This window comes from Hibiscus syriacus, unplaced genomic scaffold (assembly GCF_006381635.1).
Source record: "Hibiscus syriacus cultivar Baekdansim isolate YM2019G1 unplaced genomic scaffold, ASM638163v2 tig00110893_pilon, whole genome shotgun sequence".
Lineage (NCBI taxonomy): Eukaryota > Viridiplantae > Streptophyta > Magnoliopsida > Malvales > Malvaceae > Hibiscus > Hibiscus syriacus.
In genome coordinates, this window is record NW_024062901.1 from 3,882,600 (window position 1) to 3,953,387 (window position 70,788).

A 70,788-nucleotide genomic window follows, 5' to 3' on the forward strand; every position below is an offset into this window, starting at 1 on the left:
TCGAATAAGTTGATATTAGATATCATAAACTATTCGTTAATTAAAGTCTACTCTAGAAATCAAGAAACAATAGATGGGCTATACAAGTGTGACTATTCCAAGACTTGTGCCTATTCTAGATATAAAGGATATAAGGATATAATACATAAAAGAGTTAATCACCAAGATGATATGTCGAATCATATTTTCTTGTAACTTAGGTGACAATGATATATTGCTAGATGTCACTCATTGTATGTAATATTAGAATTGTTCTAATAATTACTTCTAATGTTACAAGAACCTACAGGGTCACACCCTAAGATTGAAACGAGCAAAGATGTACAATTTGTTGTACGTTACTAAAATATATCTAGAGTTAATTACGTATATATTTTAATAATCTTGAATATTTAATTTCAATTAATTAAATATAGATTTAATTAATTTGAAATAATAAAATCACTGATATGATTAGGGTAACTTGGATATAAAAGGATTATTAAATTCCAATTAATTAAATATAGATTTAATTAATTTGAAATAATAAAAACCCTAATAGGACTAGGGTAACTTGGCTATAAAAGGGTGTGTTAGGTCTAACAGCTGTTTTTGTGAGAACACACACAAAACCTTCAACCACTTTCTCTCAAAACTGTTTTGGGGGAAAACAAAATTGCTCTCAATCAGGTGAACTGAGTAGAGGCCGAGACGTGATTTCGTGGAGGCTAACGATTCGAACCGATCTACACCACCAGAATTCACTCTTTCCTTGCTGTTTTTCAAGGAACCCGCTGTAAGTATTCACATCTCTTCCTCCTGATTTCAATTTTTCGTACTTGATCGCTAGTGAGACCGTCGAGTTTTTTTTCTGTTGCGCCATGAGGTGCACCGACGGTCCCAACAGTGGCATCAGAGCCACTTGTACGATCTGGATTTGTGTTAATTTTTTTGTTGATGCGATATGTATGAGATGCATGTTCTAAATCTATCGATTTTGGTAAATATGCTGATATTATTGTTCGAATCGATAACCACAATGATTAATATATTAATTTATTAAAATGTTTTTCAATCGATTTGTTGCTGGATGATCTATGGGAGTGCGATAGCAGATCGCGTTTGGAAGTGGAACAATGGTTGTTCCGATACAGAAAACCTTCGAGATTGAAAATCCCAAAAGCACGATTATGTTGATAATTTTTATCAAATCATGAAATTTTTCCATGGAAACAGAAGTACTGATTTTTAAAAAAAATCCCACCGGCCGTATCGTGACGGCCTAAGTGCGCTAGGGGCTCCGCCCATTGACCCTCATCAGCAGTACAAATTGAAGGCCTGTGTTAATATTTTTAACAATCAAATATATATGATATGTTTGTTTTGCACGGCGTTTGATATGCATGGTTATAGCCCTTGTTCAATTTACAATGGTTTATTTTGAAATACGGTCTGCGAGCCGTGCCTTTCTATATCTCTGTTGTATTTATCTTCTCATCTTACTCCCTCGTATGTAAAACGAGTTTCTTTTAAAATTGTAATCCTATGAAGAATCACAAGGAGAAAAAGAATGGCGAGAAGATGCCTAGAGAATAGTCTTAGGCTTTAGAGTTCTTGGTTCTCCCATTGGCTTGGGATGGGCCACCTTAGTCATTGTTTTGGGCTATAACCATTGCATCTTATTTATTGCTATATTTGTTATGTATGCAATGCATCAAATGATAAAATAAGAATAAATATTGATGAGATCAATAAGGGCCTAATATTAAAGCGAACAATGATGAGATAATTACACAAATCCCTCTTTATAATCTAAGTTAACTTAACCATCCAATATTTACCCTCGTTAAGGCTTTGATCGATATTGTGTGGGCTTTGCCAAAGCAATGGCACATAAATCTATCTTGGTTAAACGCGAAGAATAAGTAAGTGATATTCACCGGTTGAAATATTGGTAATAACTTAGCTAGGTTATTCTAATAGGATTAGAAACCTAGAGGTTAAATATTTGGATAAGTCATGAGATGACTTGAACAAAAGTTATTCACCAAAATGAGGAGTTACATGAGATGTAACTAGTCAAGTGTTACTTACCTAAATAATCATTATCCTAAAAGGAAAGCCAAAGCTGATTTAGGAAATTGATGTATTATGGATCCTCACCCACTAGAAAATTTTTTTATTGAATTTTTCTAAAATTAAAACAAAGAGGGTTTTTAATTTTGAATAAAATAGTGGGAGTAATTTGTAAATAAAGTCCTATTTATAAATTTTAATTCGGTAAATTTACTTACTTTAATATTTCCATTGTTGTAGATTTAATGGAAAACAACACTTTATCACTGCGATCACTCCTTGAGAAGGGTAAACTTAATGGCATAAACTTCCTTTACTGGTTTCGTAATTTGAGAATTTTTCTCAAACAGGAAAGGAAGGAATATGTCATTGAGGAACCTGTTCCTGATGAACTGGCAGCTAATACTTCAAAAACTGACAAAGAAAAATTCAAGAAACATATGGATAATATGTTAGATGTCTAATGCTTGCCACCATGACTCCTGAGCTTCAGAAGCAACATGAGGACATGGTTGCATATGAGATGATTCAAAATCTTAAAGAAATATATGAAGGGCAAGCACGTCAAGAGAGGTATGAGACCTCTAAAGCTTTATTTCAATGCAAAATGGTAGAGGGAACTCCTGTAGGAGCTCATATCATCAAGATGATGGGCTACATCCAATCGTTGGAAAAAATGGGATTTCCTCTCAAAGATGAATTTGCTACCGATGTTATCCTGAAATCGTTGCCAGATAGCTTTAGCCAATTTGTCCTTAATTTCAACATGAATGAAATTAACAAGACTTTGCCACAGTTACTTGGCATGTTACGAACTGCTGAAAGTAACATGAAAAAGGTTGGACCTAAGCCCATTCTGATGATCCACAAGGACAAAGGAAAGGGAAAGAAAAAGATAGTGGCAAAGTCTAAGGGCAATGGTAAGACCAAACCAAAAGGGAAAAATGTATTGAAACCCAAAGGGGGAGTTAGCAAAGAAGGAAAATGTTTCCATTGCGATAAGACCGAACACTGGAAGAGAAACTGTCCTGTTTACCTTGAAGATGTCAAGAAGACAAAAGCAAACGGAAGGTTTGTTTCAGGTATTTATGTTATTGATGTTAATTTGTCAACATCTACTTCTTGGGTATTGGATACCGGTTGTGGTTCTCATATTTGTACTTCTGTACAGGGACTGCAAAAGAGAATGAATCTGGCTAAAGGAGACATGGACCTACGAGTGGGAAATGGAGCAAGAGTTGTTGCATTAGCTATAGGGACATATGTTTTATCTTTTCCTAGTGGACTTGATTTAATTTTAGAGGATTGTTATTATGTGCCTAGTTTGACTAAGAACATTATTTCTATTTCTTGTTTGGACAAGATTGGTTTTGAGATTATTATTAAGAATAATTGTTGTTCTTTTTATCTCGATAGTGTTTTTTATGGTTCGGCACAATTGGTTAATGATCTCTATATTTTGGATCAAGAAAACACCATTTATAACATAAATACTAAGAGATCAAAAACAAATGACTCAAATCAAACTTATCTTTGGCATTATCGTTTAGGCCATATAAGTGAGAAACACATATCAAAACTCCATAAAGATGGATTCTTAGATTCATTTGTTTTCGAATAATATAATGTATGCGAATCTTGCTTGTTGGGAAAAAAGACTAAAGCTCCTTTTAATAGTAAAGGTGAGCAAGCAAGTGATTTATTGGGGTTAAATACATAGCGATATATGTGGACCAATGAATACACAAGCCAGAGGTGGATTCCATTACTTCATTACTTTTACCGATGACTTCAATCGGTATGGGTATATTTATCTGGATACATGCTGGATTGCCCAAATTTCTATGGGCTGAAGCTATAAACACTACAGCTTACCTGATCAACCGTGGGCCCTCAGTTCCTTTGAATGGTGGAATACCAGAGGAAGTTTGGAGCAAGAAAGAAATAAACCTTTCACACTTAAGAGTGTTTTGGTTGTATTTCTTATGTACACATAAATTCTACTGAAAGAAGCAAACTTGATGCCAAATCCAACAAATGCGTCTTTGTTGGTTATGGTGGTGATGAGTTCGGTTACCGATTTTGGGACTACGAAAATCGAAAGATCATTAGAAGTAGAGATTTCATTTTCAATTAGAATATGATGTACAAAGACAGGTCAACTATAGAATCAAGTAGCTACAATACCGAAGCTGAAACAAAGGAATTTGCTGAGTTCGAGGAGATTTCTGGAAATGATGTTTAGATCAGTCCTGAAGCAATTCAAGAAGAACCAGGCACACCAGAACTAAGACGCTCCTCTAGAATTCCTAAACCAACCCAACGTTATTCGCCTTCTTTGCACTACTTGTTGCTGACTGACAATGGTGAACCAGAGTGCTATGATGAAGCAATGCAGGTAGAGGATTCAGTCAAGTGGGAGTCTTCAGTCAAGTGGGAGTCTTCCATGAAAGATGAGATAGACTCGCTTATGTCAAATCAGACGTGGGAATTAACTGAATTACCACCAGGCAAGAAAGCGTTCCACAACAAGTGGATTTACAAGATCAAAGAAGAGCACGATGGGAGCAAACGCTACAAAGCAAGATTGGTTGTCAAAGATTTTCAGCAAAAAGAAGGTATTGACTACAATGAAATTTTCTCTCCAGTCATAAAACTGTCTACAATCATACTGGTTTTGAAAATTGTAGCTGCAGAGAATCTACATCTTGAGCAGTTTGATGTAAAGACAACTTTCCTTCATGGCGATTTGGAGGAAGAAATCTATATGAGGCAGCCAAAAGGCTTCATAGAGGAAGGCAAGAAAAACCTGGTATGCAGGTTGAATAAGAGCTTGTATGGTTTAAAACAAACTCCTAGACAGTGGTACAAGAAGTTCGATAGCTTCATGAGTAGCAGTGGTTTTACCAGATGCCAAGCAGATCATTGTTGCTACATCAAGAGGTTCAACAACAACTTTATTATTTTATTATTGTACGTTGATGACATGCTCGTTGCAGGCTCAGACATGCAAGAGATTATACACTTGAAGCAAAAATTGTCAAAGCAGTTTGCTATGAAGGATCAGGGCGCAGCAAAGCAGATTCTTGGGATGAGGATTAAGAGAGACACAAAGTCGGGGACTTTGATGTTATCACAGGCTGAGTACGTCAACAAAGTACTCTCCAGGTTTAACATGCAAAATATTAAACTAGTAAGTACATCTTTAGGTGTTCATTTTAGACTCTCCAAAGAACAGTCACCAAAGACGGAGGAAGAACGTGCACACATGGTGAAGGTGTCGTATGCCTCAGCAATTGGAAGTCTGATGTATGTCATGGTTTGTACCATACCAGATATTGCTCAAGCAGTGAGAGCTGTTAGCAGGTACATGAATAATTCGGGCAAGGTACACTGGGAAGCAGTCAAATGGATCCTCAGATATCTGCGAGGTACCATAAACAAAGCACTTTGTTTCAAAGGTAGAGTTACGATACTGACAGGCTATGTAGATGCTGACTTAGTCAGAAATGTTGACATTAGAAGGAGCACTACCGGGTATGTTTATACTCTAGGAGGAACCGTAGTGAGTTGGGTTTCTCAACTACAGAAGATAGTTGCTCTCTCCACAATCGAAGCAGAATATGTCGTTGTACGGAAGCTAACAAGGAGATGGTTTGGCTCCAAAGTTTCTTGGAAGAGTTAGGCAAGAAACAAGAAAACAATGTCTTGTATTGCGACAGTCAAAGTGCTATCCATCTAGCGAAGAATACGTCTTTTCATTCCAGGGAGAAACACATACAATTGCGATATCATTTTATCCGGGTCTCTTCTGGAATATGGGATTTTGAAACTTGAAAAGATTAGTAGAGCTCAAAATCCGGCAGACATGTTGACAAAGTCGATAATCATGGACAAACTGAAGTTGTGTTAAACTTTAGTTGGCTTGCTAGAATAAAAGACCAGAAATACTGCTGTATTGATCGAGGTGTGAAGGCAGATTCAAATCAGTCTTCAAGTGGGAGATTGTTGGTCAAAGAAAAGGGCAGCAGCCGACAGCTTATAATTAAAAAAAGGGGGGCTGCTAAAACATGTACTACTAAATGGCATGGAAAAATTATTTTTAGTCACTAGACTTTAGGATATTTTCAAAGATTAGTCTCTAAGCTTCAACTATAAATATCATAGCTCATTTAGTTTCAAAATCATCCCAAATCATTTCTTTCTCCCAATACTAGAGAGTTTTCTTGTGAGTAGTGAGTATTTTGTAAACACCTGTAAATTTTTCTCTCTTTAGTAAAAGATCTGCAGCAGTCCGGAGACGTAGGCATAATTGGCTGAACTCCGTTATTAATTTCGGGTATTATTTTTCCGCTTTTATTTCGCATTCTCACTAATCTGATTATAGGGAAATTACTTGTACTCAGTTTATTTCCCAACAAATAAATCTTTCTATTTGTCTTTTTATTTTATTATTATTATTTGTTAGTCATTGTCTTACAACGATATTATTTTCTAACAATTAACAATGCATTAATCACCCGAAAATAGCGTCAGTAATAAGGACTTCCTAAATACAATCCGGATGACCATACTCAAAATAAAAAGGCAAAGCATTAATGGAAACATAAGATGCTAGTAAATGAGCAGCTCCATTCGTTTCCCGTCGTATAAAACGGACATATATATGAGGGTGGGAATCAAGCATTTGACGAACTTCCATCAGGACGAAGTGAAGGATTGAACGATCGGTGGTAGGATTCTCTAAGTAACGGACCACATTCAAACAGTCAGGATCGATCAGCACTCGAGGAAATTCCATATTGATTGCCAAACGTACCCCATGTAAAATCTCCAACGCCTCAATAAGTCCAGCAATACATGGATTGGAGATTGCAAATTGTAAATAAACTATTATGCTTTTGTTGGGCATTTTTGAATCTTTATTTCAATGGTTCAGATTAGCTTGTTCCAAAATCGAACGATTGAAAGTAAACGAAAACGGATAAAACAGCTAACGGTCATCTTATGCATGTTACAGCTTTGCCCCCCGTTGCCGCCTTTCTCAAATTAACTCCTACTAGAACTAGTCGGCCTCAAAACCCACCCTGCTCGACTTTCATAATTCAAAAATTCCCTTTACTTTTCTCCCAAGAAAGTTGTTCCCCCCTATTTATACCCATACTCCATTGGAAGAACGAAACAAAATCTTAGTTTGCTCTAGCTTCTGAGTTGTAATTTACAAGAAAATAATTTGTTGCAATTACACAGAAAAGAAATATGGTTGAACTCCTGAGTCGTGATGATTTTAAGCACATTGATCCCAATGGAGATCCTTTCGAATGGTTGCTTCAAATAGCCAAATTTGAGGGAGAGAAACTGCAGGAAAACCATGATCATGGCCGTTCCAATGGTTTCGAATGCAATGCACCGCTACCTGAGTTTCTTTGCAAGAAAGAAAGCATGGGGTTCGACAACAATGGTGGGAAGAAACCGAAACGGAAGTTGAAAGAAGAAGATGGTGATGGAGATTGGGGAAGTGGACTGAAACCCAAGTTGAAGAGACGCAAGAAACAGAAACCCCAATCCCTAATCCCAACACCCGACATGCCGGACAGATTCAAACGGTACATACTTGAAGACATGGGTGGTTCTGGCTTGGTTCTAGTCATTCAAAAGACCCTCTTTTTCTCCGACGTTAATCATACCGCCAGCCGCTTCTCCGTACCCTTCTCGCAAGTCAAAAGCCACGACTTTCTGACAAAAATAGAGGCGGATGGCTTGGCTCACAAGAAACCAATGCAAGTGTGCTTCTTGGATCCATCGATGGAGAAAACTACCATGACTTTTAACAGGTGGGACATGGGGAAAAACTCACTCTACGTGATGATCGGATCGTGGAACTCAGTAGTGGAGAGCAACAAACTCAAGAAGGACGAGATTGTGCAACTCTGGTCTTTCCGAATGAATTCACAGCTATGCTTCGCATTAGTCAGAGTCTAAGATCCAACACCAAGGTTAACAAGTATATGTGTAGGCTTCTGTTATTTTTGTTCTTTCTAAAATCAAGAATGTTTGGTTATTTTAGCTAATGTAGTTATCAGACGTCTACTGCTAAATTAAATGGAGGACTACTGCCTTGCATCAATCCGAATAATAAGCCTTAAGAAAGTGTTATACTAAAGAGAATGAAAGTTATATTTTTTTCTTCTAATCAATTTGCAAAAACATACAATACAGCATAAGGACGTGTATGAATGTGACAGTCAGCTGAACAATCAGTCCATGTGTGTAGTATAATGAAGCTTGCAGCTTCACTCGATACCCATAATCATTTAAAAATAGATCAATTCCAAGGTTAGCATTCGTGTTCGTACACTAAGAATAATACGTTCTTACACACAGTTTTAGTCCATAATGAGCAATTGCAACATGACTAGATTTCGTGCAGTTCACGGTAAAGCTGCAGTTCCCTTGTCCGTGAGCAGGTCGAAAAAAGGATAGTCCATAATGCGCTTTAATGCATTTATCTTGAAACGCTTCGCATACTCTCCGTGGCTTGACATCAATAGTGTCGGCTGTGAACCTCACCCCATTTGATGCATCCCAATGCTATGGAGTGGGGTGTGCTAAATGAAGCAGCTGCTATTGGGCACAAGAGAAGTACTACAAGTAGTGAGGTTGGCTCATTAGGATTCGGTATACATTCGAAGGAGCAGTTCGATCGGCTTGGTGCATAATTAGATTGTATCGCTTAGGGGTGTTCAAATAATCGAATTAATTCGGTTAACCGACCGAACCGAATTAGTTCGGTTAATTCGGTTCGGTTACCGAATTAGTTCGGTCGGTTAACGGTTAAGAAAATTTTTAGAATTCGGTTAACGGTTAATTCGGTTCGAATTCGGTTAATTAACCGAATTAACTGAATTAACCGAAATTAAATTTTAAATATTAAATATATTATATATAACATATGGGCTCAGCCCAAACTATTTAAAACCCAATTAATAATTTAAGATCTAATAACTTTTAAACCTAAATCAATATTAATTAATTAAAAAATTATATAAAATTTTTATTTTATAATTATATATTATTTAAATTAATTATAAACTGTTTTTTAATTAAAAAATATTAAATATTATATATAACATATGGGCTAAGCCCAAACCATTTAAAACCCAATTAATAATTTAAGATCCATTAACTTTTAAACCTAAATCAATATTAATTAATTAAAAAATTTATCTGAAATTTTTATTTTATAATTATATATTATTTAAATTAATTATAAACTTTTTTTTAATTAAAAAACATTTAATTTTTATATAAATTAGAAAATTTTAAAAAAAATTCGGTTAATTCGAAAATTAACCGAATTAACATAAATTTATTCGGTTCGGTTAATATGTTTGAAAAAAAATTCGGTTCGGTTAACGGTTAAAGAAAAAAAAGTTTAGTTAATTCGGTTCGGTTCGGTTTTAACCGAATGAACAACCCTACTGGAAACCAAATGGAAGCACGATATCCTCATGCAGAGAACATATGAACTTGCATCCACACACAAGCAAACATGGCTTGCAATTTCTAAGAGCATAACGTTAAATGGCATTCAATCAACCATTGTATGTTTATATTTGCATCGAACATCTGTCTAGATCAATGAACAACATATAATGTAAATGTGAAATAACTTGAAACATTTTGACCCAAACATTTCGAACATTCAGTGAGTAAGTTAAAAAACTTGAAAATACAATGAATTAATTAGGAGATAGAGTAAAATCCAGTAAAAAATAGTATAATTTACGCATTAGAAAATTATATAACCTAAAATCCTAAATAACAATCATTTCAATAATTTTTTTATAAATATTAAAAACAATTATAATTATTCTAGTCACTATTTTAATATTATTTTTTGTCTCAAATTTTTTTTAAAAAAAATATTTTCTTTAAATAGATGTGTATATCTTCTTCTTCCTTTTCTTTTACACACTAAATTAAATTTGGTAAATTTCACATAGATACAATTTTCATATATAAATTTAATCTCCACTATCATTATTTAAAAAAATCATTATCATTATAGAAGTTTAACCCTCATATTTAAAATATTTCCCATAGATACATATAAATTATGTCCTTTACATTTGAAAATTTTATATGTTCCTATTATTTTCTTTGTATGATAACAATTTAAAATAGGGTAGAAACCCTAATTGATATGGACCGTCAGATCACTCTCAGATCTGACGGCTCAAGGCATGTAGTGCGGATGAAAGATATTAGGGTTTGGAAAACCCTAATTCGAGGTAGATCTAGACTATTGGATGAGGTCCAGATCTGATGAGTGAGATTAAGTGACAGATTGGCTTAGAGATGGCTAGGGTTTTATATAGGGGTGAGCAACGAAACCGAGAAAACCGAAAAATCGACACGAACCGAGTAAAACGGTTCGGTTCGGTTCGGTTTGGCTTTAAACGGTTTGATTTTCGGTTCGGTTTAAAGGCTTCATTTTTTTATTCGGTTCGGGTTTTCCATATGGAACCCATTTGTTCCATATTGAACCGAATAGGCAATTTTTGTAAAAAAAATTATAGTTTCAAGTGATTTTTTATTGAAAAACCGAACCGAACCGAACCGAACCGAAAAACCCGAACCGTTAAAAAACCCAAACCGAACCGAAAAAACCGTTTCGATTTTTTCGGTTTTTTAACTATTCGGTTTCGGTTTCGGTTTAAATATTGAAAAACCGTTTATTTCGGTTCGATTCAATTTTTAGTAAAAAACCGAACCGAACCGAACCGAATACACCCCTAGTTTTATATGGTATTAGCCTCATATTTTTAGGCTATGTAAAATAGGTCTGTAAAAAAATTTATTTAACTTTTGAGTTTTTTTAATAATAATAATAATAATAATAATAATAATAATAATAGTAATAATAATCGAAAAATGGTAATTACATCATATAAATTAAATCCTTCGCATTTTAAAAATTTATATGTTTCTATTATTTTCTTTGTATGATAACAATTTAAAGGAAATTTGTAGTTACTTTATAATAGAGTACAGTTATTCAACTATTACTTTTATTCTATAGACAATTGATTTGGTATTATCACAAAAAAATTAAATTAATAAAATTTTAAACATAAATAGTTAAATTTAGTGAATTATTTTAAATTAAGACCAAATCAATAGAATATATAAATTTTAAGGACTGAAATTGTTACACCTGGTAGAAAAAAATATATTTTAATTTTAACGACAAAATAACCTACATTTAATAATATTTTTAATTAATTGATTAAATTATAACTTTAAAAGATTGAACACATAAATGAGTGACTTAGATTGTATATTTACCATAATTGATATTTTAATAGTATGCACTTTTTTTCCTTTGCTTAAGTTTAGGGAGATTTTTTTAATGAGACACCTATTAATGTTTGTATTACATGTTCTTATTAATAAACATTTTACCTTTAAAAAATTATTCTCTAAACTTTTGAATTATTTTTGTTTTGGTCACTTTAAATTATTTTATTATTATTTTGGTATGATATGATATTTTTTTATTATTATTTAATATAAAAATAACTTAAAATATAAAATAAAAATAGAAAGTGATCGTCCACTGTTCGTCGGGTTCAACGTCACTGTCGACGATCGTAGATGATGGTCGTTTTGTCGTAGATTTCATCGCTTGTTTCGTCTCGACCCCTTAAGTCCGAATTCGATCTTCATTTTGTCAAGACATGCTCCAATCAGATCAAAAATGAGAAATTTGAAACGTCTTAGATAATGGTCGTTTGGGCCTAGATTTCATGGGTCACTTAATCTCGACCCTCATGTGTCCGAATCCAAACTCCATTGTGTCGAAATATTCCCCGAAGTCCACGAATAGGAGATCGAAAATGAAGAAACTGAAATATTTCAGTCGATATTTACAGGTTTTGAGATATTTTCCATTAAAACAACTACCAGGTTCGAACTTGGGGTCGAGACGAAACAACCCATTATTTTCCACTAAAATTGCAGTCATGCTGAAAAAAAATAAGAAAATTTTCACTTCAATGTTACCAACAAACCTGTAGTACACCATTATTTTGTTGCAAAAAAACCTCTTGGACTCACAAAGCCAGCAAAATGCTCATTAACGAAACGTAAACTCCGGTTTTCCGGCAATGTGTCGGATTGATTTGAAACGGTTTACAAAGTTTTGGAGAAAAGTGAGAGATGAAGGATCAAGTCCTATGAAGAAAGGGCTTTTTGGACCTCCGAAGTGACCTCTTTTGCGGGTTTCTCTGCAGGAAGATTGGCTAGAATACCTTTGCTTCCGTAATAATCGATAACCTGCACATTGCCAACCGGTCAGGCTTCGTTTATAAGATCATCATGCGAAATGAAGAAACGGAAAACATGAAATCGAATAAATGGAGCTCGAAGGCCATTTACTAATCAGTCGATGAATTGCGATGACAAGAATTCTAATATGTTACACGAAGGAAACAAGCTTACCGGTTCGGTCTGTCGATGGAAAGCCTCCAGCCTTGACTTGAGAACTGCTGGGGTATCATCTTTTCTTTGAATCAAAGGCTCCCCAGTGACCTTCAGTGAAAACAGTAAGAACAGAACGAGATAAAAGGATGCAAAAATCCAGAGCTCGAGACACTGGCAGTAGAAATACATCACAACGTACGAACCGATACCACGATCGAACATGAAATTTCGAATGTTTACGTTTTAAAGTGAGCAGATCTATGATGATGTTTCTTAGGTCCAGTACAGTAAAGGAACAAGCAGAGCATTGAGAGTGCATCATCATATCTCAAAACAACAACCATACAATCTGCAGAACCATCTTATATATCATATATGCAATGAAAATTCTCGTAATCTTAATCGATATGAACATGATATTGATGAAGGTAAATTGCCTAGCATCAATCTTTATAAATAAGGCATAAACAAGAACTCTAACGATGTCGATGAAAGTCACAGTCCATGTATTCTAATGTGATAGAGTTTGCAGATTCATTCAGTATCAATAACCATTTAACTATAGAAAAAGGAAACATACATCGTCAACACCGGGGACTTTGGGAGGCGCGAATTTCGTGTGGTAGGTTCGGCCACTAGAAGGATTAATCCAACGACCGGTGATCCTCTCCTCCAATACGGCATCATCGATCGCAAAGTTCAACACCTTGTCGATCTTAGTTCCCTGCTTCCGAAGCATCTCATCAAGCTGTATATCAAAAATAACAAAAGATTGTTAAAGATGACAGACCAAAAGAGCAAATCAAAGCCAAATAAACATTACCTTCTGTGCCTGAACCACAGTCCTGGGGAAACCATCCAAGATGAAACCTTTTTGGCATGAGGGTTTCTTCATGGCTTCATCAATAATCCCAACCACCAAATCATCAGAGACAAGTTCACCCTAACATCAAACATTTACAATTACACGGATAATCAACAATCCGAAACTCGAAGCTCGAAATCCTATGGGGGAAAGAAAGGATTTTTACCTTATCCATAGCTTCTTTGGCCTTAACACCTAGAGGTGTCTTGGCAGCAACAGCAGCTCTCAACATATCACCAGTGGCTAAATGGCACAAGCAGTACTCATCCTTAATCATGGGTGATTGTGTACCCTTTCCGGATCCAGGGGGTCCTGCACTTCATTAAAGGGACAACAATCGATATCGGATCGAATCCAAGCCGAAGACTCGATACAAATCCTTTATCACTCTACCAATGATTCAAAGAGATCGTAAAGCATTGTAGTTCTATACAAATTTGTAAACTTCAGAGCCTTACACAAAATTAATTAAAGACAGGCTCCAACTTTGAACAAATTGTGATTAAACCAGATCTAAAGCAAACAAATAAAAGTGTCCAAACTCTAAAATGATCATAAATTGAATGAAACATACTGCAAAATCCAGCTGAATTGTAAACCAAAGACAAAAAGAAAAAAGAAAAGCAAGAAACGAACCGATGAGAACGAGGCGTTTGTCGGGCTTTGAGGAGCACTTGAAACGGCGGAGCAATTCGGTCATGATATCACCGGAAGGAACATCGTCCAAAGCGACAGCAGAACCCGCCATTTTTCTTGCCGGAAATAATATGTAATGAAATCAAACTATAAGAACACCAAAAAACCTAACCGAAAGAGTATATGAAGAGAAGAAAGGAAGGTAGGTGGGAACCGGTAAAGATGTTGTTTTTGGACTTTCAAATGTTCTGATAAAATTTTATCATTAGTCCCTATATTATGCATAACTTTACAAATTTAATCTCTAAAACATGTGCATAGTAAGATCTAATAGAGGATTTTGATCTAACAAATTTAACGATAGTTTGGGTCAGGGATGAAATTTCAAAACTTCAAAATTATAGGGATTTAAAATGATGAAATTGGAGTATTGGAATTAAATACGTTGCTTAGACATATAGGGACTAATAACATAATTTAAACTTTTAAGTTTTGGTAAAAGTTTGACGTTGTACGTGGACGTTGGATCACACACTGACTCTGACTATCTGTCGTTTCTCTTCTCCATCTTTCCCAATGTTTACGTTTTATATGTTGGATAAACTGAGAGTTTAATACTTAAATTATTAATTTTAGTTTATTTTAGTATATAAATTTTAAATTTTTTAAAATTAAACTTAATGTTTAGTTTTTATTTCATTTTAGTATCCGTTAAAAGTTTAACGTTAAATTTTAGGTACTAAATACGTTAAATTTTTAACGACGGGTACTAAAATGAAACAGAAATTAAATTTTAGGTATGAATTTAAAAAAAATTAAAAGTTTAAATACTAAAACATATCAAAATTGATAATTTAAATACTAAGTACGTAGTTTACCCTTATATTTCCCCTTCTTTTTGTCAATGTTATACTCTGCTATGGATCTATACGGGTCGGGCAAATCGGTCAATTAGACTTAGTCCGGTTTAGTAGTGGATTCATCAAAAATTAAAAATTAAAATATATATTATAGCATGAATAAACTTATGTTAATGGTTGAAGGAATTTATGTTGTTTCTCTAGGTCACGGGTTCGAGCACTAACAGCTGCAATAAGGTGATTGAGTGTCCAATATCAATTGGATGAGGGTATTTTACTCTTTTATATATAAAAATAAAAGAGTAAAATACATCATTCTTTACTTAACTTTACTCTTTCTTATTTTACTCATTGTACTTTTAATTTTTTTTCAACTTACTCATTAAACTTTCGAATTGCTCATGTTTTGCTTACTCTGAATTATTTTATTATTTTTTTGATATGATGTGATATTTTTTTATTATTATTTTATACAAAAATAATGTAAAATATAAAATTAAAATAGAAAGTGATCGTCCACCATTCATTGACATTGGACGTCACCATTGACGATCATAGATGGCGACTGTCCTATCCTAGATTTCATTCGTCCATTTGTCTCGAACCCCCAAGGTTGAATTCGACCTCCATTTTATCGAAACATGTTCTGAATTTGGTCAAAAATGAAAAAAAATAGAACACCAACTACCATCGACCGTCGTAAATGGTGGTCGTTTGGTCTCAAATTTCATAGATCGTTTTATCTCGACCATCATGTCCGAATCCAACCTTTATTTTGTCGAAACATGCTCTAAAGTCCACGAATAGGATATCAAAAAAGAGGAAACTGAAATGTTTCATTCGAGTTTTGGGACATTTTCCAGTGAAACAACCAATATATTCAAACTCAGGGCGTCGAGATAAAGCGACCCACAAAATTTAGGACCAAATAATTGTAGGCCATGAAGACCGACAGTGGGTGATGATTATTATTGTAAAGCCCCGATTTTCGGTTAGTAGTTTTGGGTAAAAACCGAGTGAATTAAAATGGGCTAAGAAAGTTATTTAAAAGCTTTAGGCCAATTCATGGCTATTTTGGTTTGGGCTTGAGCCCAACAAGGTTTAAAAAGGGTGTTTTTTATTTGAACACCAAAGGAGAAGGACTAGGAATGCAATTTTCCCTAGCTTGGTCAAAAGGTTGATTTCTTTTAATTTCTGGGTGAAGTCACGACAGATTAAAAAACCAAAATAGGAAGAAGCTCTTCCATTATGTATTCCTTCATCATTGTCTTCTTCCTCCCTTTCAAACTCTCTCATTATTCTCCTTGAGCCCAAGTTAAAGGTGGGGACTTGTTGCTCAATGTCTCCACTCTGAAATTGTGAAGGTAAGATATGAAATCACCTCTCTAAGAGCTTCATTTTGAGCTCTAAACTTTGTAGTTTATCCATGGAAGCTTGAGTGAGAGTTTAGTGGGGTTTTGAGTTCTATATCCCCTTAGGACTCCAAATCCATTTTGGAAGCTTAAAGACCCTATGTACAACCTTCTTAGATCCTTAAATGAGTTTATAACCCACCTCTTTTATGTTTCTAGTGAGAGAAGAAGATGAAAGCTCCAAGGGAAAAGGCAAGGAGAATGAAGTGTTTGGGTGTTTTTACAACTCTTAAGAGTGAGGTAATACATTTCTAACTTTCCCATATTGCTTGTAGATCAAAATGTTAAGCTTTGATGCATGTTGTGTGTTTAAGCCTTTGTTTGCACTTAGATGAGGTTTAAGGCATGAATTTGTTGTGTATTTTAAAGATATGTAGTGATTTTATAACACTCAAACGTTCATCTTGTCCTTAGAAATAATTGTATGGAAGTTGGTAACTCAAATAGGCATGTCCCGACGAACTAGTAATTTTTCCAGAATGATCGATCCCTTACCAAAAAGGATCGATCCCAAACTCTCTGTTGTGCAATGGATCGATCCCTTTTCAAAAGGATCGATCCCTCGAGAGAAATGATCAATCCATTTTCAAAAAGATCAATCTCTCGGGAAAAAAGGATCGATCCCTTCGTTATTTTGTCGATGGGAAAAGATGGAAATTTATTCAGTAGAGGTCTAAAGTATTATGAAATGTTGTTTTGGTTTCAGCATGTTTGAATGAGTTCAGTTTGGTCCATTAATTGAATTACCCAATTACTTAAACCCTAAATCCAAAAACTAATGATAATGATCAAACTCGACTAATTACTTAACAACGTGAGCGTCTACGTGTATAAAATATCTGGATATATCCAATCTAGTGTTTGGGCACTTTAAATGCTAGTTGGATGTTGTGTCGATGCTATGTGACTCAAACACATCCCAAGTACTCTAGAGGAGTATACTAGTCGAGTAAGGGTTGATGCTTCGTGACCCAAACTTAACCTGAGTGTTAAGGAGATACTGTTGCTAGGTGACCCAGGACTTCCTTAAGTGTTGTAAGTAAAGATGGGTGTGAGTTTTGCGATGGTGTGTGACCCTGAACTACACCATGATACTTACTATCTTCTTGAGTGTTGCATTTGCTCATAATTATATTGTATCATGCTTATATATGTTGGGCGCATGTAGTACAACTTGGTTATTTTTTGTGGCATTGAGCTTGTGAACTCATCATATGGAATGAGTTTCAGTGCGCATGTTAGTAGGTACCAACTGAGGAGCTCTTCGACGGACTTGGATTCCAGACTTGACTTCTTCATACTACATTTCGAGAATTTTAGAGGGCATGTACTGTCATAGACCCTTATTTAAATTTTAGTCATAACTCTATATTTCGATTACTAATATTTTTGGAGACTTATGTCGAGAGCTCACCCGTATTAAACACTTATATTTCGTATTTGTCTGGTAACTAAATTTTATGGATGGTAGCTTCATGAAACGTTTTAAAAAAATGGTTAGCTACTCTTGTGGTTCTGTGTGATATCGTAATTCAATGACCTTCGGGTCGAATTGGATTAAGATGTTACAATTATAAATCTTTTTAAATTTAAAAATAACAAAATATTATTTTATTATTTATTTTAAATTATTTTTATATTTTAATATTGAAAAATGACATGTTATACCAAAATAATAATAATAATAAAATAATTTAGAGTAACCTAAACATGAACAATAAGAAAGTTCAGTGAATAAATTGAAAACAATTTGAAAGTATAATAAGTAAAATAAGAGAGAAAATAACATTCAGTGAGGAATTGTATAGTTTACTCATTAGAAAACTTTATAACCTAAAATCCAAAAAAAATTCCATTCAAATTTTTTTATTAATATTAGAAGCAATTATAATTATTATAGTCACTATTTTAATATTATTTTTTGTCTTAAGAAATATTTTCTTTAAATATATATACAAATATTTTCCCACTAAATTAAATTTGGCAACTTTCACATAGATACATTTTTCATATATACATTTAAATTTCACTATCATTATTTTTAAAAACAATTATACTATCATTATAGAAGTTTAACTCTCATATTTAAAACATTTCCCATAGGTACATATAAATTAAATCCTTCGCATTTTAAAAATTTATATGTTCCTATTATTTTCTTTGTATGATAAACCTAATTTGTAGTTACTTTATAATAGAGTATAATTATTAGACACATTTGGTTTGATATTATCATAAAAAAAATTAAATCAATAAAATTTTAAATATAAATAATTAAATTCAATTTATTTTAATTAATCAATAGAATATATTTTTTTAAATTAATCAATAGAATATATAAATTTTAATTACTGAAATTATTATGATAAAACAAAAATCTAATTTAATTTTCACGGTAAAGTAACATACCTGCAGGGGCGGAGTTTAGTAAGGGCCCAAAGGAGATCGATCCCTGTTAAAATTTATATATTTGATATAATTTTGTTCTAATAGTATTTTGGTTAATGTAAAAATAAATATTTAAATTAAAAAATATAAGAATTTATTGAATATTTAATTAAGTAAGGACCGAACTAAAGAAGGATAATCCTATGTTCTCAAAAATTTTGGTCTAATAACAATTTAGGTCATTGTAAGTTTAAATATTAGACAAATTAGGTGTTATCTTGTGAATTTTGAGTTTTTTTTTTTATATAAATTTAGGGTGAGTACAAGGTAATATATGTACAAAGACTCTCAACTATTTAACAATGAAAGTTCAACCCCTACATGTGCAGTGAGACCTCAATGATAACAACAATCCTTTAATCACTGAAGTCGTTCGGTTCGTGCATAATTTTAAGTTTGAATACTTAATAAGTCTATATTTTTTTAAAATAGTCCAATATTTTGGCCCTATCAATATTTAGTTCTAGCTTCGTCACTGCCTACCTGTAACAATATTTTAATTAATAAACTAAATTATAACTTTAAAAGATTGAACAGATAAATGAGTGACTTAGAGACCTTAATTGATATTACTGTTCCTCATAAACACTACATGCTGGGTATAATCCACATTCCATCACCTTCTGAGCATATATATACGTCTTTTCTCATCTAAAAAAACCGTAATGCATATTTTCACACAAATAACTCATAGCTTCATGAGATAATCTGGAAAGGAAGCACATAAACCAATGTCTTAACCTAACCATTTATGATCTCTCACAATTATAATATTAATTGGAAGATGACTTAAATGTCTGAATTACCCTTGGGCTATTGGGTTTTTGTTGGGCATTTTTATTATCTTTGTATCAACGGGTCCGGATTAGCCTGTTTTAAGAATGAAACCGACTCAAGCAGCTAACGGTCATCTTAAGCATGTTTACTTCTTTGCCCCTTTGCCGCCTTTCTCTGCCCGCCCTTGAATGAAATGAACTCCTACTAGAATTAGTAAGCCTCTGCTCGACGTTCATAATTCAAAACAAAAGTACTCTTCTCTCAAGAAACAAAATACTTTTAACTCAAGAAAGTTTTTTTCTATTTATACCCATACTCCATTGGAAGAACGAAACAAAATCTTAATTTGTTCTAGCTACTGAGTTGTAATTTACAAGAAAAGAATTTGTTGCAATTACACAGAAAAGAAGTATGGTTGAACTCCTGAGTCGTAATGATTTTAAGCACATTGATCCCAATGGAGATCCTTTCGAATGGTTGCTTCAAATAGCCAAATTTGAGGGAGAGAAACTGCAGGAAAACCATGATCATGGCCGTTCCAATGGTTTCGAATACAATGCACAGCTACCTGAGTTTCTTTGCAAGAAAGAAAGCATGGGGTTCGAAAAAAATGGTGGGAAGAAATCAAAACGCAAGTTGAAAGAAGAAGATGGTGATGGAGATTGGGGAAGTGGACTGAAACCCAAGTTGAAGAGACCCAAGAAACAGAAACCCCAATCCTCAATCCCAACACCCGACATGCCGGACACATTCAAACGGCACATACTTGAAGATGGTGGTCGAGAACGAGGAAGTGAACTGAAATCCAAGTTGAAGAGAAGCAAGAAACAGAAACCCTCTTCTCCAATCCCAACACCCGACGTGCCGGACAGATTCAAACGGTACATACTTGAAGACATGGGTGGTTCTGGTTTGGTTCTAGTCATTCAAAAGACCCTCTTTTTCTCCGACGTTAATCATACCGCCAGCCGTTTCTCCGTACCCTTCTCGCAAGTCAAAAGCCACGACTTTCTGACGAAAACAGAGGCTGATGACTTGGCTCACAAGAAACCGATGCAAGTGTGCTTCTTGGATCCATCGATGGAGAAAACTACCATGACTTTTAACAGGTGGAATATGAGGAAAAACTCACTCTACGTGATGATCGAATCGTGGAACTCGGTAGTGGAGAGCAACAAACTCAAGAAGGGCGAGATTGTGCAACTCTGGTCTTTCCGGGTGAATTCAGAGCTATGCTTCGCATTAGTCAGAATCTAAGATCCAACACCAAGGTTAACAAGTATATGTGTAGGCTTCTGTTACTTTTTCTTTCTAAAATCAAGAATGTTTGGTTATTTTAGCCATTGTAGTTATCAGATGTCTACTGCCAAATTAAATGGAGGACTACTGCCTTGCATCAATCCGAATAATAAGCCTTAAGAAAGTGTTATACTAAAGAGAATGAAAGTTATATTTTTTTCTTCTAATCAATTTGCAAAAACATACAATATAGCATAAGGACGTGTATGAATGTGACAGTTAGCTGAACAATGAGTCCATGTGTGTAGTATAATGGAGCTTGCAGCTTCACTCGATACCCATAATCATTTAAAAATAGATCAATTCCAAGGTTAGCATTCGTGTTCGTACACTAAGAATAATACATTCTTACACAACACAGTTTTAGTCCTATAATGAGCAATTGCAACATGACTAGATTTCGTGCTGTTCACGGTAAAATTGCAGTTCCCTTGTCCGTGAGCAGAAGGTCGAGAAAAGGATTGTCGAAGATCCCTTCCGACCAGCGCTTTAACGCATTTATCTCGAAAACTTTGCATACTCTCGGTTGCTCGACATCAATAGTTTCGGCTGTGAACCTTACCGCATTTGATGTATCCCAATGCTCATATGAACTGTTTGCCCTTTGGAAAAAAAAGTTGACCACGAACACCTTTGGTACTGCTTGCCGCTTGTTTTTGTAACGGAGATCGCCGTTCTGAACTCTGGTGTTAAAAAGGTTTTTACGTCGGAAACACGGGTTCCGGAATCTTTTGAAGGGAATGCTATAGAGTGGGGTGTGCTGAATGAAGCACGGCTGCTATTGAGCAGAAGAGAAGTACTACAAGTAGTGAGGTTGACTCGGTAGGATTCGATATACATTCGAAGGAGCAGTTTGATCGGCTTGGCGCCTGATGAAGCCCTGTCATTAGAAACGAACGCCGCTAATTACCTTTGTTTTAGTGACGTTTGTTTACATAAATGCCGCTACATATTATGATATATAACAACGTTTGTAGACAAAAATGCCACAAATTTTTATGTCATTAGTGGTGTTTTTTTTAAAAAAAAACACCACAAAAGAGTTGTGTTCTAGTAGCATTTGTTTACAAATACAGCTATGATTAATTAACAACAAGCTTAAAATTTAATTATAACACAAATTATGTAGAAAAATACTTAACAACAAAATAAATTAAAATTTATAAATATTAAAATTAAATGTAATGTAGTTTAAGATTGTTCAATAGAATTTAGTCTAGTTTCTTTCTCTTTCAGTTAAAAAAAATTGTTCACTAAAATAAATAAATAAAAACATTCTTCAAGTAACAATTTTAAACATTAATCTGCAACTTCAATTGATTAATACTCCATCTGATTTCGAGTATTCAATTGGGGAATATAAATTAGCAAAATCACATCAACAATTTATACCAAATAGAGAAGTTAATCATAATTTCCCTTCTTTTCATCTTTCGTCCTCTCTCATTTGATATTGACAGAGAAAGAAAGATAATCGATGGCATTACAAATAAATATCTAAATCCAAGCAAAGGATCGATATGCATTCGATTAAATACCAATATGAATAACAAAACACTTTCACGTGGAGAGACATGTTTAAATTCATCATTCTAATATTCACAATCCTTTTTATGATATTGTATCTAACGAGACGACACTTTGTTTCGAGAGAAACAACATCAAAGGATATTGATAGTCTGTTTGTTCCTGTCGGTGGAGGAAATGCCTTCAAAAGAACTGGACAAAAACAGGTGTCTACAGATACGTTACAGTGAAATATTCGTATAATATTGAAGTATCCAAGGATGGAATTTCAACAAACAAAAACAATATGACAAATTCAGTAGAAGGAAATTTCACTCAGAAGAAGGCCAGCTTTGGTTATGAGGGATATATTCTCATCTTTCACCCGTCCCCTTGGTGACGAGAGTGCATACTGTAACAATATGACAGATTTAGCGGTGAGACGAAGAGGGTATTTAATGGTTGGTGAAATGTCACGTGACAAGAGATTAAAAAAGAGTAAATTACGCATTTAGTGCTTAAATTATCAGTTTTAGTTAAAACTTAAACTTTTAATTTTTTCAAAACTATACCTAATTTTTAGTTTTCATTTCATTTTAGTACCCTCTGTTAAAACTTAATGCATTTAGGACCTAAACTATCAGTTTCGGTCCGTTTCAATACCTAAACTTTTAATTTTTTTAAAAATTTAATGTTAAATTTTGAATGGATACTAAAATGAAACAAAAACTAAAGTTTTTAAGTTGAGTTACTAAAATGAAACAAAAATTTAAACTCTAGGTATGATTTTAAACAATTTGAAAGTTTACGTACCAAAATGAAACAAGACTGATAATTTAGATACTAAACATATAATTTATCTTTTAATATATTTTTAGATTAAATTATCTATTTAATCAATCGTTCGCTCTCTTATTTCTGTTTTGGTAATCAGATTTAACTTTGGACTTTAGGGATGGGTATGAGTCGGGTTTGGGTCAAGTTTTCGGCTAACCCGACCCGACCCAACAATTTTACTTCCTTCATTCGACTCGACCTTACCTGAAAATTATATACTTTTCACCCGATATGAATCCGACCCGATTTTTTTAGATAAATCAATCATTGCAGTGATAAGATTCCATAGCTGATTGATATATAGTTGAAGTTTCTCTATTAGTAGTTGCATTGAAAAAGAAGGCTTCTAAGGTTCTTAATCTGAATAGTTGAAAGTCACGAAAAACAGTTCTACCAAAGAATGATTGTTGACATAATTTTATAAAATATTTTTACAGACTTTTCTATTAAATATAAATTTTAAATTCAACGGATTTTGATATGACCTTATAAGATTAGATTTTTTCTCTAAAAATTAGGTTCGAGATAGACTGAGTTTTGGGACAGCGATAATCGAGTTATGGGGAACACCGGTAGGGCAACCTCTCTCGAACTCATACGATTGAATACATGATGTTGTTTAATAAAAAAAAGTTAAATAAATTCTCAAAAATTGACCACCATTTGTAAACCTTGCTACAAATACACTGTTTTCAACCCAAAAGCATATGTACAATCAAGATGCATATGGTACCGGAGTGAATAACCTAAGAAAACGCTACACAACATGATATTCACAGCAAGAACTATAGGGTTCATGTTTAGTAGGTGATAATCCAAACAACTTAATCCAAGGCAACTTCGTTCTAGACCTCCGAGAGCACTGCACTCGCGCAAGCAAGATGCGCCAGCTTTCAGCTCACGCCTCGATATATAGTATTGGTTTGAAGGTCATCCATGTTGTCGATGTTTCTGTATCCGTCAATCTCCCTGAGACTCGTGAAGCTGCGACGGACCAGATATTCACGGTAATCATCTTCTGTGTAAAACGTCTTTTCCTCCGTGTGGACTGGTATATGATCTGACTCATCGTAGAGGCACACTTTTACAGCCAAACCTGATTGAAGGTATTTGGAAGAAAAAAAAGGTCACCCTGTTATTCTGTTCTTAATGTCTCTTTCATATCAATTGACAACAGACCAGAGGGTGGCTAACTTAGGGCACTCGCATCATCGCATCTTGTGAGGGTTAGACATCCATAAGTTTTACCTTACGTCCTTACTCATGCTTAGTGGATGATTGAAGATTAATACACTCTCCGTAACGGTATCTTTCATCTACTATACTTTTTATGGAACAGCTTACTACAGATTTTTCATGGTCAGAATTTGTCGAGAAGCATGCATGTCGATCTTACCTTCATCAAGATGGAGTGTATAATTTCGTAGAGGCATTTCCCTGTCGAGACTACGAACGACATGGTCTTCATCCTCCAACCAAAATGCACGTTTAGTTCTCAATCTAAAAGCAGATTTAATTGCATCTCTGATGGCTTCAGTGGTACCATCAATACCGATCCTTCGGGTGTAGTCGCCATATTTGACAGTTATAACTCTGCCTCCATATGGCTGACAATCCCCAACTACGAAAGAGGGCGTGAAAGATAAGTAGACATAAATATTACAATCAGAATTAAACTTTTCAGTCAAGACAAGATGGGAGAACCACTTCTCATAATCAAACACTAGAGCACTCGAACATTGTTCTACATGCAAAGCGATCATTTTTTTGGGTAAAATCGGTTCATAAAAAACTCTTAACAGAACCTTACCATTTCCAGGGGTCTCTCTCCAATTCCAAGGAGGAACTCCACTGGCTGCAACTGCATCAGCTGCGGTGATAGCTAGAGGATGCCCTTCATGATCTAAACCTCTTTCAAGATTAAGAGTCGGCCTACCACTAGCTGTTTACCAAATAGCATAAAAAGGAGGAGATGCATAACTTTTTTAAAGTTGAGAAAAAGGCAGCATGGAAATGAAGCGTCTATCCTGAATAAATGCAAGACACACATCACTAGAAAGTGGTTCACTTCAAATCAGGCAGAAATTCTACAACTTAAATGCCGATTCAGTGTGGAAGCACATGAAAACGCACAATTGGTTTTCTTTCCATTGTTTAATTCCCCATTCTAAATATTCCCAATAAATAATAATTCCATTGAGATTGAAAATTAATAGAAGGCGTAAGATTGCAGGCTTATGAACTACAATGATGGATGCACATGCTGTTGAAGTTAAACTGCATCCACTTGTTCAAACGGAAAGTTAAGTGATATATGATGGAATATACTATCGACTCTCTAGAAGTACCAATTGGCGTGTTAGAGATGTTCCATCTGATATAATTTGAACGCTCAACGAAATAAGGATAGTATTATAATAAGAAAGTGACTACCAAAAGGTTTCTATCAGTACATGCCAGTGAGGATAACAAGTATCTATCGGTACATGCTGTTTCACTCTCATATGAACTTATCCTGGGTGGGAGCAGGTGTTATGTAGGGCTCACAGCAAGGCTGATGACACTGTTATCGCAATTAAAAGGTCAAAATTAACAGCAAGTTGAGAATGAGGGTAGAGAAACAAGCAAATCTGTCCACGGATCTTGGCTAAGGATGCTGAAAAGAGAGGTTACCGTATAAAGAAAAAGTTGCAATTCAGTTTAAGTTCCAAAAAGTAAATCCAATTTAACCAATGAACAAAGAGAGGGTGATAAAACCTAAAGGTTCCATGAGAGAAATACAGTTGATGAGATTAATAACATTGCATCCAATAAATTCTATGATTTGCCCATATCAATTTGAGGGATAATATTACAGCAAGCTTATAAAGGAATGAAACAGAGATCAAGTTAAAACAGAAGATAAGCAAGCTCAAATAACAACAGCAACAGCATACCTTCAAGAGGACCAAATGTTATGCCGGTATCCTCAAAACCTGCAAGAGTCCAACCATAACGATGGCAGTTATTAAGGTCGCGATAATAGAAAGAAAGACTTAGTATATGCAGCAATAACCCATCAGGAGAGAAAAAAGGAAGAGAGTAAAAGAGATGGTCATTTAAATATACAAAAGCAAGAGAGAAAAAAACTTATACGCCGCTTTCAAGAAATGATGCAACAGCATGGTATCATGTCTTAAGTAAATACGCCCCATGTAAACCTTGTAAAAGTAGAATGGATGCATTGGAAATTTGATAAAACCAAATAAGAAACAGAGGAATCAATAGACCACATATAGATAATCATCTCTCCCAATATTTAAAGAAACGAGAGAAGCCTGCTGCCTTTATCTTCAAGTTTGCTTCGCATAAAATTCATCATGTTCGGGCGTAGCTTGGCTCATGCTTCAAGCACCTTGAACCCCATATCATATTTTGAATTAACCCCTTTGTTCCTCTAGGCATGACGACTTGAATCAGAAGTAGATACAATAAATGTTAAATATGTTCCTATCTCAAAATTATTTGCAACCAAAGAAACCCCGGCAGTAAAAGAACAAAGTTAATTTCTTTTCTCAACTACAATTCATAATGCCATCTTAAGCCACTTTTACAAAGTAACTTAACAACAAATTCAATTTGGAAAATTACAGGCTTTAGTCCCAAAATAATAAGAAGAAGAAGAAGAAGAAAAGATGAAAATCTAAAGCTAAACATCAGAGCTTACGATGTAAATTCATTACCCATATCACTCAAAAACATATTTTTTTAATCCCAAATAAATGCTTTAAATAGAAAGCCACATCAAACCATAGTAACACCAAACAGCAATGAAATGAATGTTTAAGTTTTTAAATGAAAAAAATAGAGAGCTAAAATCTAGAATTTAGAACATACCCTTATCAGAGAAATGCATGAAGGAATCAAGCTTAGGAGGAGAAGGAGGAGTTGGAGTCTTATAAGCACTCTTCGTCCTCTCCCTTAAAATCTCTTCAATTTCCTTATAATAAGACATCTTAGCTGACCCACTCCCCCTATCTTGATGCTTAGCTTTCTTGAACTCCTTCAACAAGTTCCTCCACTTGTCCGTGCACATAGTCGGGGATCGATCGAACCCTTTGTCCCTCATCTTAGCCGATATCTGCTCCCAGAGGTGCTTGTTCGATTTGGAAGTATTGAAACGGCCGTCCATTTCTCCTCGTAAACCGATGAGGCTTCGGGTTTCGTCTTGGACCCAGGTCTCGGCTCGTTTCTTGGGGGCTTTGATTTCCGGGTCATCGCCGCTGCTTTCACCCAACATCATTTGCTGCTGCTGTTGCTGGAGAGGCTGAGGTTGTTGTTGCTGTTGGTGGTGGAGGTGACGTGGTAAATCCCCATTGGTGGGGACCTCGATGATCATGTCACGAGCCATGGAAGGACCTTCCTCCTTGTATAAATCGATTGGACGAGGCTTCTCCGATAAGTACATGGCAGCTTTGGATCTGAATAGGGAAATGGGTTTCTCTTTTTTTGCTTGTTTTTTAGGGGATTTAAGGCTTTTTAGGAGTTGAAAGAGTGAGGGTTTTGACAAGGGGGAGAAGAAAAACCATGGATTGGATCTAACTTTGATAATGAAATTATCCTTTTTTCTTCCCTTTTTCAGGGTTTTAGTGGATAAAGATTGAAGATGCAGCAGCAGTGAGCGTTGAGTAAAAAAGGCTTAAGGGGTATTTTGCCTTATTTTCTGTCCTTTGAGGCCTTCTGCCGTTGCGTTACCTCTTGGCCTTTAACTCCATCCAAATTAATAATGTTAATTTAATCATTTTAAGTATAACAAAAAGATAAACTATGCATTTAGCTACTTATTTTATTATATTTCTATTTTAGTCACTTAATACTTTTCATTTAATTTTTATTGTATTTCTATTTTAATCACCCAATATTGAAAATTTCTTATTCTATCACCTAATTTCATTTGGGTAGGGTACTATTATGTTTATTATAAATGTAACTTTTCTAACTTATTTTATTTATAACATATAAATTTAAGGGTAAAGTATATAAGTGATTAAATGGTTCTCGATTATAAGATACTACTTTATGAGGTCTTTTTATTATTAAAAGTTATAAAATGGTCATCTAACTATAGAATATTTATTTGTTGAGTCACTCGACTATTAAAAATACAAAATGGTCATTCAACTATTCATTATGTTCCAAACTCGTCCTTTCGCTAAAAAATTAAAGGTATTATGGGTTAAACGTTAATCTGCTAACTGTAATATGATAAAATCTAATCTCAAACGACTATCATATCCCAATCATCATATTGATGTCTAGCTTAGATAATCATCAATTTTTTTTAAAGAAAATGACGAATTTAGAACATAATGAATAGTCAGTGACCAATTTGTAACTTTTAATAGATGATGGACTTAACAAAGTAACATTCTATAATAAAATGATTATTTTATAACTTTTAATAGTGAATGGACTTAATAAAGTAATGACCTATAGTTAGGAGATCATTTGTGTACTTTACCCTAATAAATTTAAACTCTTTACTAAAATTTATTGAACGACCTCAATGATAAAAGAAATTGTTATTCTCCTTAAATATTCTCAACTAGAATAACTACGTCTATAAGATATATTTTGCATTATCAATGAATAAAAAAATTATAAACAAATATTAATTTATACATACCATAAAATATAACTCTTAGGGTGCGTTTGGTTCACGAAATGTAAGATTACCAGTGAGAATGTAAGATTACCAGGGAATATGATTACTGAGAATGTTGTATTTTATGTTTGGTTGGTTTAGCAGAAATGTAAGATTACTGTGTTTGGTTAAAGAAATAAAATATTATTGGAATGCATATTTGACCAAATTATCCTTATTATATATTTGTTTTTTTAACAAGTTGAAAACAATTTATATATTTTCTTAAAAAAAATTTAAATTCATAATATATATATATATATATATATATATTTACAAAATTGAAAATATAAAAAGGTTTAATCTAAGGGTAAAATTTTATTTTAACCCCTAAACTTCATATAAAATTTTAATTATAGATTTTTTTTATAAATCTAAATGGTTTAAGGATAAATTTGTAATTTAACATTTGTAAAATTTTTATTATTCAATGATAGAATAAATATATTTTTGGGAAAAAAAGATTTAAGGGCATTTTAGTCTTAAACGTCGGTAATCTAACAATACCTAATGAAAGGGAGATAATGACATTCCCGGCAATATACAAAAAAAATCCACTATTGGTAATGTAAGATTACCGGGAATGACATTCCCGGCCAACCAAACGAGGGAATGTGGATTTCATTCCCATTGGAATCTCACATTCCACCAACCAAACACACCATTAAGTAATACCTTATTCTAGGATGGCGGAATGACTCGAACCCGACGGGGAAACCCGAAACCCCGGTCAAGTTCTGGTCGGGTCGGGTTTGAATGATATCGGGTCGAGTATCGGGGATGGGGCAAGGTATCCCCACTCCGCCCCGCTCCGATTATATATATATATATAATATTTTTTATTTTTTATATTAATTATATATATAATATTTTCGGGTTCAGATTTAAGTATAATATTTCGGGTCGAGTTTGGAGACGGAGAAAAAATCCTCGACGGGTGCCCTGATAAAAAATTCGACAGAAATCAAGTCAAGATCAAGGATGAGGATTCATTTCTAATTCGAGAATGGAGCGAGCAAAACCCGCCCCGAACTCCACTCTTTGCCATTCCTACCTTATTCCATATGTTAAGTAAATTCCGATATTCATATGCAACGACGTCGTTGCATAGGGAACTCGTTAACAACGGCGCGTTCAAGACTTCAGGTACCAATTCGTTTTGCTTTTCGTTTTTGGAGCCAAACCCTAAAATACCAGATAAAAATATCCATCAATTTATTCACCATTATTATTTTTAAAAACGATGGTTATAATCCAATTATGTTCGTCGAGCTTATTCAAGTCCCGTATTTGAAATCCTGAAATTCCAATTCCCATTCTTTCAGCTCCCATTTCAGCTTTATTTTAGCTACTCGAGGTCTCTTTCAGGTGTATAATCAAACACCTGTTGGGCATTGTATTTACTTATCTATTTTTAAATTTAAAAGTCGTGGTTTTGCTCGGTTCTATACGAGTTTTGCGGTACAGGTGGTATTGCTAATTTTCATGGGCTGATTGAAATTCCCGGATTTGATTTGATTTGATTTTGCTTGTAGTCTGGATAATGTTCATTTTGCTCCCTGATCTTTTAAAGAAAATTAGGTCATTTACTTTTACATGTAAGATTCTCTATTTGCAATTATGATCTAACATTGCCACTTTCTGTACGCAATTGTTTTTAGGGACTGATTTGTTAGAGAAAGAAACAATTTGCTTTATAGTAGTTTTTATCATATTTGAAGCTTAATGTTTGATGTTTATGGCTAATTGAAAGTTTTGGGTTATTTTTCTTCTTTTTCCAGTTACGTATCATGTATGCTTAAATGTCAGGGATATCCAAATTTGCATTAACACATTTTAAGATATATTGTGTGTTGATGGCAGTTTGGAAGAATAAACATCGGTTTGAATTATGTTACAAGTGTTTATCGAGCCATGGATTTGTAGCCAGACTAATCTTTACCATTTTAGAATATGTTTTTTGTATGATGAACAGAACTCGATGTCGGCACACCGTCTAATTATTTTCAGTCATTTAGTCCTGAAACTGAACTCTGTCTAAAATTTGCATTATTTTTCATTTGATTCTGTTTCAGAACAAAGCAGCTGTCGACAGTTTAAGTTCCTTCACTATGAGCAATTGCAACATGACTAGATTTTGTGCCGTTCACCGTAAAGCCGTGGCTCCCTTGTCCATGAGCAGAAGATGTAGAAATGGGTGTCAAAGAACCCTTCCCGCCAACACTTTAACGCGTTTCTCCCAGAACACTAAAAGTATTGTCCGTGCCCCGAGATCGATAGTGTTAGCCGTGAATCTCACCCCGTTTGATGCACCTCAACGCTCAGATGAATGGTTTGCCCTTCGGAGGAACAGGTTGACCACAAGCACCTTCAGTACTGCTTTGGGGTTTTGGAAAGGAAAGCGCCGCTCCGAGCTCTGGCATGAAAAAGTTTTTGAATCGGAAATGCAGGTCGTGGAATCTTCTAAAAAGTGTGCTATGGAGTGGGGTGTTCTCAATGAAGCCGCTGCTATTGAGCGATACAGAAGTATTACAGGTCGTGAAGTAAGCTCTTTAGGCTTTGCTATCCATTCTAAGGAGCAGTTGGACTGGCTTGGTGCATCACCCGACGGTCTTCTCGGTTGCTTTCCAGGAGGTGGCATCCTGGAAGTGAAGTGTCCATACAACAAAGGCAAACCCGAGACTGCTCTGCCGTGGTCAACCATGCCATTCTATTACATGCCTCAGGTTCAGGGTCAGATGGAGATAATGGACCGAGAATGGGTCGATTTATATTGCTGGACACAAAACGGAAGCACGATATTCCGCGTGTGTAGAGAACGCAGTTACTGGGATCTTATACACGGCATTTTACGGGAATTTTGGTGGGGGAACGTAATGCCCGCTAGGGAAGCCGTATCGTCGGGCAAGGAAGAGGATGCTAAGACATATGAACCTGCATCCACACACAAGAGAACCGGGCTTGCAATTTCGAAGAGCATAAAGTTAGCTAGTGAAGCAAAGATGTTTTGTAGGGAGATTGCAGGTCATATTGAATTTTATAGATGATTAGCCACTGCACTTTTCTTATTCATAATTGCCATTGATTTTTAACCATGTACAGTGGCCATTGTATTTTTATAATTCCACTGACCATCTGTCAAGAACAATGAACGTATTAAATGTGAAATCCAATCCCAAAATTATTATTTTTCTACCATCCCAAGATTCTTCTTTCTCTAACATTCTTGGTCCATCCCTAAATTTTAAGGGTAAACTACACATTTAGTTATTGAACTTTACTCTTTCTCCTATTTTACTCAATATACTTTTATTTTTTTAATTTAATCACTGAATTTTATATATTAGAATTTTTTTGTTACTCCACCGTTTAGGAATAAATGGAGCCGTTGGTCAATGATAGAAAACGTTAATCAATGGTCATATTGAGTTTTTTTTTAGATTAAGGGTCGTATTGAGAAAAATAGTACAAATCTCATATTATTTTAAAAAAAGTACAAGGGCTTTGCGTACCATTTACCTATATTTAAATATAAATATATAGAGAAAGAGATATTATTGTAATTTTATATAATATAAAAGGAATAATTGTACAATTATTTTAAATTGAGTTGGGTCAAAGATTTTTCGCCTTAAGCGCGAATCTAATCTAATCTAATATTATTCTCCGAACTTTTTTTTACTCAATTAACTCTAATTAAAAATTTTAAAAGTAAATTTGATCTTAAAATATCACGTTGAAACTTATTAAATTCGAATCTCATATACCTCTAAAAAAATCCTACTTTTTTGATTGGTTTTATTCTATATAAAATTACAATACAAAAATATGTAACTATGAATTTGAATAAAGACATACAAATTATATAAGATGGAATTTAATCTATTCTATGACAAAATCTAAGGGACGGCCTTTCTTCGTGAAATGTAACGATTGCAAGGGATAGCTCCCATGGCTACACGCATCCGTTTTTCTTTTGAATTAAAATTGAAGCAAAAATCACTCCTACATTGCGCGGCTTCAATGAAAAGTCGAATCTCATTTTGTTTGTTTGTTTGTTTTTATTTTCCATTACTCCCTTCACCGAATTAAATTAAAATTAGATTCAACATTTGTTTTTCCGCTCCAAAAGGCGGAGATTTCCCTCCCGATCTACCCTCAATCAGTCCTCGGTCCTTGTTTGGCTCCAAGGAAAATTTAATTAAGGAAGCGAAGGCGAAAGAGAAAAATAGCAAATGGAAAGTGGAGGAAACAGCGAGAAGAAATTGAGCAGCAAACCGAAGGTAGGAAGTTACATCGTACCACACCGGAGCTGCTGCTCTTCTTACTCTCGCTGCCAGCCTCGCTATCACCGCATTAACCACCGAAGAAACTCCAAGAGAAAAGGCAACTACATTTGTTTTTCTCTATTTCAGTAGATTTTTTTTACTGCATTTCGTTTTACTTGCTTGCTAGTTTCCACTCGTTTATATCTAGTGATTTAATAACTTTTTCATTTTTTTTTTGAAATTTTAGATCTTCCGGGATGTGATTTTCGAGTTAACGTATCGGCGAGTGAGATTCTGAAGTTAGCTGACCGAATAATTGCAAAATCAAAGGAAGTTCATGATGCTGTTGCATCTGTACCGCTCGATAAGGTTTTATAATCTCAGGACCTTTTTGTTTTATTTTTATTTTTCTCTCTGGGTTTCTTTTTGCCTATTTCTACATTTGAAAGACTTTGAAACTCATATTCCTTTATATATATGTATATTAAAAATTCTCAGGTTACCTATAAGAATGTTATATCACCATTGGCAGAACTGGAGGCTCAGCAATTTCCATTGATGCAATCATGTGTGGTGCCAAAGTTTGTTCCAACTTCAGATAAAGTGCGTAAAGCAAGCATTGAAGCTGAAAAGAAAATAGATGCTCATGTCTCTTCCTGCAGGTTTAATTCATTTGTTTTTATTTAATTATATAGGAATTAAGATATATCACTTGCATTTTTAGTTTGTTTCATTTAGTTGGAAAAAGTTTTTAATCTAAACTATTTATCTAACTTTAACCTTATGATTTTGTAAGTAGTTGTAGATATGTAAATCTACTTTCCTATTTGTATAATTTACTATTTTTAATGTTTTTATTGGGTTCTAATCAGTAAGCGGGAAGATGTATACCATGTTGTTAAAGCTTTTGCTGCGAAAGGGGAATGGATGGGCCCAGAAGCCAGACACTATGTTCAGTGCTTGGTAAGGGAAATATTTACAGTTTTATACCGAAAGAATTCTGTGATGGGGTTGTATGTCTTGATGTGCTGTGGTACAATAAACTATTTTTTGTTGTTTTTTTCAATATTCTTAACATATTGCTTAGTGGTTTGGTTGTTTGGTTCTAGTATTGATTTCTTACTGACCAGTGACAGATAAGAGACTTTGAACGGAATGGATTGGATCTTACAGCAACAAAAAGAGAAGAAGTGCAACGCCTGAGAGCTCAAATTGATGAGCTAAGTTTCAATATGTTCAGAATTTGAATTATGATGCCACTTATCTTTTATTCAGTGAGAATGAGCTAGCTGGACTACCGACAGAGTTCCTCAAGGTTCTAACTTTTTTCTTATTTGCTCCTCTGTTCTGTTGCTTTATTAGCTTATAGTTGGGAATTCTGACTCAATAATCTATTTTTAACAAAAGCTTCAAAATTCACGTTAATTTTTGCATCTGATTCGTGCTTGTTCGCTGGTGAAAAACTTTCCTATGCTGATAATTTAATACATAAATTATCCATACCGTGCTTTATTTGAACTTTTAACATTCTGGATGAGGCGTGTTGGTCAGTTATTTTATGTTATAGAATGTGAAATATTGATTTCATATCAAGAATAAATTCTATTTTGAGCTTTAAACCATTGGTTTGTGGAACTAAGAAAATGCCTCTACAATCGAGATTTCAACTATCAATTAAGTTAAAATTACATGATATAATGTATTGATATGAATCATGATCCAAAGAGAAAACTTTCCATTCTGGAAGTGCTATTCATAACTTTGCTGCTATTCTTACATGGAAATATAATTACGAATACAAAGTTTATCTTGGAAATATATGTCCTTGGATTTGTGTGTGATTGTTGGAAATATGTGTGTCTGATACAAGTACATTCGATTTTCCTGGTTTTTTCATGTATGTAGATGGTCTTTGTCATATTTGATATATCTGTACCCGTGTTCAGATATGTACTTGACATGGGTGATTAAATGGGTACTTCAATATGAAGAGTTGGAGTAACATAGCTAGAAATTCATCCTTAATGATGGACTTTTCTTTGAATAACTTTGCTTTGTAATGAACAATAATGAGATGTGTTCCACTCTGCTTATTTTGCAGACATTAGAAGAAGTGGAAAATGGCTTTTAATGATATCTGGTGATTCAACTATAGCATGCGAAAAAAATCTGGCAAGTTTTCAAATAGGTATGATATGATTTGCTGCTATGAATCTACATCAAACACATTGCCTTGCATGTGAATGATCATGACAGCTGCTCAATTAAGATAACTTAATTTGTTTTTCTTTTTTTTCTTTAGATAGGAACCTAATTCTGATTTGCTATTATTATTTTCTTTTTTATCCTGAAATATGGGAATGACCATTGTGGTGTTTCACTTTTTTTGTTCCGAGCCTTTGCAGATAGGAAAGACAAGAAGGTTAGTAGCTATGACCTATGGAAAGAGTGTGCAAAAGTCAATCTCTCTGTCTTGGAAGAATGGTAAATAACGCCCCCCTGGGCTCCTCCCATTTTCTTTGTAATGAGTTTACATAGGAAAGAGAACTCAGCATCTAGAAGATTTTAAGCTTGAAATGAAATATATTGTAAGATCAACTGATTGTCATGGATTCCTGTAATTTAGATTTTTGTTAGAAAAACCATGCATACCCTGTTGGTATCACATTTCATAAAAAAAAATTATTCCTATAAAAAAAAATATTATGTCTGTTCTAGTGACAAAATCTTCTAGATCTGAGTTCTCTTTCCTATGACAAAATAAATTATAATCATGAGGTCCCATTTTCTTCATGTTCCTCCATGTTGACCCAAACATGGAGTTTCACTTGACCCTTAAGCATGTATTGCCGTCCATTTCCATTTTTCATTAAATGTGTTTATTGGGTGTAAGAACACCAATAAGTTTTCACTTTTCTCTTGTGATATAGGTGCAAGCGCGTCATAAATTTGCTCGTTTGCTTGGCTATTCAAACTATGCAGACTATGCTGTGAGTTTTAGAATGGCTAAGACTTCCTCAAAGGTTTGCATAATACTTTATTTACTTGGGGATAGTCGTATGTTAACTGTATGAATGAAAATAATGCAATTTCCATGTCTTCAAGCTTTCATTTTCTTTTTAAATGAAGGTGGGGTTTTTTGAATGGATTAAAGTAATTGACTGAAATATTGCCATCTCTCTCTCTCTCTTCCTTTCTCTTTTCTCCTTTCTCATGAACCACATTGGATCCTTTTTTGTCTAGTCTATTGACATTTTTTTTAACTGACAAGGTTGAGCAAGATCCTATTTTTTTTCCAATTTTGATTAGAACTTGTTGGGTGCCTCTGGGTCTATCACCTATCCAATGGAATGTGTTGTTCTATGTCATAACTCCTGGAATGCTTAGGGTCTTGACAATTCATTTCCCGATGATTTGTACTTTATTTTTTGCTATCAAGTTGAATTAGGATTAGAACACCTGTAAACAATGTATTTAAAGATGAATCACTTGTGTACATTTCTTTGTGATTCATTAAGGAGTGATATCTTCTTAGGACTTTGGAAATGTGGATAGTATTGCAATTCTTAGAAGATATTTCCTCCAGTTATCAGACTTAGCCCAGAAGGAGCTGGCTGTGTTGAAAGAGTTAAAGGTCAGAACATATTCTCCATCTTCTGGTTCCTTTGCCTTTTTCTTTCAGATGGATATTTTTTGCTTTTTTTTGTCATCAGAAGCAAGAGGAAGGAGAGCTTCCATTTGGAGTTGAAGATCTGCTGTACTATGTAAAGAAGGTTGAACAGCAGGAATTTGATTTGGACTTTGGGTCTCTCAAACAATACTTTCCTGTCGATTGGTTTTATCTGGAATTCAAAATATTCCAAGATCTTTTGGTAAGTTTATACATGCATATATGCAGTCATGGTGAATGTTCATCTCTTTGTATTGCATTGGTATCTATATGCTCATTCTACTTCATGCAGGTTTGAGATTTGAAGAAATTGCCAATGCTGAAGTCTGGCACAGTGATGTTAAAGTTTTTTCTGCTTTTGATTTGAGTTCTGGTGAACTTTGGTTATTTCTACCTTGACATGTACACGAGGTTCATGCATTACTTTTAAGTTATATCTTTATTTGTTTTAGCACTCCTTGATCTAGTTAGAAAGAAATGGGCTTTCCCTGTGTCAGGGAAGGGAAATATGGTCAAACTTGCATGGTTGCTCTTCAAAATGGTTCTGTAGCATTCATGTGCACGGCAGTGATCGATATTAAATAAATAAAATGTTCTCTTGCCTTCTTTCAGTGCATAAATAGAATTAATTTGCTCAAATTTTACCGAGATATGCTATGTGCTTTATCTTGAAATCCAGAGACTGATATTAATTCTCTCCTCTTGGTTTCCCTAGCAGATTCCAGTGGCATTGCTGATTTCTCAACTTCAGAAGGACACTGGCAGAGTTCCAAGTTTGTTGAGATTCTCTGAAGTGGTCAGTCTTTTCCATGAGTTTGGCCATGTGGTATGTTTGACTCTAAATTATCTTTTTGGGTTTTATTGCATGTTATTGTACTTTGTATTATTGGTAGATATCTATGAGCATTTAGGTCCAACATATGTGCAACCGTGCATCATTTTCAAGATTGTCTGGGGCGTGTTGATCCTGACTTTGTGGAGATCCCTGCTCATGTGCTAGAGCATTGGTAGGTCATAGATCCTACTATTTCTTGATTTCTTTATTTTTGGGTTAAGTAAATCTAGACCAGGACCCTACTATTTCTTATATTTTTTCAGACAGATGAAATTCCCCGACAATTGTTTTTAACATGTAGGTGTTATGAGAGCTTATCGTTGAAGTTGATATCTGGTTTCCATCAGGTGAGTACAACATCTTATTAACAAGTTCTGAATACACGTACTGTATGCAAATTTATGTGTGGAATTGCGTGTGCTATTGTGTCTGGTATTTATTCATATATGCATTGGCTTCGACTTCTGGCTTGCTTGTGGGGTATATTCATTGTGTGTTTAAGAACCGTTTTTTATTTTCGAAGACAAACTGTCTTTTTAATTACTAAAGGAGAACTAATTGCTTGAAGTTTTATCCGTGACATAATAATTTGTAGGATATTACAAAGCCCATCAAGGAGGAAATATGTAAATCACTTAAACGATGGCGATTTCCTTTTCAGCACTTAAATTGAAGCAAGAAGTTCTTTACTGTAAGTCTTTCTCTGTCATCAATCAGGAAACTCCTATTTTACTGAAATTTGTTGTGACCTCGACTTTCTTGGATCTGGAAAATCTCTTCTAATCATCTCGTTTTCACTATTTGATAAGTTTTCTGAAATCGATTATAGATCCCTGTGAGGGATGTCTAGTCTATTCTACTTGACGGATGGATTCACCGCCTTGGAATTTGTTTCTAGATGCATATTGTAACACATTATTTTTCCCCGCTCTTCAGTTAAGCTCTAAAGATGTTTTCTGACAGGTCTTTTTGATCAAATTATACATTCCGCTGATAACGTTGACATTGTGGAGTTATTCAAGCATCTTCATCCAAAGGTAAGCACATTTTCCTGTTCCTGCTTCTGAATATGTGCGACTAAAAGGAGAATCCTTATATATTTTTTCATTCCATTTTCGATATTCTTTAGGTAATGTTGGGATTGCCTATGTTAGAAGGAACCAATCCAGCTTCATGCTTCCCCCGGTGTGCTATCGGTTATGAAGCTGCTTGTTACAGTCGTATTTGGAGTGAGGTTCGATTAATCCATCCCAGTTTTTCTTGCCTGTTTTACCTTTATCCTCCAGATTGTTACGAACTGTTAGCTTTTTGTGTCTTTATGGCGCGATGCCAGTATGTATCGTGGATGATCTATTTTTCCTGAATGATAAATGCACCTGATGAAAATCATTTATGATGCTTCAAATGTTCAGGTATTTGCAGCAGATATATTTACGTCGAAGTTCCGTGACGATCTTTTGAGCCAGAATGTCGGTGTGCAGTTTCGAACTAAGGTAGTCACCATTAGTCTGTTACAATTTCTTATGCTGTTTTCCCATTGTCGAAAAGTTTGCTATACTTATTCTACTAGCACAGCCATCATAAAAAACCGAAATCTATGCATACGTCTCTCATGAGGACGATCATATCATCGTCGACGTCATAATATCCGGCTTCGTGTAGGTATTGTTTGCTATACCTACTAGCACAGCCAGAAATCTATGCATACTCTATGAGGACGATCATATCATCGTCGACGTCATAATATCCGGCTCGTGGTAGGTATTGGCACCAGGAGGAGCTTCCGGTCGAAATTCTGTCCGACTTTCTCGGAAGAGAACCATCAATTCAGACATTTATTGACAACGTTTGTGACAATGGAAGTTTTGGGTAATTTATCTTGGAGTTCACTTATCATCTTGCATTTGTAGCCTCTCGTCGTAAGTTATCATCAACATGACTTGTGTTGTATGTAAAATTTTGTACCCCTTTTTCTTTTTCTGAAAGTGAAATTTATCATAAATAATTGAATTTAGACTTATTCGGTTATGAAGTCATGCGATATTCGATAAGGAACACTATCCTTATCATCTAATTAATCTGTCAATGATTTGTTTTAAGGGCGTGATACAAGATTTCAAGCATTCCTAAATATTGCCGGTAAAAAAGGTTGGTTCATCGCTCTAGATTTGGGGTAAATTCTGTGTTTAGTATTTAAACAATCAGTTTTGATCTATAATTTTGTTTCATTTTAATAAATTTAACGACAATATATTTTTATGGGTAAATTATATCATTCATCACTCAACTATTTTCTCATTTTTATTTTGATACTAAAGTTTAAAAAATTTCAGTTTAACTACTCAATTTTTAAATTGCTATTGTTTTAATCACTCTAATTTATTTCATTAATAATTTTTATGACATGACATGACATTTATTATTATTATTATTTTATTAATACAAAATTAAAAATTAAATTGAAAGTTAGAGTGATTAAATTAGGAGTAATTTGAAAATTAAGTAATTAAATTAAAATAAAATAAAATTTAGTGACTAATTTATGAGTGAAAAGATAATTGATTGATGAATGATGTAATTTATCTATAAAAAAGGCGTCACGTGCAAATCATTTGTAAAGTTTTTAACGGAGAGATACTAAAACGAAATAAAAACTAAACGTTAGGTATGATTTACCTTATATATTTTTAGAGTTTAGATACTAAACAAAAATTAAGCTAAAGTTTATATATTAAAATGAATTAAAATTGATAGTTTAGATATTAAACACGTAATTTACCCTATATCTTTTTAGAGTTAAGTCACTTTAATGACACTTAAATCGACAGAACAATTATCGTCCGACTGTCGACAGAACCTCAATTTTCTCGTTAAAGAATCCATTTAAGAGGAAAACAGCACAGCACTGAACGAGTGTACGGTAGTTAATGAAAACGAAAAACGAAGGACGACGACGTCGTAGAAGGCGCTGGTTTTGGATTTTCTGGTTTCTGTTTCAGATTTTACCTTTGACTACAACAGACTAAGTCCACGAAATGAGTAGAGAAAATGAATTTTTTTTTGCAGAGATTGAGAAGTCAATGAAGGAAGAATGACTGAGAACACAGTCAACAAATCACAGCTACCAAACCAAGATGGAAACCTTTGCAGATAATTTTCTTGCAGCCTTCTTTTCTTTCTAATTCTCCGTTATTTATATCTGCATTTTTCTGCATGTGTTTGTTTTTCTTTAATTAATGAAAAAAAGGGAAGGAAAATAAACTTTCTATATTGTATAGAGTGCTTTGATTGTTTCAATTCAGCTTATATAGATAATTTGAAACATGGAATATCCTGGTATTTACTTGGTTTGTTCTTGTTCATTTCCTCTGTTGCTTTCATTGGTGGAAGAACAGAGAAGGCTGTGCTGATGATTTTTAGTTTTGGGTGAGTTTGTCCTTACTGGGTTTTGATCTTCAAGCCGGAAAGCTTGAATTTTTGCAATGTTTGGGCTGAGTTTCTGATATGTTGCTTGATGCTTAACAAAGGGTCTTTGTTTTAGCTGAACAAAGGATTTGGTATTCCATGGATTTTGATTGGTGGGATTAAGAGGGAAGGGGAGGTGGATCATGTTCAAACAGATTTTAAGCTTCCCCAGAAGTCATCGAAGAACTGGGAGAATCGTTACAAAATGACACTATTATAAAACATAAGTAATTTAATATTTATTTTGTTTAAGATCCAAACACTTAATTTATATAAATTTATAGATTCATCATCAAATGTAACATTAAAAACCAACATCCGACGACCACTATTTACCACTATTTATCGTCGAAAACCTACCATGAGTGAAGTTGTCGAGGTGCTCAAAGGAGAGTCCAAACAGAAATGAAGTGAACCAGAAAATAATGAATTGTTGAAGCTCATAAACCAAGATCATGAAGTATAGATTTTTCGGCAATTAAAACTGGTTTTCGACGATAAACAGTGGTCCTCGGGTGTTGGTTTTTGGTGTTGTTGGTGATGAATATGTAAATTTATATAAATTAAGTGATTAAATCTTAAACAAGTCAAATTTTAAATTAATTATATTTTTTAATATTTATATCTTCATTAGAATTAAAAGTAAAATTTAACTAACGAGATAGGTTCAAGTTGTAAACTACTTGATATCGCTTAAGCAATATCTTAGGTTCTAGTCTTTGTGTAAGTATAATAAGAAAGGGCGAGAAAAGCCGCCACCGTATCATCTAATTAAGTGTAGAATGATACATATTTATTACATCTTGAAGACTATGATACATCACTCTTGCTTCACCAATGTGAAGAAGGGATGTCTAAGGACTATTTTATTCACAAAATGTAAATACAATAGTGAAGTGAGCCTATGGATGAGAGGATTGAAGTAAGCTACGATGCTTGTTGACGAGGTCGGCGAAAGGTGGTTTGCAGAAGCCGTCCTGGAGGAAGAGACGAGTAATTTGTTTATGCATTGCTTCTGTAAGATGAACTCCATCCCAATGAATGTAATTATTGGGGTTGCTGCAAGTCTTGGTGCCAGGCATGCCGCATAGAATGTCCAAGTTAAAGTTGAGTCCACCCCCGATGCCGCAGCATGTGTCGACTCCGTTTGAAAAACCAAACCCAGTGAGGTTTCCCATGATTGTCTTGAACGCGTTGTAATAGTCGGCGTATGCGATTATGGCGGAGGGATGTATTTTCTGGAATTCTTCCAGTGTCTTCTGTAAGAGATCATTGTGAGCCATTATTGCTTTATTGATAACCTCGGAACACCCCATGTTGTCCTTGGCAAAATGGGGAGCTAATAACTTGGCTAATGGCCAACACCCCACCGGTGGTAGTCCTTGAACCACGATGAACTTCGCACCACTATCCAACACCGTCTGCAACAACAAAAAATGAAGTTTCAAATTCATATTTCAGGATGTTTGATGTTAAACCTGATAATATCAGACAAGATACAAGTACCGTGAGGATTTTGGAGATTTGGTCGAGAGTTATATCGGTGAGCCACCGCAAGGAAACAGGAGACCCGATAACACGGGCGAAGTCATCTGCACCAATTTGTCCAAGCCAAATGAGGTAGTTTCCCATTTGTGCTTTGCATTGTTCTGTGATTTTCCCATTGCAGGCTTTTTCTGTGAAGAACTGGTTGAACCATTCTATTTGTGTCTGGAAACCTAATGGAGTGCCTTGCCACACAAAGTTGTTGGAGACCTTGTGAGCACTAAAAAAGTCACTCGAAAGAGACGTTGAACCTCCGACTGCGAAATTCACGCCACAGTTTTCTTTGATAGCAGGGTTCTTGGAAGCAACTTCAAATGGTGGCAACACAGATATGTTGAGAGAATCACAAAGAAAATCAATAACCAAGCGACCATTACTTGATCTACCAGTAAACTCGAGGTTTGAGTGCATGGCTTGATCAATTTCTGATAAGAATTCACTCATAAAGCTTTTCATACTGCCTAATGATTGGGCATTTCCGGTGTCGGTGTACGAGTCTCCAAAAGCAAAAACCTTAGAGAAACTATGAGCAAATTGGCTTTTGTCATAACCCGTAGAAATATCAGAACTTACGGAAGAACTAGAGTTTGTAGAACCTTGAGCATCATAAGAATTGGTGCCTCTCAAAGAACCAGTGTGTACCGCAGAGTATCCAGATGTCGCAAAAGAACCGGTGTGTGCCGCAGAGTTGCTGGATGTTGCAGAAGAACCGCTGTGTGTGACAGAGTGACTAGATATAACAGAAGAACCGATCTGTGCCGCAGAGTGACTAGATCTCGCAAAAGAACCGCTTTGTGCTGTAGAGTGACTAGATGTTGCAGAAGAACCAATGTGTGGGGAAGAGCCTGAAGTTGTAAAACTATCACCCATAGGAGAACCAACAACTGTGGAAGGGCCCATAGTAGAACTAGAAGATGTAGAAGAACCAGTTCTTGTGGAAGAACTGGAATCACCAGAATGTGATAAAGCATGTGAATCTTTAAAATTGTTGGAACTTGAACCTGTGGAAGAGGTTGAATCACCGGAACTTGAACTTGCGGAAGAGCTTGAATCACCGGAACCTGATGTACAATTCAAATTATTAGAATCCTTAGAATGTTTACAACATGATAACGAATATGAACTTGTGTACGTACCAGAGTTTGTGGCAGAGTTAGAAGCACCAGAATCATTAAAGGAACCAAAATGGTTAAAAGAACCAGAGTGTGAAGATGAACTGGAATGGGACAATGACCCAGAAGTTGAACTAGAATGTGAGGACGTGCCTGAACCCTTATAAGTGCTAGAACCCAATGAAGAGCCGAAACTTTTAGAAGAAGCAAAATGTGAGGATGATCTAGAAGTTGCATTTGAATGTGAGAAAGATGAAGAGTCATGACCCGTAGCAACACTGTGACTTGTAGAACCGGAATGTGAAGACGGGCCAAAACCCTTAGAATCACTAGAACCTGATGAGGAACCAGTACTTGAAGCCCCGGAGCCTGATGAAGAGTGAGAGGTTGTAGCAGAACCGGAATAAGACTTGTTTGAATTTACGGAAGAGACAGAACCTTTAGAAGTAGAATGTAAAAATGAAGTGGAATGTGAGGATGATCCAGAAGCTGCACTTGAATGTGAGAAAGATGAAGAACCATGACCTGCAGCAACACTGTGACTCGTAGAACCAGAATGTGAAGACGAGCCAGAACCCTTAGAATCGCTAGAACCTGATGAAGAACCAGAACTTGAAGCCCCAGAACCTGATGAAGAGTGAGAAGTCGTAGCAGAACCAGAATCCTTAGATTTGTTCGAATCTACGAAAGAGCCAGAACCTTTAGAAGTAGAATGTGAAAATGAACCGGAATGTGAGGATGATCCAGCAGCTGCACTTGAATGTGAGGATGAACCAGAAGCTGCACTTGAATGTGAGAAAGATGAAGAACCATGACCTGCAGCAACACTGTGACTCGTAGAACCAGAATGTGAAGACGAGCCAGAACCCTTAGAATCGCTAGAACCTGATGAAGAACCAGAACTTGAAGAGGAACTTGAAGCCCCAGAACCTGATGAAGAGTGAGCAGTCGTAGCAGAACCAGAATCCTTAGATTTGTTCGAATCTACGAAAGAGCCAGAACCTTTAGAAGTAGAATGTGAAAATGAACCGGAATGTGAGGATGATCCAGCAGCTGCACTTGAATGTGAGGATGATCCAGAAGCTGCACTTGAATGTGAGAAAGATGAAGAACCATGACCTGCAGCAACACTGTGACTCGTAGAACCAGAATGTGAAGACGAGCCAGAACCCTTAGAATCGCTAGAACCTGATGAAGAACCAGAACTTGAAGCCCCAGAACCTGATGAAGAGTGAGAAGTCGTAGCAGAACCAGAATCCTTAGATTTGTTCGAATCTACGAAAGTGCCAGAACCTTTAGAAGTAGAATGTGAAAATGAACCGGAATGTGAGGATGATCCAGCAGCTGCACTTGAATGTGAGGATGATCCAGAAGCTGCACTTGAATGTGAGAAAGATGAAGAACCATGACCTGCAGCAACACTGTGACTCGTAGAACCAGAATGTGAAGACGAGCCAGAACCCTTAGAATCTCTAGAACCTGATGAAGAACCAGAACTTGAAGAGGAACTTGAAGCCCCAGAACCTGATGAAGAGTGATAAGTCGTAGCAGAACCAGAATCCTTAGATTTGTTCGAATCTACGAAGGAGCCAGAACCTTTAGAAGTAGAATGTGAAAATGAACCGGCAGCTGCACTTGAATGTGAGGATGATCCAGAAGCTGCACTTGAATGTGAGAAAGATGAAGAACCATGACCTGCAGCAACACTGTGACTCGTAGAACCAGAATGTGAAGACGAGCCAGAACCCTTAGAATCGCTAGAACCTGATGAAGAACCAGAACTTGAAGCCCCAGAACCTGATGAAGAGTGATAAGTCGTAGCAGAACCAGAATCCTTAGATTTGTTCGAATCTACGAAAGAGCCAGAACCTTTAGAAGTAGAATGTGAAAATGAACCGGAATGTGAGGATGATCCAGCAGCTGCACTTGAATGTGAGGATGATCCAGAAGCTGCACTTGAATGTGAGAAAGATGAAGAACCATGACCTGCAGCAACACTGTGACTCGTAGAACCAGAATGTGAAGACGAGCCAGAACCCTTAGAATCGCTAGAACCTGATGAAGAACCAGAACTTGAAGAGGAACTTGAAGCAGTGTGATAAGTCGTAGCAGAACCAGAATCCTTAGATTTGCTCGAATCTACGAAAGTGCCAGAACCTTTAGAAGTAGAATGTGAAAATGAACCGGAATGTGAGGATGATCCAGCAGCTGCACTTGAATGTGAGGATGATCCAGAAGCTGCACTTGAATGTGAGAAAGATGAAGAACCATGACCTGCAGCAACACTGTGACTCGTAGAACCAGAATGTGAAGACAAGCCAGAACCCTTAGAATCGCTAGAACCTGATGAAGAACCAGAACTTGAAGCCCCAGAACCTGATGAAGAGTGATAAGTCGTAGCAGAACTAGATTCCTTAGACTTGTTAGAATCTGTGGAAGAGCCAGAACCCTTAGAAGAAGCGGAATGTGAAAATGAATTGGAATGTGAGGATGGTCCTGAAGCTGAACTTGAATGTGATGAAGATGAAGAGCCATGGCTAATAGCACCATCATGAGTTGCAGAACTAGTATGTGAGTATGAGCCATAACCCTTAGAATCGCTAGAAGTTAATGATGAATTAGAATTTTTGGAGGAATTCGAAACCCCAAAACCTAATGAAGATTGGGAAGTCCCGGTAGAATTGGAATCCATTGAATTGTTTGAATCTATAGAAGAGTTAGAACCTTTAGAAATTGTCGCAGAATCGGAATTATTAGACTTGTTAGAATCAGCGGAAGAGCCAAAATGTGAGAAAGATGAAGAGCCATGACCCGTAATACCACCTTGATTTGTTGAACTAGAACCTTTAAAATCATTAGAATTTGCAGTAGTGCCAGAACCTTCAATAGAACCAGAATGATGAAAAGAAGCTGAATGTGAAGCTGAACTGGAATGTGAGGATGCGCTAGAAGCTGAACCTGCATGTGAGAAAGATGCAGAGCTATGACCCATAGCACCTCCTTGATTTGAAGAATCAGATTGTGAGGAATTGTTAGAACTCTTAGAAACCCCATTACCTGATGAAGAACCAGAACTTGTAGAGGAACCGGAAGCCCCGGAACCTGATGAAGAGTTAGAAGTCACAGCAGAACCGGAACCTTTAGAGTCATCAACGTCCGTTGTAGTTCCAGAACCTTTAATAGAACCAGAGTGATTAAAAGAAGCAGAATGTGAAGCTGAACCGGAATGCAAGGATGAGCTAGAAGCTGAACTCGAATGTGAGAAAGATGAAGAGCCTTGACCCGTAATGCCACCTTGATTTGCTGAACTAGATTGTGATGATTCACCAGAACCTTTAGAATCATTAGAATTTGCAGTAGTACCAGAACTTTCAATAGAACCAGAATGATGAAAAGAAGCGGAATGTGAAGCTGAACTGGAATGCGAGGATGCGCTAGAAGCTGAACCTGCATGTGAGAAAGATACAGAGCTATGACCCATAGCACCTCCTTGATTTGAAGAATCAGATTGTGAGGAATTGTCAGAACCCTTAGAAACCCCATAACCTGATGAAGAACCAGAACTTGTAGAGGAACCGGAAGTCCCGGAACCTGATGAAGAGTTAGAAGTCACAGTAGAACCGGAACCTTTAGAGTCATCAACATCCGTTGTAGTTCCAGAACCTTTAATAGAACCAGAGTGATTAAAAGAAGCAGAATGTGAAGCTGAACCGGAATGCAAGGATGAGCTAGAAGCTGAACTTGAATGTGAGAAAGATGAAGAGCCTTGACCCGTAATGCCACCTTGATTTGCTGAACTAGATTGTGATGATTCACCAGAACCTTTAGAATCATTAGAATTTGCAGTAGTACCAGAACTTTCAATAGAACCAGAATGATGAAAAGAAGCGGAATGTGAAGCTGAACTGGAATGCGAGGATGCGCTAGAAGCTGAACCTGCATGTGAGAAAGATACAGAGCTATGACCCATAGCACCTCCTTGATTTGAAGAATCAGATTGTGAGGAATTGTCAGAACCCTTAGAAACCCCATAACCTGGTGAAGAACCCGAACTTGTAGAGGAACCGGAAGCCCCGGAACCTGATGAAGAGTTAGAAGTCACAGTAGAACCGGAACCTTTAGAGTTATCAACATCCGTTGTAGTTCCAGAACCTTTAATAGAACCAGAGTGATTAAAAGAAGCAGAATGTGAATCTGAACCGGAATGCAAGGATGTGCTAGAAGCTGAACTTGAATGTGAGAAAGATGAAGAGCCATGACCCGTAATACCACCTTGATTTGCTGAACTAAATTGTGATGATTCACCAGAACCTTTAGAATCATTAGAATTTGCAGTAGTACCATAACTTTCAATAGAACCAGAGTGATGAAAAGAAGCGGAATGTGAAGCTGAACTGGAATGGGAGGATGCGCTAGAAGCTGAACCTGCATGGGAGAAAGATGCAGAGCTATGACCCATAGCACCACCTTGATTTGAAGAATCGGATTGTGAGGAATTGTCAGAACCCTTAGAAACCCCATAACCTGATGAAGAACCAGAACTTGTAGTGGAACCGGAAGCCCCGGAACCTGATGAAGAGTTAGAAGTTGCAGTAGAGCCTGAACCTTTAGAATCATCAACATTCGTTGTAGTTCCAGAACCTTTAATAGAACCAGAGTGATTAAAGAAGCAGAATGTGAAGCTGAACCGGAATGTAAGGATGAGCTAGAAGCTGAACTTGAATGTGAGAAAGATGAAGAGCCATGACCCGTAATACCACCTTGATTTGCTGAACTAGATATTGATGATTCACCAGAACCTTTAGAATCATTAGAATTTGCAGTAGTACCAGAACTTTCAGTAGAACCAGAATGATGAAAAGAAGCGGAATGTGAAGCTGAACTGGAATGTGAGGATGAGCTAGAAGCTGAACCTGCATGTGAGAAAGATGCAGAGCTATGACCCATAACACCACCTTGATTTGAAGAATCGGATTGTGAGGAGTTGTCAGAACCCTTAAAAACCCCATAACCTGATGAAGAACCAGAACTTGTAGTGGAACCGGAAGCCCCGGAACCTGATGAAGAGTTAGAAGTCACAGTAGAACCGGAACCTTTAGAGTTATCAACATCCGTTGTAGTTCCAGAACCCTTAGAAATCCCAGAACTTGTAGAACCCTTAGAAATCCCAGAACTTGTAGAGGAACCGGAAGCCCCGGAACCTGTTGAAGACTTAGAAGTCACAACAGAACCTAAACCTTTAGAATCATCAGAATTTGCACGAGTATCAGAACTTTCAATAGAACCAGAATGATGAAAAGAAGCAGAATGCGAATCTGAATTAGAATGTGAGGATGCACCAGAAACTGAGCTTGAATGTGATACAGAAGAAGAAGAGCCCTTGTCATCGTCATGTTTTGCCGAAAGTGATTGCGAGCCCGAAAATGAATGGGAAGCTGCATCAGAACTTGAATGCGAGATAGAACCAGAATGCGAAAAGGAACCGGAATCCAACTTTATAGGAGGTGGATCAGGGATGCCCGGAATCGGGTTCACATCATGGAAATGTGCGCAGGGGAATGATAATGATAAGTAGAAAGCAATAGATAACGCCTCAAAGACATGCTTTAAAATCATCGTCTTGTTTTTATATGTTTCAAATGACGATATTTATTTATTTTTATTTTTTCTTGCTTTAGGTTTGTGTGTATTCGGAGTTTTTTTTATACATATCGTTCCTGCTTAATATAGTATACATGGAAGGGGTACTGCATGGAGTGTCATTGGTTTTAGGATGACGTAGAGTTCTCCGGTGCTTACAGGAGTTTGTGGTTTAGCAAATTTTATTCTTTGTTTTTCTTCCCTTCCAATAATAATAATAATAATAATAATAATAATAATAATAATAATAATAATAATGTAAGAGAATAAATACAACTCTTATTGAAAATCAAATTTATTTTAATTGATTTATGAAATTCATAATTCTTACTATTACTTAAAGTAATATATTGGATCATTGTATTAAATTCTTAGCATTTAAGTATTTTTATTAAAGTTTTATGAAAAAATGAAACAAAAAGAGAATATTTTTAGTATATTGGATGCATATATTGTTTTATGTATGTAATTTAAAATAATTTTATATATACCATAACTTTGAGTTAATTATACAAAAGATATTTAAACTATAAATCTAATTTTAAATTGATTTTAAACTTTAAAATATTTTATTTACGTCCTTGCAATATTATTTCAATAAGATCTTTATGTGTTCTCCTGTTACTTAGACATTACTGCTGACAATAGTTGTAACCAAGTGATGACATGTTTGGTTCGGGTTTTGAGTTCATCAAAGATTCATGTTATTGTTCTTTAAACTCTGATAATTTATTATGTGATATTCTAAAATTGACCTGCAATATACAATAAATTTAAGATGTTATATTGGACTATCGAACGACTATCAAATTAAAAAAATAATTATTCAGACTAAATACTTTCAAAATATTCATACTAAATCAAATCAATATGTAAATAAAATAAAAAATTTATTTAAAATCGGAGCTGCGTTATAATATAATGTAAATACAATGCATCAAATTAATAGTAGAGTTACATATTGAAATATCATTAAGATCTTACGAATACATATGTTCACTAAGATAAATCGAATATCGTACTCTGAATAGAAGGTGTTGAAAATCTCTCAATGACAATGTTACTTTAACTGAATTATGATAAATTGATACATCGAAAAAAATACAAGAACGTTGAACTTTACGAGCTCAATAACATTTTCCTAATATACTATATTTTATGTAATTCATAAATATAACTATGTAATATTAATATAAACAAAAAGACATAAGTTTGAAAAAAAATTAGTATGAAAAAAAATCTAATTTTTAATTTAGATATATTAATCAGCATCAGAATCACTGAGATCTAAACTGATTCAAGTTAAAATTATTTTTATTTTTTAATCTTTTTAAATAAGGGTTTACACTGGATGTAATTGAATTATGCTCAAATAATTATTATGATTATATAACTTTTAAAAATAATAAAATAATTATTTGATTTACAAATTAGTATAAAATGATTATTATATTTATAAAATTATTAAAAAAAATAGTATTAAATAGTATCTAAATATTATAAAATAATAATTAAAATTATAAAAAAATACAATTATTATAACATTGTAATGAGAATTTTGTAAATATTCAATAAATCTAGTGTTTATTGTATAATTATTGAAAATTTAACAGCTAAAATGATTATTTGATCATAACTCAATGAATTACAATTTAATTTCCCCTTCCAAATAGGACCCAATTTAGTTCAGATAATATGAAGAGAGGATTCCTTCAGCAACAACAAAAATGAAGAGAGGAGAAAAAAGGGAGATGTTTGGAAATGAATCATTGACAATGGCGAGACTAGACGTTTGCATCTAATTGGAGCCATAACTCGTCATCATGCATACTCATCATCAACGAAAAACGACAGAGTAAGGCCAAGTACCAAAACAAAATCATAAGAAACAAAAATCACAAAAGGAAATTACTCCATTTGATAAATTCTCCTTGGAATCGAAGCTCCACCGGAATCTAATCAGCGCATCAATCTACCGTAAATCCAGGTCAAATCCATTCACACCTTGATTTCTAGGTTTTTTTATTAATTTGTTTGTTTGTTGCTGTATTTTTTATTTCACGTTTGATTAGTGTTATTGAAGAAGGAACGTGCTTTGATTATTATGAATTTATATGACGAGTAGGAAATAGAAAAAATGTCTGAATTTCACGATACGGAAAATTCTGGAGCTGATAATCGACCTCAATCTTCGTCTGATCAGGTTTCCTTTTTTTTTTTACAATTTGAAATCTCAGTTTTGTTTTCCTTTTATTCTTATCATTGTTGATAGGAAAAATCTTTAATTACGTTTTTTTTTGTTTCAAAAAATCAATTTAGGAAGAGATGCTTCATGTTGATAGCAGAGAAGATCTGTTTGTGGATGCTCCGGATGAGTTGAATGATAATAAGGAAGGTGGAACTCCGAATCCAAAATCGGCGAATGCCAGTCCGAGCGCCATCCATTTGGAGGAAAAACAGAAGGAAGTAGCTAATCAGTTTAAAAAAATGCACAATAATGATAGCAATCGCTTTGTCAATGAAATAGAGCGCTTGCAAGCTTCACTTGAGCAGGCAGTTGATGAAAAAGAGAAACTTGAAGTCAAATACAAGGTTTAGTAGATTTGTCTAGATATGGGTCAATGATTTTTATGTTTTCAAAATGATGCTTAGGGATTTAGTGTATGCAGGAAGAAATGGAGGTGCTTGCAAGGGAGGTTCATATAAAGGATAAAGAGATTGAAGGGCTGAATGCTACGGTTACGAGTTTTGTAGCTGAAGCTGAGGAGGTTTATGCAGAGAAGCACTGGAAATGTGAGGGTGTAATGGAGAGGATTTTGGCTGCTCTTGGGTCAGTTGTTGATCAAGGAGATATTTCAGGTGATTCTGGTGGAGATCAGATTGATCTTGTTGAGAAAAGCACATTGGCATTAATGGAGAAGTATAACCAATTTCTTATTGAAGTTAACCAACTTGGGCAGTGTTTGACAAAGGCTGAGCATGATTTTGGTGTGCAGGAGTTTGGGACTGTATTTGTTGCGGCCCGTGATGAGGTATTTGAGTTGAGGAGGAAGGAAGCAGAGCTGATTGAAAAAATAGGTCTTTTGGAAGATGAAAATAGGAAATTGCTTGAACAAGTTGAAAATGAAAAATCAACAGTGGAGACTCTGAATTCAGAGCTTGAAAATATGAAGACGGAGGTTGAACAGGAAAAGACAAAGTGTGCTAACGCTAAAGAAAAGCTGAATTTAGCCGTGACTAAAGGGAAGGCATTGGTTCATCAGCGGGATGTTCTGAAACAGTCTATGGCTGATAAAACAAATGAGCTTGATAACTGTCTGGCCGAATTGCGAGAGAAGACTAATGCCCTAGAGGCTGCTGATTTACATAAGGAAGAGCTGGTGAAAAGTGAAAACTTGGTTGCATCATTGCAAGAATCACTCTCGCAAAAGACCTTGATTCTTGAGACGTTTGAACACATCCTATCTCATCTTGACGTACCTGAGGAACTTCAATCAGTGGATATTGTTGGAAGAGTTAGATGGCTTGCTAATGAAAGAAATGAATTGAAGGGTGTTTCATTGGACTTCTACAGATTGAAAGATACCATTTGTGCAATTGATTTACCTGAAAATATCTCCTTTCCTGATTTAGATTCTCGCTTGGCTTGGCTTAAGGAATCTTTTTACCGAGCTAAAGATGAAATAAATATGTTACAAAATGAATTGTGCACAACAAAGGAAGTTGCAAGTGATGAGATAGATAAATTGAGTGCTTTAATTTTGACTGTACAACAAGAGAAGGACTGCATTAAGGAAGAATTTGATCAACTCAGAATTAAAAACGATGAAATTGTTGCAAGGGCAGAACACGTAGCATTGGACAAGGATCATTTAAGTGATTCACTTGCTGCAGAACTAACTGAGAAGGATAAAATCCAAAAGGAGTTGGACGATCTCACGAATAAATATGAAAATGTAGTTGAGAAGGTCCATCAACTTTCATCAGAGAAAGATCAGATGATTCGGTTGTTGGTAGAGGGTTCCAGAAAAGTGATGGTGGATCAAGATGGGATTGAAGAGACATATTCTAATCTACCCATGTTAATTGATAGATTCTTAGAGAAGATACAAGAACAAACAAGTCCATCTGTGGAGATTCCTTTTGTGGATACAGAACCATTGGACAAATATCAATTTCTTTTGTATGTTAGGGATCTGGAGTCGATGCTTTATAAGGAATTACTAGAAGAAGATATGCTGGTGAGGTCACAACTGAATGATCTGTCGAATCTGTTCAAAGTAACTTCTCAGGAACTTTTTGCATTGAAGGAGGACAAAGATGTCTTGCAAAAAGATCTAGAACGATCAGAGGAGAAATCTGGTCTGTTGAGGGAGAAGTTAACAATGGCGGTTAAAAAAGGAAAGTTATTGGTGCAAGAGAGGGAAAACTTGAAAGTTCTTCTGGAGGAAAAGAAGTCAGAAATTCAGAAGCTGAGGCTTGAGTTACAACAGGAAGAGTCTAGAGTTGCTGAGTGCACAGGGCAGATGAGTACCTTGTCTGCTGATTTAGAGCGCGTCCCAAAGATGGAGAGCAGCCTTGCATCCATGAAAGAGGAAAATGATCAACTTGAGAATTTATTGTTCGAGAGCAATAGCAAATTGCAAAGGGTAGTTGAATCTATTGATCGCATTGTTATTCCAGTTGACACAGCATTTCTAGAGCCTATAGAGAAGCTAAACTTGCTTGTTGGGTATATTGATGATTGCCAGACTGCCAAGACAGAGACCGAACTAGAGTTGGGGGAAGTAAAGGAAGAGACTAGCACCCTGGCTGTGAAGTTAGCAGAGGCCCAAGAAACTATTGATTCGCTAACTAACAAGTTTGCTGAGGCTTGCGAGGCTAGAAAGTCGCTTGAAGAGGCGTTGTCACTTGCAGAAAATAAAAATTCAATACTAATCAGTGAGAAAGAGGAGGTTCAAGGTAGCAAAGCTGCTTCAGAGATGGAAGTGGAGAAAGCGAGAGAGGAAGTTACTTGTCAGACCAGCAGACTCACAGAGGCATATAACACTATAAAGTCACTTGAAAATGCACTTTCTCTGTCAGAGATGACGGTTAATTCACTAACTGAACAAAGCAACAAGGCACATGCGGAAATAACCAACTTGAACAATGAGCTGAAAAAACTGAAATATGAAATCGAATCCCAGACTAACCAGCTGACAGATGCTGGCAAAGCCATTAAATCACTAGAAGATGCATTGGTTAGGGCAGAAAATGACTTTTCTGCACTTCTAGACGAAAAAATAACTGCTGATCAGGAGGTATCAACCCTTAATTCCAAACTGAATGTGTGCATGGAAGAGCTGGCTAGAAGCAGTGGCAGCTTAGCTAGCAGATCCACAGAGTTGATTGGTCATCTTAACAATCTTCAAATGCTTGCCAAAGACCAAAGTTTGTTGTCTACAATGAATCAATGCTTTGATAGGAACTTGGCGCGCCTTAAAGATTTGGACCTTACCATTAAAAACACTAGGGAGCATTTATTTGACAATGATTTGGAACTGCTGCAAGGTTACCCCCTCATAGAGGTGATGCAGAATTTTCCTTTTTCTTTAGCCTGTTGCCTTCTGGACAGGGAATCACCATCTTTCCATAATTTCCTGGATGAGTAAAGAATTTGTTACTCTTTTTAATTGTTTCTTCCTTTTTTCCTTCACAGGATATTGCTAGTCTGCTGAGACAATTCTCTGATGATACTGATAATACTTTAAATATTGAGATGGAGAAAGTCGAAGCAAATGCAATAAATGCTGATGATGTTTCTTCATGTTTTAGAAGGATTACTGAAGTGTTTCAATTCCGAAACAAACTCCTTGCAGATAGGTTTGAAGGTTTTTCGAGCTTCCTGGATGAGTCATTAGCAGCCCTGTTAAGAAAATTACAGGCCACAGAGGATGAGGTGAAAAGTATGACCAAGAATAAACAAGAATATGATCAAAAGGAGTTGGACAATCTCACTAGTAAATATGAAAAAGTAGTTGAGAAGGTCCAGCAACTTTCATCAGAGAAAGATCAGATGATCCAGTTGTTGGTTGAAGGTTCTGGAATAGTGATGGGGGGTCAAGAAGGGATTGAAGAGACTTCTTCTAATCTACCCATGTTGATAGATAGGTGCTTAAAGAAGATAAAGGAACAAACAAGTGCATCATTGGAGATTCCTTTTGTGGATCCAGAACTTTTTGAAAATTTTCAGAGTCTTCTGTATGTTAGGGATCTGAAGTTGATGCTTTTTGAGGAAATACTGGAAGAAGATATGTTGTTGAGGTCAACACTGAATGATCTGTCAAATCAGTTCCAAGTAACTTCTCAGGAACTCTTTGCATTGAAGGAGGAGAAAGATGTTCTACAAAAAGATCTTGAACAGTCAGAGGAGAAATCTGGTCTGTTGAGGGAGAAGTTATCAATGGCAGTTAAGAAAGGCAAGGGATTGGTTCAAGATCGGGATAAATTGAAAGTTCTTCTCGAGGAAAAGAAGTCGGAAATTGAGAAGCTGAGGCTTGAGTTACAACAGGAAGAGTCTAGAGTTGCTGAGTTCACAGGGCAGATCAGTACTTTGTCTGCTGATTTAGAGCGCATCCCAAAGTTGGAGAGAAACCTTGCATCTATGAAAGAGGAAAAGGATCAACTTGAGAAGTTCTTTTTTGAGAGCAATGGCAAATTACAAAGGGTAATTGAATCTATCGATCGCATTTTTCTTCCAGTTGACTCGGCATTACTAGAGCCTGTAGAGAAGTTGAACTTGCTTGCTGGGTATATCGATGATTGTCAGACTTCCAAGATACGGATTGAACAAGAGTTGAGGGAAGTAAAAGAAGAGGCTAGCACCCTGGCTGGAAAGTTAGCAGAGGCCCAAGCGACTATTGATTATTGTCAGACTTCTAAGACACAGACTGAACAAGAGTTGCAGAAAGTAAAGGAAGAGGCTAGCATCCTGGTTGGCAAGTTAGCAGAAGCCCAAGCAACTATTGATTGTTGTCAGACTACCAAGATACAGATTGAACAAGAGTTGAGGGAAGTAAAGGAAGAGGCTAGCATCTGGGCTGGCAAGTTAGCAAAGGCTAGCATCCTGGCTGGCAAGTTAACAGAGGCCCAAGCAACTATGAAATTACTTGAAGAGTCATTGGCTATTGCGAAGGATGATTTGTCCCAACTTGCTGAAGAGAAAAAGGAGATGGAAATTGGTAAAAACAATACAGAAATAGAGTTACAGAAAGCAATTAAAGAGAGAGATGTATCCCAATGCAGGGTTTTAAAGTTGGAGAGTGATGTAGGTGTGTTGGAAGATTCTTGCAGAGAAGCGAGGGTGACGATAGAGGAATATCAAGCAAAAGAAGACGGATGGAAAGAAAAAGAGGAAGAACTTTTGTCATCATACAATAGCTTGTTAATGAAAGAAAAAGGTAACGTTTTCCTCTCACTCGGTTATTCTTGTGGTCTTGATGTTTAATTGTCAATACTCCATATTAAGTTGATTTTTTTTAATTGTTGTAGAAGCTGAAGAGCCTCTTCTGTCAGCATATCAAACAAGAATTCTGTTGAAAAAGTTAGTTGGGATTGAAATTCCTCTTGTGGAGTCCGACAGCCTGGAACCCCGTTGCTCTGCTGATGTTAAGAAACTGTTTTCTGTTATTGGTAGTTTCACTGATTTGCAGAATCAATTATATTTGCTATCTTCTGAGAAGGAAGAACTACAGTGTACGTTTTCAAGACAGAATTTTGAAATTGAGCATCTTAAAGAAGAAATAGAAACACATGTTACGAATAAGACAGACTTGGAACAGATGAAAACGGAGCTGTTTGAGGTTACATTTGGTTTGGAAAAGATTATTGTCATCTTGGGAGGTAAAGAGTTTATTGAAGGCCAAAATCCTGTTGGTACGAAAACTCTTTTGCTTGTATTAGAAAAGCAAGTTAACAGCCTGCTGTTGGAGGCTGAAAATTCAAAATCTAAAGCAGAGGAACTTGGTACCAAATTGGCCTTAAGCCAACAGGTCATGAATGAATTGTCAACTAAGGTTAAGTTACTTGAAGATTACATACAGGGTAAGACTATTCTGCCTGAGAATGTCCAGGAAAGGGGCATCTTTGAAGCACCTTCTGCATCCACTGGATCAGAAATATCTGAAATTGAAGACCCGGTAAGTAATTTTTTGCACTTTTCCATAAGTAATTCATTTTATTAACTTGGTCTTGTCACTGAACTGTATGATTTGATGCATGTACAATTAGCTTGTTTTGGTTAATTAGCATTTGAGTTATTATTTTCACTTCAATTTTGTAGAATCTAACTGTGTAAGAAGTTCTGAAAACATGCATATAAAATGAAGAGTTGGGATGAGTTTTCGTTTAAGGATAATTCTTCTTAGAAGATATACTTTATGTGTGGCAATTAAAATCAAAATAGACCTCTGATTTTCTCTTACCGGCAGGTTCAAAATTTAATCACATGGATGGTCCTTTAGTTCTAGGAAAATGCACTAGATCCCCTTTTTGTTAACGAATCTGCTTCATTATTGCTGTACCATTTCTTTGACAGATTTATTTCTCTGACCTCACGGTCTTATGACTATATAGTGAAACTTTCATGACCCTAATCTTTGATCCTTCACTTCGCTTATATTGTGTGTGTCTGCATATTATTGGAGCATTTTCCAGTGATGTTTGTTGAGATTTCTTCGTGACTGTAGAGGAATTGAGCATGATTCTCCATTGAAACTGTGTGTAAATATCGAGGAAGGTGAATTAAGGAAAGCCTTTTGTGCTATGCTTGTTTTATGAAATGGCATGGACAATATTTGAACTAGTCTGTGGATTCAGAGAAGATGATCATGCAACATGTTGTACTGTCAAATAAGTGCTTAGCTTTACAATGAAGTTGATCACGTTGCTCCGAAAAAGAAACACTTGTATTTCATAAATTTGAAGCGCCACTCTCATTTAAAGTTGAATGCCGGATTTCCAATTTCCAATCCTATTCTTCGAGGCTCTTTTGTACATAAAACACTCTTAAACTATGTTCTTACGAACTCTAATTACCTTTAGATGCTTTTACAGGTATCATATGGAAAGAACACAATGCCTCCTGCGCCCTTAGCTCCGCACGTCCGAAGTATGCGGAAAGGATCAACAGATCATCTTGCACTTAATATTGAACCGGAATCTGTTCGCTTGATCAACAGTGAGGAAACTGATGAACAGAAAGGTTGGCATTCTCATATATATAGAATTACATCTAATGAGTACAAATCTCTGAATTGCAGAACTCAAGCAGCTGTCCTTTGTTTTTTTGACAGGTCATTTGTTCAAGTCCCTCAACACATCTGGTCTAGTCCCAAAGCAAGGAAAGTTGATTGCAGACCGAGTCGACGGATTATGGTAAATCTCTACCCAAATTATCACATGGAAAGGGAAATTTTGTTTTCCCCGGAGTGAATATTCAAGTGCTGTCTAGTGCTTATCATATGCATTTTAATCTTTTGTACATGTTTTCGTATGTTACAGGGTATCCAGTGGCCAAGTTCTAAGCAGTCGTCCCCGAGCGAGGCTTGGCCTCATCACCTACTGTCTTCTCCTACATATATGGCTACTCGGAACCATTTTATAGTGAGATCGGCAATCCTCTGGTCTTCCTATCTGGTTCAACAGCGTTGCATCATGGATAAATATGGTAGCCATTCTGTTCGTACCCATTCTTTTACTTATTTATTTATTTTCTATAAACCCATGGATATATATTTAATATCCGCAGAGGATGTAGGGTTCATACTTTTGAAGGTAACAATTCGTGACTTGTTTCAAGTGAAGTATTGCACATTGTGATAATAGACTAAAATTGAAAGTATATGATATATGTTGTTAACGGTTTTGGTTTTTGTTTTTGTTTTTTTAAAATTTGTCTTGCTTTTAGCAGTTTTTGTACACTTGGGTCACCTGAGTATAAAATGTTACAAATTGATCATTTAAGTATGGGGATGGGCATAAGTTTCAAATCTGACGGGTTTTATAGATTTGGGTTTGAGTCAGCTTGGATGGGGTGGAGATTAAATGAAAGTCTGAATTCATACCATGCATTCATACATACATCAAGCTTCGACATTATTGTCTTCATCAGCTGAACTCTACTCGTTTATTATCTCATCTTCTTATTATTATATTTTATCAAAATTAAAAACAAAAAAAATACAGAAAGACAAAAAAAATTAAGAAAATTAGGGTAAAATATACAAATGGTCTCCTGACTATAAGATGTAGTTTTATTAAGTCTATTGACTATTTAAAGTTACAAAATGGTTCTCGACTATAGGGATTTATTTTGTTGAGTTCCTCGATTATTAAAAGTTATAAAATGGTTATTCGACTATTTATTATGTTTTAAGCTCGTCATTTTCCATTAAAAAACTAACGATTGTATGAGTTGAATGTTAACATATTGACTGAGATATGATAATCATTTGAAATTATAAAATCAGATTTTATCATATCTCAATCAATAGGTTAGTGTACAACTTAGACAGTCGTTAATTTTTTAATAGAAAATGATGAGTTCGGAACATAATGAATAGTTGGGTGATTATTTTGTAACTTTTAATAGTCGATGTACTCAATAAAGTAACTCCCTATAGTAGAGAGACTATTTTATAATTTTTAATAGTTAAGAGACTCAATAAAATAATATCCTATAATTGAGAGATCATTTATGTACTTTACCCAAAAAATTATTTGTGTCGGCTTTTAATGGTATCCAATGATGTACCATTCATCAGAAGATAGAATTTTATGACGACTATCAAGTTCCAATGTTAAAAAATTAAAGTTTATTAGACAAAAATTTTAACAAGTCACATCAAAATTTCTCAACAACCAAAATAAAAATGAATTAAAAATTGAATAATTACAATATAAATTTTTAAAACTTAATGAATATTTAAATACATATAAATATCATATTCAAATCCAAAATTTTAAAGATAAGGTATATAAATAGTCTGAATTTTTTGGGTGCTTGTATTTTGGTCACTCAACTTTTAAAACTTGTAATACAATTATCGAATTTTTAGTCCGTTTTCAGAAGATTCTTGACATTACCTCCCGTTAATTTTCTTAATATCCGTTTGACAAAATTATTTTTCTCCCTTTTGAACATGAGTTGACTATTAAAAGAAAATGTTGGCTTTACTTAGTCTAGCTGCAAGTCATTAGACCATGAAAGTTAATAATCCAGATTTACTATTACAGTAAGTATCAATTCTTGTTTCCATGTTGCAGGTTGTAATTGTTGCTGTTTCTAGTAGAAGCCAATTAACCAATTTTGCAAAATCCATGGAATAATAGCCCTTCTATAGCCCATGAATGGCATCATAGAACCTTGTCTGGAAATTTGAAAGAAAAAAAACTAGTTTGGTCATGACATCCGCTGTCATGTTTGTTTCACGCCGTGTCCATTGAACTATTGTTATGCATCTTCTTAAACTACTTTGGATCATTCAGTATGTGCATTAATTGAATGAGAGTAACCAATCTCCAAAAGAATGTAAATGCAACACTTACAGATATCAGACTTGTATCAGCTGTTGCTGTTCTATCTGTATTGAGGTAAATTCATCGTAGCAATTGGATATTGTCTACGCCATTACTGAGATCCCCAGCATATAGATGTTGAATTAGAAGTTTAGTAAATGATAGATGCATGCAACTACACCCAAGATTACATGTTGGTTCAAGCACTAACTAAACTTGAATCCAATTAAGAAGTATCTGACAATTTTTATTTTAATACTGGGGATGATGACTATGTACCATGATGGAAATGCTTGAAACTATCTTTAAGGGGATAAGACACGGAACTGTATGTTGGAAGCTAACCTTGTCGAGCATTCAAACTGACGGGAGGTAACATCAGTGATCTTTCTGAAAATAGACTAAAAGTTTAGTGACTGTATTATAAGTTTTAAAAGTTGGATGACTAAAATGCAAATGCCATAAGGACTATTCAATGTACTTTACCCAACGTTTAATGATAAAAAACTATTATTTAACCATTAAACTTGCTCGATTCTTCCATGAGGTTGATGAGGAGTCGTTGAGGAATTTGATTAAGGTCAATGTTGAAGGCACCACAAAGGTTACTCAAGCTGTTTTGCCTGGGATGGTGAAGAGGAAAAAAGGTGCTATTGTCAATATTGGCTCTGGTGCCTCCATTGTTATACCTTCTGATCCACTTTATGCTGTTTATGCTGCTACTAAGGCGTGAGTGTTTCCGGTATTCGCAATGTTAATTGGGGTTTTATTGCTTTTACAACTGAAGTTGATTAATTTGGGATTTGTTTTCAGGTAAATTGAACAATTCTTTAGGTGCCTTTATGTTGAATACAAGAACAGTGGGATTGATGTTCAGTGCCAGGTAATGTTTGCTAATATATATGCCAATGGTTTAGTGTAGGAGTTCTAAATGCTATAGACATTTTCATGTAAAGGTTGAAACTTGAACCGAGATTCTAGATACGAATCAGTCTATATCCATGTTACTTGGATTCGGGTGCGAGTGTTAGATAGGTGTACGCGTTTGACTCGGTGTGACCAGTCTTTTCTATGTTTTCTTCATGTATTTGGATGATCCCTAGATGTCATATTGCCATATACGTTTTTTTACATAGGTTGAGATCCAATTCCTTAGTATTTGGTCCATTACTTTCCGATACATCAACCATTACCATCGTATGTGTAGGACCTGCCTATGGATTGTGTAAATCGCTCTTATGGATAGGGATGAATGGTGATTAAGTTTGTATTGAATGGTAATGGATGAGAGCTTCACCCGTTTAGCACACACGTGTCGTGAGGGTAGAGACTAGAGAAACACAGGTCTAAATGTCTTGGCTTTGTGCTTTTTACTATTTCAAACTTCTATCGGTAGAAGTGCCTTGCCACTTTTTCATTTGTTAGAAACTGCTGCTCATAAGTAAAAGTGATTCAGTGGTGAGTTGTTGTCTTCAACAACAAATTACCTCTATATGTAGTGTATTACAGTTCGATATTCTGTGTAAACAACCTGATTTGTGAACGTTTAGGTTAAAATTGACTCTTGTTCTGAAACATATTAATTAGCTTACCCTTATTCCCATATTTAATGGGATAAGGGGTGGTAAGATAGTAGGTTGTCCCCAACGCCAGGTTAAGAGCAACTTCCGTGGGAGACATCCAAATTATGAAAATACCCTCCGTGGGACTCAATTCCACGACCTCAAAGTTAAGAACCTTGTGCTCTACCAACTGAGCTGGATGGTCTTGTTCTGAAACGTAGATTTCTACAAATGTGTGTTGGCCATGCATGCTACCCCCGAGATCATATCGTTTTCTATATCTTAGGATTTCTTTTCTGAATACTCCTTTCGATATGAGTGTTTCTTAGTATCCCTTTTTTCCGTCCACTCAATCCTTAACTCTAGTGTTCCCCTCTTGTACTGTTTATACTTCTAAATGAGTTGTAAGAATATTTTCAGTATCGACATCCGAGGTTACATCGTGTTGTATTGTCAAAATAAAAGGGAGGGTTATCGTTAAATCGGGGTAGGAAGTCTATCCATTTGTATGATCACAAGATAAAAGATGTACTTCTATGAATTTGTTGTACTTAGGTCGGCTTACTAAGATTCCGTACCTTAACGTTGTTGCAAATATCGAGACCTGCTGGACTCTATGCATTGACATTCTCTAATCAACCAAGGGGTTTCTAAATGCAGGTTCTGTTATACGTGGCAACAAAAATGGCATCGACCGTCGACAGATGGTTACACTCGTGCAGCCATGCGCTGGATAGGCTATGAACCTCGCTGCACGCCCTACTGTCCCCATTCCATCCTCTGGGGCTTGGCTTGTTCGCTGCCGGAGAGCGTGGTCGATGCATGGCGTTTGCACTTTTGTCTCGGAATTGGAAAGAGGGCACAACTCAAAGATTCTAGGAAGAATGAATGAAAACAACTTGATGAGTCTCTTCTGTTTTTCTATTAATGTAGTTCGAAGTTCATTGGGATCAATGAGCTTCTGGCTCATTTCAACTTTTTGGGATGTACCATTTTCTCTTCCTCTTGCCGTTGTGACACTTCCATTATGTATTAGGACATGATTTGTGAATGAAATTATAGATATCTAAGAATCCGTTTCTGCATGTTCGAATTTTTTAAATTATACGAAAATTTGAAATTTTCAAAGGCACGATTGTATTCCATCCCGATATATAATGTTATTTAAGAAAGATAGAATAATTTAAAATTATATGTCACCTTCAAGACCTTACTTGTAAAGTTTAAAAACTATATTAATAATGTATTGAGTATTTTCTGTAAAAAAATATTTATTTCATTTATTATAGGAGTTGGGTGTACTTTACGTCTGGGCCTACAGGGAAAGTTGGAAAATTCGGGTTTAGGCTTTTAGCATAAGCTGGAAATAACGCGCCCAAAGCCGTGGACCTCACAAGTGCTTATTCATTATTTCTTTGGGTAAAGTAGACAAATGGGTCCCCAACTATAGAATTCTGCTTTATTAAATCTCTCTAGTATTAAAAGTTACAAACTGGTTCTCCAACTATAGAGTGTTGTTTTGTTGAGTCTCTTGACTATTAAAAGCTATAAATGGTCACCTGAATTTTCATCATGTTCTGAAGTCGTCCCTTTTCGTTAAAAGTTAGACGGTATTTTGAGCTTAATATTAACTTGTTTGATTGTGATATGATGAAATACATCAATTTTTAACGGAAAAAGATGAGTTTAGAACATAATGAATAGTCAAGTGATTATTTTTAACTTTTAATAGTCAATGAATTTAACAAAACAATATTCTATAGTCAGAGAAACATTTTGTAACTTTTAATAGTCAAAAGACTTAATCAAATAGTATCCTATAATGAAGGGACACACGACTATAAATATGTATTTAATTTATCGAAAATAAATTATATAATGACAGTGTATTGAATGTTAATCTAGAAATATATATTTTAAAATATAACAATTTTAAAATTATTTTATTTATATTAACCGTTGCCGTTGGTGCTCCATCCAATAGTATAACTTAAATACTTTATAGTATAATGTGCTTTATTATTTTACTAAGAAAAATAATGTATTGATATGATTAGAATATAGAATATAATGATTCGATTATTAAAAATACAAAATAGTATAAATGTTTTGGGTAAAGTACACAAATGGTTCCTTGACTATAGGAAACTATTTTATTGAGTCCCTCGACTATTAAGAGTTACAAAATGGTCACTTGACTATTTATTATGTTTTAAAGTCATTCTTTTTCGTTAAAAAATTGATGACAGTCTGAGTTGGATGTTACTCTGATGTCTAAGACATGATAAAATCTTATATCCAAATCTCAAATGACTATCATATCTAAGACATTAGTGTAACATCCAACTCAGACTGCTATCAATTTTTTAACGAAAAAGAATGAGCTTTAAACATAATGAATAGCCAAATGATCATTTTGTAACTTTTAATAATCGAGGGACTCAATAAAGTAATTTCCTATAGTCAATGAACCATTTGTGTACTTTACCCAAAACATTTATACTATTTGTATTTTAATAATCCAATCATTATATTCTATATTCTAATCATATCAATACATTATTTTTCTAAGTAAAATAATAAAGCACATTATACTATAAAGTATTTAAGTTATACTATAGGATGGAGCACCAACGGCAACGGTTAATATAAATAAAATAATTTTAAAATTGTTATATTTTAAAATATATATTTCTAGATTAACATTCAATACACTATCATTATATAATTTATTTTTCGTTAAATTAAATATGAGTACATCATTTATTTTATTTTCTTATGTTCATCTATCGTCTAAATTGATTTTATTAATGATAATAGATGATTCATTCACTAACAATTTTTATCTTATATTTATACAAAGCTATTATTTATTAATGATATTTTAAGATTTCAGGTAAAATATACATACTGTCACTCGATTATATTACGTTGCTTTGTTGAATCCCCAGACAATTAAAAGTTATAAAATAATCCCTCAACTACAGAGCATTACTTTGTTGAGTCCCCTGACTATTAAAAGTTAGAAAATGATCACCCAAGTATTCAAACGTTCCAGACTCGTCATTTTCCTATTAAAATAGATGGTCGTCTGAGCTAACGTCAACATGATGATTGAGATGCGATAAAATCATATCTTAAAGATGTCTATTAGTATCGTCGTTGCTTTTAAGCACTGATTCGATGACATAATTTTTCCCACTAGCTCGCCAGCATAATGTAAACGGAGGATCGATAAAATACAACATAAATGATTTTGAGATAAGATTTTATCATATCCTAGTTAACATGTTAACATCCAGCTCAGAAAATCACCGATTTTTAAATAAAAAAAATACGAGTTTGGAACATATAAATAATCGGATGACTATTTTGTAACTTTTAATAGCTGGAGGACTAAACAAAACAATATCTTATAATTAGGGGACTATTTTATAATTTTTGATATAATCGGATGACTATTTTGTAACTGTTTTATTTTCAAAGAGTACTGAAAAGGCATCGAATTAGTTGTTATGGCTCAAAAATAGAAACCCCAAATCTTCAATTGTAATGTCCCATGCATGTGGGGTTAGTTTTTAGATAAGATAATGTGCAAGCATATATTATATGTTTATCTATTTGAAATTATGCTTTTAAATGATTATTATATATTTTCCTTTAAGATATATAAACACGATAAATTTTGTTCTAACTTCAAGTATAGACGTTACAATTTGTATTATAAATTATGAATTATAAAAAGAAAAATCTTAGAATTTTAGGGTTCAACTAACATCCCATTCTATAATGTGGACCCAGCTGTTAGTAGATATTTTTTTTTGTCAAAATAAGTATTCAAATCTAGAGTAAATTACGCTTTTAGTACTTAAATTATTAATTTTGATCCGTTTCAGTACCTAATTTTTTTAAAAAATCATATTAAAAGTTTAGTTTCTGTTTCATTTTAGTACTCCGCCGTTAATTTGTTTCATTTTAATGCATCGTTCAAAATTTAACGTTAAATTTTGATTTTTTTTTTTTAAAGTTTAGGTTCTAAAACAAAAAAAATTGATAGTTTAGATACTAAATGCATTAAATTTTTAATGGCGAAGCACTAAAATGAAATACAAATTAAACATTAGGTATGATTTTAAAAAAATTTAAAAGTTTAAGTACTAAAACATGCTAAAAATAATAATTTAGGTACTTAGTTTACCCTAAAATATAATTTGATATCATATTTAATTGAATGTTTTAATTAATTTTTTTTTACGATAAACTATATTTTTTACCACCTAACTATGTAACCCTTTTACTTTTACCACCGATCTTTTAATTTTGTCAATCAGACCACTTAACTATTTAATTGTATACAATCAAGTCACTTGTTAATATCTAACGGAATTTTTGATGTGGCAATTAAGAAAATCAATATAATTATATATTTAGTCCTCATACTTATAAATTCTATCAATTTGATTCTAAAACAAATTTAATTCAATAGATTTAATCCTATGTTTGTATCCTTTTCTACACAATACAATATATATTTAGTAAATGTAATCTTTGAATGATTATATATAATTTTAAATTAAATATTGTTAATTCAAGATTAAAAATAAAATGACTCATTTAATATTTATGATTCACATTATAAAAGATTATATATAATTTTAATTCAAGATTAAAAAAATGACTCACATTTAATATTTATAATTTAATTATAACTCAAAGATTATATATAATTTTAAATTAAATATTTTTAATTTAATTTATGATTTTATTTTTTTATTAGAATAAAATGTATGAATCATCTATATTTTATTAATTATTTTACTAGATTATATAGTTTAAAATGTGTAATTTAAAAGCGAATTAAACATAAAAAAAATTAAAATATAAATGGCTCACATTTTATTTTTCCTATTAAAAAAATTGTGTAAAATTTAATCATTCGAATATTATACATTTACTAAATATATATAATATTGTGTAAGAAATGGCACAACCTAGGGTTCTGCTTGGTGGCAGGTCCCGCTCAAAGCTTCCCCAAGGTCTTGGGTTTGAATTACCACACCCTCTTTGTTCTTCTACCTTTATTTCTTATTCGATTTTCTCTCAATCATATGGTGATACATGTCACCATCCGGTTGGATGATAAATATATAAATTAAATAAATTTAAACTATACAAAAAATATTTAATCTAATAGTGACATGTGTCACCATCTAATTGACAGATTAAATTTATTGAATTAAATTTATTTTAAGACCAAATTGATAGAATTTACAAGTATTGATGATTAAATGTATAATTATACCGATTTTCCTAAATGCCACTTCCGTATTTCTGTTTGATGTTAACGGCGGATTGATTGAATACAATTAAGAGAAAATCGCCTCAGTGACCAACAATACCTTATAATATACGATTTTAACCAATTTTTTTTGGATTTGCCAAAATGACCAATAAAATCGCAACGCGATATCAAAATCGCAACGCGATTTAGAAAATCGCAACGTTAAAAAGAAAATCGCAACGGTCAAAAGAAAATCGCAACGCGAGCTTCCAAGTTCGCAACGCGATTTAGAAGAAAATCGCAATGCGATTGATAGAATCGCAATGCGATTGATAGAATCGCAACGCGATTTATATAATCGCAATGCGATTGAGAGAGTCGCAACGCGATTTAGAAGAAAATCGCAATGCGACTAAGAGAATCGCAATGCGATTTATAGAATCGCAACGCGATTTAGAAAATCGCAACGGTCAAAAGAATAGTTAAAAAAATTTTGTTTCTTAAGAATTTTCTCTAAAAAGATAGTATCCGCGCGGACGTGTCGAAGACACGTATTACCACGACCACGACCACGACCACGACCACGACCACGACCACGACCACGACCACGACCACGACCACGACCCGACCCGAGACGAGACGGCGGCGGCGCGCGAGAGTCCCCCTTGTCCTCTTTCACTCAACAAAGAAGTGCAAAATACAAGCCTTAAATACCATTCCCAATAGTATTTCCAATACTATGTGGGATTGAGCATTACCAACACTTGTTCCAAATATCATTATTCTTCATAAGTTATCATCCATTACAATATGAATTAGTCGTGTTAATGAACCAATATACCTCATTAATATATGGTATTGTTGAACAAAAGAATGATGATGATGATCTTATTAAAGACCATCTAATACGAAAGAATCCAATGCATAACCGATACCTTATTATGAAACTAATTCACATAGAGGTTGTACGTGAAAAAAAATCTTTACTTTTATAGTAAATATCTATCTCAATAATTTTAATATAAAAATATATTTTTTATTTAATAATAGAATTATTTCATGTATTTATCAAGTTATAATTTTAAATACTTATTAAAATGAATTAATTTATTATCGATAATTCATATTGTAATGGATGATAACTTATGAAGAATAATGATATTGGGAACAAGTGTTGGTAATGCTCAATCCCACATAGTATTGGAAACACTATTGGGAATTATATTTAAGGCTTGTATTTTGCACTTCCTTGTTGAGTGAAAGAGGACAAGGGGGACTCTCGCGCGCCGCCGCCGCCGCCGTCTCGTCTCGGGTCGTGGTCGTGGTAATACGTGTCTTCGACACGTATGCGCGGATACTATCTTTTTAGAGAAAATTCTTAAGAAACAAAATTTTTTTAACTATTCTTTTGACCGTTGCGATTTTCAACGTTGCGATTCTATAAATCGCATTGCGATTCTCTCAGTCGCATTGCGATTCTCTTCTAAATCGCGTTGCGACTCTCTCAATCGCATTGCGATTATATAAATCGCATTGCGATTCTATCAATCGCATTGCGATTCTATCAATCGCATTGCGATTTTCTTCTAAATCGCGTTGCGAACTTGGAAGCTCGCGTTGCGATTTTCTTTTGACTGTTGCGATTTTCTTTTTAACGTTGCGATTTTCTAAATCGCGTTGCGATTTTGATATCGCGTTGCGATTTTATTGGTCATTTTGGCAAATCCAAAAAAAGTTGGTTAAAATCGTATATTATAAGGTATTTTTGGTCACTGAGGCGATTTTCTCTACAATTAAATAGTTAAGTGGTCTGATTGACAAAATTAAAAGATCGGTGGTAAAATAAAAGGGGTTACATAGCTAGGTGGTCAATTGTATAATTTACCCAATTTTTTAGTTTAAATTGATACTTAAATTTAATTTTAAAATTTAAATTAATTATTGCAATACATGATTTGTTTAATTATTTTATGTATTTAAAAACTAAATTTAAGTATCAATTTAAAAAAAAAACCAAGTAGATCAGATACAAAATATCTTATAATGCGTGATAATCGATATTTGTTGTATACAAGTGATATTCCCATATAAATGATTCATGTGTTAATTAACATGATAAGACTTAGGGGTGTTTGGTTCAAGGAATGTGGGATTCCCATGGGATGGGAATCCCACATTTCCATGTTTGGTTGACCGGTGTCGGAACCGTCTTTCGGTTGGGCCCCGGAATTGGGCTTCGACTTGAAAAATGTGGATTGGAGTCGCCACCGACCACTTTAAAACGAATTTAGGTGGGTCGGTGTTGAGTTAATCGAATGACGAAATTGGCCAAGAGGGGGGTGAATTGGCAATAAAAATTTTGTGGAAGCTTTTGCAGAAAATTGAAAGCAATTTGCACAGCGATTTACAGTGGTTCGACTTTCTCAAACAAAGTCTACGTCCACTACCTTAGCTATCCACACTAAGGATTTTCCAACAAATTCACTAATTTGTTCTTTCTTTTGAGGCCAAAGAGATAACCTTACAATTTCCTCAAGAGTATACCCCAACTCTTGAGAACACTCTTTTCTCAAAGAGAAGATTACAAATTTGCAAACTTACAAGAAAACCTCACAAGGTAAGATGTTTGCACAATTCTAGAACAAAGAAAGAACACTCAAAGATGAATACATTGAGCACAAAAGTGTTCTTGAAAGCAAAATGAATATTGAATGAAATGGGCTTGAAATGCTCAAACTTGAGGTTTGATGCTTTCTCTTTGATTCTCTCTTGATTCTAGTTGCTTGATGTTTCTTCTTTTTGATCAATGGCTTCTAAGCTTGCTTAAATACACCTTGGATCACTTCTGAACGTTGGGATAATTAGAGAAGATATTATAGCCGTTTTAGTGTGAAAACATTTAATAAAACAGCTTGGACAGTGGGGGGAATCGGTTCCCTCTCATAGGGAATCGGTTCCCTAAGTGTAAAATTCAAATATTTCGAC

At 34.9% G+C, this 70,788-nt stretch overlaps 8 protein-coding genes and 2 pseudogenes across 10 annotated transcripts; 6 read left to right on the forward strand and 4 right to left on the reverse strand.

Annotated features, from left to right (window-relative positions):
• Positions 1-12,087: 12,087 nt before the first annotated feature.
• On the reverse strand, positions 12,088-14,214 carry LOC120145002 (adenylate kinase 4-like). Its single transcript, XM_039158917.1, has 6 exons — positions 14,045-14,214; positions 13,575-13,720; positions 13,367-13,486; positions 13,124-13,291; positions 12,562-12,651; positions 12,088-12,396 (listed from the first exon to the last, which is right to left on the reverse strand). The coding sequence occupies exons 1-6, from the start codon at positions 14,154-14,156 to the stop codon at positions 12,295-12,297; spliced, it is 738 nt and encodes a 245-aa protein (XP_039014848.1). The 5' UTR covers positions 14,157-14,214; the 3' UTR covers positions 12,088-12,294.
• Positions 14,215-19,952: 5,738 nt separating this feature from the next.
• LOC120145430 (B3 domain-containing protein At5g24050-like) lies at positions 19,953-20,798 on the forward strand. Its single transcript, XM_039159256.1, has one exon. The coding sequence runs from the start codon at positions 19,953-19,955 to the stop codon at positions 20,796-20,798; it is 846 nt and encodes a 281-aa protein (XP_039015187.1).
• Positions 20,799-23,825: 3,027 nt separating this feature from the next.
• LOC120145527 (trihelix transcription factor GT-1-like) lies at positions 23,826-27,899 on the reverse strand. Its single transcript, XM_039159353.1, has 5 exons — positions 27,060-27,899; positions 26,120-26,158; positions 24,994-25,125; positions 24,580-24,804; positions 23,826-24,279 (listed from the first exon to the last, which is right to left on the reverse strand). The coding sequence occupies exons 1-5, from the start codon at positions 27,628-27,630 to the stop codon at positions 24,077-24,079; spliced, it is 1,170 nt and encodes a 389-aa protein (XP_039015284.1). The 5' UTR covers positions 27,631-27,899; the 3' UTR covers positions 23,826-24,076.
• A 2,134-nt stretch (positions 27,900-30,033) lies between these two features.
• On the forward strand, positions 30,034-32,014 carry LOC120145528. The gene is made up of 2 exons (XM_039159354.1): positions 30,034-30,234; positions 30,949-32,014. Exon 2 carries the CDS (start codon positions 30,978-30,980, stop codon positions 31,911-31,913), a length of 936 nt encoding a protein of 311 aa, XP_039015285.1. The 5' UTR covers positions 30,034-30,234; positions 30,949-30,977; the 3' UTR covers positions 31,914-32,014.
• Positions 32,015-32,970: 956 nt separating this feature from the next.
• LOC120145529 lies at positions 32,971-39,527 on the forward strand (annotated as a pseudogene).
• Positions 39,528-42,002: 2,475 nt separating this feature from the next.
• LOC120145431 (GDSL esterase/lipase At3g48460-like) lies at positions 42,003-43,324 on the reverse strand (the record flags this gene model as incomplete). Its single annotated transcript, XM_039159257.1, has 2 exons — positions 42,003-42,525; positions 42,611-43,324. Coding segments are annotated over 2 exons (1,233 nt in total), but the record flags the coding sequence as incomplete, so codon positions are not given.
• LOC120145161 lies at positions 43,022-48,744 on the forward strand. 2 transcript variants are annotated; one of them, XM_039159053.1, is made up of 2 exons: positions 43,022-44,207; positions 48,606-48,744. In XM_039159053.1, the coding sequence occupies exon 1, from the start codon at positions 43,479-43,481 to the stop codon at positions 43,926-43,928; it is 450 nt and encodes a 149-aa protein (XP_039014984.1). In that variant the 5' UTR covers positions 43,022-43,478; the 3' UTR covers positions 43,929-44,207; positions 48,606-48,744. The 2 variants fall into 2 exon arrangements, with proteins under 2 accessions (XP_039014984.1, XP_039014983.1); XM_039159052.1 differs by lacking the exon at positions 48,606-48,744 and adding an exon at positions 46,651-46,904.
• Positions 44,631-49,377, reverse strand: LOC120145432 (serine-rich adhesin for platelets-like). Its single transcript, XM_039159258.1, has 4 exons — positions 48,450-49,377; positions 47,491-48,402; positions 44,684-46,257; positions 44,631-44,639 (listed from the first exon to the last, which is right to left on the reverse strand). Exons 1-4 carry the CDS (start codon positions 49,375-49,377, stop codon positions 44,631-44,633), a joined length of 3,423 nt encoding a protein of 1,140 aa, XP_039015189.1.
• Positions 49,378-51,122: 1,745 nt separating this feature from the next.
• Positions 51,123-59,325, forward strand: LOC120145727 (GRIP and coiled-coil domain-containing protein 2-like). Of its 2 annotated transcripts, XM_039159481.1 has the most exons (9): positions 51,123-51,388; positions 51,527-51,604; positions 51,721-51,993; positions 52,071-54,971; positions 55,103-56,843; positions 56,935-57,581; positions 58,498-58,645; positions 58,737-58,818; positions 58,945-59,325. In XM_039159481.1, exons 2-9 carry the CDS (start codon positions 51,539-51,541, stop codon positions 59,045-59,047), a joined length of 5,961 nt encoding a protein of 1,986 aa, XP_039015412.1. In that variant the 5' UTR covers positions 51,123-51,388; positions 51,527-51,538; the 3' UTR covers positions 59,048-59,325. The 2 variants fall into 2 exon arrangements, with proteins under 2 accessions (XP_039015412.1, XP_039015413.1); XM_039159482.1 differs by lacking the exon at positions 51,123-51,388 and having other exon boundaries at positions 51,476-51,604; positions 51,721-51,981.
• A 2,131-nt stretch (positions 59,326-61,456) lies between these two features.
• Positions 61,457-63,520, forward strand: LOC120145433 (annotated as a pseudogene).
• Positions 63,521-70,788: the final 7,268 nt, after the last annotated feature.

Excerpts from the sequence above, each read along its gene's own strand:
- LOC120145002 (XM_039158917.1), bottom strand. The coding sequence starts at position 14,156 with ATGGCGGGTTCTGCTGTCGCTTTGGACGATGTTCCTTCCGGTGATATC. Across the intron at positions 13,721-14,044 it reads CAAACGCCTCGTTCTCATCG|GACCCCCTGGATCCGGAAAG; the intron begins GTTCGTTTCTTG and ends AATGAAGTGCAG. Across the intron at positions 12,652-13,123 it reads AAGTCCCCGGTGTTGACGAT|GTCACTGGGGAGCCTTTGAT; the intron begins GTATGTTTCCTT and ends TTTTCACTGAAG.
- LOC120145727 (XM_039159481.1), top strand. The coding sequence starts at position 51,539 with ATGTCTGAATTTCACGATACGGAAAATTCTGGAGCTGATAATCGACCT. Across the intron at positions 56,844-56,934 it reads CTTGTTAATGAAAGAAAAAG|AAGCTGAAGAGCCTCTTCTG; the intron begins GTAACGTTTTCC and ends TAATTGTTGTAG. Across the intron at positions 58,646-58,736 it reads GGAAACTGATGAACAGAAAG|GTCATTTGTTCAAGTCCCTC; the intron begins GTTGGCATTCTC and ends TTTTTTTGACAG.
- LOC120145527 (XM_039159353.1), bottom strand. The coding sequence starts at position 27,630 with ATGTACTTATCGGAGAAGCCTCGTCCAATCGATTTATACAAGGAGGAA. Across the intron at positions 26,159-27,059 it reads CATGCATTTCTCTGATAAGG|GTTTTGAGGATACCGGCATA; the intron begins GTATGTTCTAAA and ends GGACTCTTGCAG. Across the intron at positions 24,280-24,579 it reads TACACTCCATCTTGATGAAG|GTTTGGCTGTAAAAGTGTGC; the intron begins GTAAGATCGACA and ends ACCTTCAATCAG.
- LOC120145432 (XM_039159258.1), bottom strand. The coding sequence starts at position 49,377 with ATGATTTTAAAGCATGTCTTTGAGGCGTTATCTATTGCTTTCTACTTA. Across the intron at positions 48,403-48,449 it reads TAGCTCATCCTTACATTCCG|GTTCTGGAACTACAACGAAT; the intron begins GTTCAGCTTCAC and ends GTTCTATTAAAG. Across the intron at positions 46,258-47,490 it reads ACATTCAAGTTCAGCTTCTA|GACCATCCTCACATTCCAAT; the intron begins GCTCATCCTTGC and ends GTTCAGCTTCAG.
- LOC120145161 (XM_039159053.1), top strand. The coding sequence starts at position 43,479 with ATGTGTGGGGAAGAGCCTGAAGTTGTAAAACTATCACCCATAGGAGAA.
- LOC120145528 (XM_039159354.1), top strand. The coding sequence starts at position 30,978 with ATGAGCAATTGCAACATGACTAGATTTTGTGCCGTTCACCGTAAAGCC.
- LOC120145430 (XM_039159256.1), top strand. The coding sequence starts at position 19,953 with ATGGTTGAACTCCTGAGTCGTAATGATTTTAAGCACATTGATCCCAAT.